We start from the raw sequence: 60,948 nt of genomic DNA, 5'->3' as shown, positions 1-60,948 counted from the left end.
CGCTGCTTGCGCTGTGGGGGGCCTGGTCTCAGGGCTTTGGCCCCGGAGCCCCCCGTCTCTGTGTTGGCAGGTTTGTGAGTTAACCGGTACCCGTGGGTCCCCCCACCGGCCGCTGCGCTGAGGCGCCGGGGAGAACGCACAGAGCCGCCCCCGGCTCCGGGGGCCCCGCTGCGGCCGGCCGTTACCGGGGGCAGGGCGGGGGCAGAGGGTCTGTGGCGTCGGGGCCGCGGCAGCGCCGGGGGCGGGCGGGGTTCCCGGCACGGCCGCCGCCGCTGCCGGGAAAGGAGACGCCTCCGCGGGCTCCCGCGGCCGCTGAGTGGTTGGAGGGCGGCGGGGCGGAGCGCGGGGGCGGCGGCTGGCCCGGCCCGGGCGGCTCCGTCTGCAAACGGCGCCGAAGCGGGCGGGCGAGCGGGTTGTTCCGGGCCAGCCGCCGCCGCGCCGTGCCGGCCTCCGCGCGCCCCCGCCTCGCGCCATGGAGACCGAGCTGCCCCCCGCCGCCCAGGTGAGCGCGCGGGCGGCGGGCGGACGGGCGGGGACGCGCGGGCGGGGGCACCCCCCCGCCTCCCCCCGCAGGGCCCGGTGTGGGCGTCCGGGTGAGGGGCGGGGCGCGCGGTCACGAGGCCGGCGGAGCACGTGGCGCCGCCCCGCCCCTGCGAAGGCGCTGAGTCACGACGGGGGCGGGGCGGGGCCGCGGAGGTCCCCGCAGCTCCCCCCCCCCCCCCCCCCCCCCCCCCCCAAGTACCACTCCGCCGTTGGGGGGGGGGGCTGAGCCGGGCCGCGCCGGGCCTATTCCCGCCCGCGCCAGTCGCGGAAAGGTCGGTCAGGGCCTTGAGGAGCCGCCTCCGCGGCAGCTCCCGGGCGAGAGGGCCGGAGCCGGCCCCCGGGGAGGCGCCCGCCGCCGGTGGGCTCCCCGCGCCGCTGCCCGCGGCGTGCCCGCGCGCCTCCCGCTCCGCGCTCCGGGTGAGTTACCGCAGGGTCCCTTCCGTCGCGGTTGGCCCGGTCCCAGCAAGCGCCCGGCCGGAGCCGGGGCCGCCGGCTCCGTTGCACAATCACGCACTTCCCCGGGGCGCCTTTGGCTCTGGCTCGGCCTCCCGCACGCAGCCTGAGGGGCCCGAAGCGGAAGGGCCCGGGCCGCAGGTGAGGGGCTGGGGCCGGGGCGCTGCCCTCGCACCGCCGCCCGCCGGGAAGGCCTCAGGGGGAGGTCGGGGCGCTGCGCTGGGGCTTTGGCACGGGGGGAGCGAGTCGTGGTGGTCTCCTCTAAGGCAGCGCTCGGGGGTGTGCGGGCGCCGTTGTGTTTCGTGCTGTGAAACCTCTCCTCTGAAAGCCTGCGGGGTTCGGGGCTTTCGGGCTACAAACTGGTTGCACAGGGGTGGGGTGAGTAACTGAGAACATTATTAAACTCTGTTTTACGTTTTTGTCTTGGGCTTTTAAGTGGGCAGCGTACCCTTACCAACTATTTGGTTTAAATAACGCATACTCGAAACTTCATCTGTTTTAATTCTTTTAATACTACACAAATTTAAAACTCGAGAGTTTTGAGGTTCTCTCAGTGTATGTCAGTACAATATATTCCATGCAATAGAAGGGGTTTTTTTTAGCGCTGTCTGTCCCTCTGGGGTGTCCAAGTGGGTACTTCCTATGGGTAACATCTCTCTAGCAGCGCTGGGTGTACATTTTCCTGTTTGTTGAATGCTGTTGCTTTTCTGTCGTAGGCCACTCGTGGCTTTGCCTGGCCAATCTGTTTTTCTAGCTCCGGGTAGTGCGGCTGTGACCTCCACCTTGCCTCCTTGGTTTCTTGGAAAATACTGCAACAAAAATCAGGCCCTTGGCCTGTGCGACATAAACACCCTGGGAATTTCCTTTTGCCGATGGTATCCAGCTATGGCATTTTTGTTCTGCTTTCTGAGAGAATCGTGACAGACCGATTCCTGTGTACCTGCTTTGTACCTTCTTGCTCGCTCCACCATGACTCCCCTGCCACCAAACCTGGCTTTTGTTACTCATTTGCCTACTTTGTCAAACCCTTTCTATCAGGCCACCTGTTGCAGTTTTCCTATCTCAGCTCAGCAGCTGCTGGTTCCTTCTCTTGCACACCTCGCCTGAAAAGGCGCTGCGTTTTTTAGATAGCAAATGATTACCATCTTTGACATAGAGTTTTAAGCGTGTTTATTAAATGGAAAATTCAAACACCCTTTCCCGTAGAATGTTCACTCCAAAGGAGAGATGGGGAGCACAGTCTTCACTTAGCCCCTCTGATTTTGCAAGCCAGCAGCTGGGAAGGGTGTGCACTTGTGCAAATACAGCACAAGCTCATAGTGTTTTATGTGCCTGGTAGCAGTTGTCATAGCAGTAAAGGTGAGTGTCGAGGGCTGGGATTGATCTAGCTCCTTAACCGGAATGTCAGATCACCACTTTCTGCTACGTACTTTGTGGGAGTTAGCAGTGTGCCATTGCCTGCAGTGTTCTTGAAAAATATATTCCTTTTGTTGTAGCCCTCTGCCTGGAAATAGGATGCACCTCTGGGTGCAGACATGAAGTGGGATGTTGCATGTTACACGCTGACAACACAGACATCAAAAAGTCTAAGAAAAAAGGATGCAGTGAAACAAGCGTCAAGATGTTTCAAATCACACTTGTGAAAAGCGTGATATTCTAGTAGTAGCTGTTCTCCTCTTCAGTAAATTTGAAGTTATTGAAATGGTTGCGTGTAACCTTGTAAAACAGCTCAACAAGCTCAGCAGTTATTAAATTTTGATCCTCACAACAGGAAGAAAGCAAAAAGAATTCACTTCCAACACAAAGAATGGAGCTGTGGGTTGCACTTAGACTGAAGTAAGACCATCTGTAACAACTGGCAAAGCCAAGTAAGCAAATAATTGAGTGCCTGTGTATCTCTTAGGGTTTTTCTACCTGGGGAACTGCCCTGAAGAGTCTCCAGCTCAATTACTGTGATCTCTTCAGTCTAAAGGGCTTTAACGAGGAGTTACACGTGCCTTTTTTTTTTTATGACATGCTGCATTAAATTGTCAAGTGAATGGGTGTATTTTTTATTCCCTAATGGCCTATCATTTCCACATGAGGTAGATTCTGCAGGCAAACAAGTGCACTGCTCAGGCCTGGAAGCAAGTCTTTGGTTTTTGAGTTGGCTGGTTTTTTATTTTGTTTTGTTTCTTGATAATGAGGTTTAATAACCCTGATGAAGAGGAATATCTGATCAAGATATCTGTGGAAATACCTATCTATCTATGTAGGTAGATAAATTTCAATATAAGAAAACATCCACATTTCTGAATATAACGTTATCTACTAAAATTAGGGACAAGTTTGGAGGAAGTAGAGGAGAGAGTATCACAAGATCTATCTTAAGTAAAAATCTATTTTGACCCTCTCAGTTCTTCTGTGCTCACCTTGATATCAGGCTGCACTGATAGAGCTTGCTTTCCTTCAAAACTCACAAAAGAGTATCTTTAATTTAAGCTGGTGGTAGATGTAATGTAATGTAGTATGTTTGGCTGAAGTGAACGTAGGCTAGTAGGGGGTGACCCTGTCAATCCCTTCAGGAGAATGGCTAATTGGATGTTATTGTTATTGTAGAAAATACCCAGCATATGAATACTGTTCTATGGTTTGTCTATAAAGTGTGCTAAGAATTATATTGGAAGTTGATGGAAGTGCAAGAAGTTAATTGCCTCTGAAAATCCGACTTGAAGTTTGTGGTTAGGACTCAAAAGTTGGAGAAGAGTTTGGCTTTGGCTGTTTGTTGGGAAGTATTTGAAAGAGACTAAACTGGAACAAAAAAGAACATTCAGTGTAAGCTGAGGGCAGCTGGATGATCTTGTGTGCTTTAAAGAACTTGAGACATTTTTATAGCACTGTGTGGGTGGTTAGGACGGTTTGTGTGCACTTCCCACTAATGTTCATGGGCAAGGGTAAATTTTTGCGCTCTGTCCCTTTTTCTTTTTTTTTAATTGGAAAAATAGAGATGGTATAATACTTACCCTCAATAAGAATGCAGCAGGTTATGTATGATCCTGAAGGACAAGGATGTTGTTAAAAATGTGTCAGATTATTATATATAGTGTTGCACCTGAATACCCTTTTGGTTTCTTTTCCTCAAGTTCTATATCTTAAATTTGCAAAGCAGAAAAAAATATCTGTTTAAAAGGTATTGCTACTTTTGTGATCCTGACTGAAAATGAATGTAGCAATAGCATATTGAATATACTTATTTTGTTAAAAAAAAAACCCCTTGGATACCTTTGAGGGATATGCTAGGCTTTGTGAGATGGTGCTGAGGAACAGTAGAAGGAGCCAAGTGGAATATTTCTTCATTCACTTTCTTAGTAAAATCAATTCATACTATTTTTAAATGTAATTTGTCCAATATAGTAGTAAAATGTTTTTATGTTTTGTCCTTCAATAGAACGAACAAACCCCAAAACAGCAAAAGCTGTCAAGAGTCTGTCACTGAAAATTTTTTTGAATGCATTAGGCTTTTAAAGGAGAGTGAAAGAGTTAGTTGCTGGCCCAGAAAAGGGCAAGCTTGGGGGAGAAAGAGACAATATAGAAAGTTCAGATGATGGCAGCAAATGACACCAACTGTGCCCATGCCTGTAACACTGGATGTGTGCTTCATTGAAAAGAAGGAATTTGTTTAGGTTTTGTATCTGCAACACTGCTTCTTTCCTTTTTTTCCCCTTTGAAATTACAAAGATAAGCTTTAAAATGACTGAACCATTCACCAAAATTAGGCCAATTTGCAGAAGTGTGATGTATTTGCAGTGATTGTGTTGGCTGAGGCTAGCGCAGTACAAGTCCAGGCAGTAACCTGTCATCATGAATTAAATATTAATCCCCTGCTGCTGTGCTTGAACTGCAGCCAGCAAAAAGTCCTCCAAAGTCTCCAGGTTAATGACCTAGTTAAAGTTTGTTTTGGCCTCTATCTCATTCCAACCTGAAGTAACCTATTATTTTAATATAGCTCAGTCCTAGAGAACTTGAAAGGATTTGAAGTCTGTTCAATTTTCTAATATGGTGCATTATACCAGAGTTGGACTTTGTGACGCAGAATACAGCTTTAGGCAAAGGGAAAAGAATACAATACGTTGGCCAGATTAGTTCTTTTTTGGTAATAATCTAGTTTAACTGGTTTTGGAAACACTACTTTTGCTACCTATGCAAGTCCTTCTGCACAGACCAATGAAAAGTCAGGTTGGAGGAGTTGGAAGTAATGACTTTGAATTCGTGTTATCCAGAGATGACTGATAAACAGCAAACTGAAATCCTGCTCAGGATTGCTCAACAGTAATACTTCTGTGGCGTATTTGATCAAGGTAAACAATTAAGCCAGCCAGTAAGAAATGAAGGCAGCAATGCTATCTGTGGTGTATAAAACTGTGTTAAACCATGAAAGGCTTATCTGAAATAGATACTGGCAAATACATTTCAAGTAAAGATAGGCTTTGTGAACTTTTATCTTTCCTGCCCAGTAACTGCTTTCCATACAGGAAAAACAAAGCTAGTGACAGTCACATATTAATTGGCAATAGCGACGAGTTAATCGATTGTATAGTGCCTATGTTTTTCTAAAGTATAAGAACAGTATTACAACTCTGTGCAGCACAGTACTGAAGCAAGCACAGGGACAGCTCTGTCTCAGTATTTCTTTGTTTCAGTGATTTTTTTAGATAGATAGTTCTTAATTTTTCTTTGCCACCTTTTAAAATAAGGAAATTAAAAAAAATACATTCCCCAGCAGAGTATCTTATTTTACCATTAGTTTAGTTTTACCTTGACATGCATAGCTCAACAGTGTCTGTTTCAAATAGAAGCAAAGACTCTCAGAACCATACATTTAAATATTAATTTGGCACCATACATTTAGATTAGATATTAATTTAGATAACCAAGCAGTCTGTAATAACATTAAGTAAAGATAAAAATGTTTAATTGTTTGACTGCTTTGGAGAAGAGGATTTGTTGTCGTCTTACGATTTCTGTCTTTAGCCGTCTTGAATTCTTGGTAAAACATTTGTTCAGTTTAACTGACACATTGATTTTTCTAATATTACGTGTTGATACATGGGATTTGTGTTTGGCTCTTAATTTGTACTTTAATACTCACTTTAAAAGAATTACTTTAAGTGTTTTGATGTGTTGATCATGGAGATGATAGGAAGCCAATAAGAGTGTTAATAACTCAGTTAAGTCAGCATTGTTTTACCAGCAGAGTATTACTGCTGCTCAGTGGTATGTTACTAGTCCTTAGCACGAGTATTAACTGGCAAAACTGTAGCAGAATGGGTATAGCTTAGAAATAATACTGATGTGGGTGCAATTTATGTGCTACAGATCTGGTTAAAGTTTTTCTTTATGTCAGTTCAGGTTTCTGATTTTGGCCTGATTAGCAGCAGTTTTTATACTGGGAAGAAGGAATATAAAACTGATTATTTTTACCAAAGTTGTTTTGAAGGTGCTGTAAATGGCTATTGATGTTTCCTATCTTTACAGTCAAGCTAAAGCTTTTCAAGAAGTATGTCTGTGTTGCTGATGCTGTTGTGGTACTGCGGGAGTTGAGACCACCCAACCTTGTACTTGTCTTGCAGGGTCTTAAGATTTCCAGTCCAACTTCTGCAATATCATTAGTAGCAGTGCAATTAAAAAAGAGAAATGAAAAGAAAGTTCCTTTAAATTTGATGTTGCAGCAACAAGTTATGTAAGACCAGTGTGAAACCATCTCTTTCAAACCTTTTAAGGAAGTGTCTTCCGTATGACTACGAAACATAAAGGATTTTTCCTCCCTGCCCCCCCCCTGCCTTGCAGTTTCAAAGTTTTACTGCTATTTGCTGTATTAGTTTTACGTGCTGTCTCTTGTAAGTATGAAAAACCCCACTCCTGGAGACTGTTTGCAAAACAAAGTTTGCATGCTTGAGAAATAGACTCAGAAGGAGCCTGGAAGATAGCTTGCCTTTAAGAAGAGGTTTGTTTTATGATTAAGGGTGTGCCTATTTGCTATGCTTGAAATTAACACCCACTAAGTCTTGAAGTAGTGACTCTTTTACAGCTGAGTTATGTGAAAAGGTGCTGTGACTTTGATTTGCTTCCTGCTCCAATCATCACCAATGTCTAGCCAAAAGAGCTGTGATACAAAGATCCTGGGGGGTTTTGCTTACTTGAACCCTTGTGGTAAAATTAGTACCTGCTTACTTATTGCTGTAATTAGAGTGGAGCAATTCCTGTGCTGCTTGGGCTTTTGGAAGATCCTCATTCAGAATTCCCCGGCATCACGCGGTCAGTGCAGATCTGCTGCTCCGAGTGCTGCCTGCTCCCATGTAAGATGGCCACTTCTGTCTGCTCCGCAGCTGGCATTTGTGGTTTGTGCTGCCTGGGAGCTCAGTTGTTTCTTCTTTCTGTCTTCTGTTTGCTTGAGTTATGTGCTGTTGGGTAAGAAGGCTGAATTTTGGCCTAAAACAGGGTATTTCCAGTTAGATTGCTTGCAGTTATGTGACCAGATGACATGTTCAGCAATCAGCTGAGTAATAAAATGGTGGGCAAAAGAGGGTAGCAGGGGTGGGTGGGCGGGCAGGCACCTCTGAAGGCTGATGCAGTTCAGCTCGGGTGGGTAACAGTTTTTCAGAAGCTTCGTGGCTGGAAGGAGAACATGGAGACTGTAGTGGTAAGAGGTCATCGGAGGCGTGTCAATGGGAGTATTCCACCCCAGCTTGTTAGACTAACACTTGTCTCCACCAGTACTGCAGAACTGGTGACTGATACTTGTGCACTGGTGCAGAGAATACAGTCATTAAGGGTCCTTGAAACAAGTGTACTGTAGACCCTGGTGCAATCTTCTGTGAATTATTTGACATGAGATGCAGAGACATATTTTCTGTTTTATAACATTGAATTATATTTAGATATTATATATACTTTTTTTTTCTACTGTAGATGGGTCTTGAGCAGATCTGTGTCAGCTAAGGAATTTCTGGAAGATTGTCCTGCTGATACTTGTGAAATAAATCAAACCAACCTGAGGAAACTTTTGAAACAAGTATGATTTAGGATACCTAAGGATGAAAATGGAAGTACTTCAGTAACAGAAAATGGTACTATTAGAATAGCATAATATGATAAAACAGAACTTATATTTGCAACTAAGTTATAACTTCTGACAGCTGTTCTTCTAAATTATTTAAGTTGAATTCTTTGGCATTGGAAATACACATGATATTTAGATTCCTCGTAGCTGTGTATGCCATAACAGAGAGAATTACAGCACAGTGACTTCTGATACTGTGCTTTCTAATTTGATTTTAGTATTTGAACTAGAATATTATCAGGTCAATTTCTTAACTAGTATAAATTGTTGTGACTCAGTGGCATGTTGTAGTTCCATGGAATGTTTTCCAGCTTGATTTGTGATCCTCTATCATCTGCCACTACAGGCATCTAGTCTGCACCTACCACTACCGGGAGGGAATCCTTGCTTAGCTGATAACCAGTATGAACATCTTAGGCATCTCTCATCTCTTCAAGTTTTGTTGTGCTGATAAAATGAAGAATGGAAGGCACTTAAATACTGAAACTGCTAATGGAGTGCTTTAAATTATTCTGAAAAAACTCTGTAACTAAGGTCAGAGCCATAGAATTATTTCAAATTCAAAATGAAGCTTGGGGTGAGAGTTTTTGATAAATTGTGTGTATATGTGGCAGAAATGATTAACAAGTTTTTATAAAATGCAAGTAGTAATGATAGAATGAACAATTCATAGCTGACTCTGTGAGTAGTGGCTTACCCTAGCAAGATCTCTCTCCATCATTGTCTGAATTAACTGTCTTACAGAGAAATTTTAGAATCTTTCAATTTTTACTGATAACTTGCTATATTCTTATTTTTTTCCCAAGTATTTACTGAGGCATAAGGAAGCAAAGTGTTTTGGTCAAAGGCAGAGAACTGTTCAAGATCCAGACCTGATGTTTTCCTTGCGTTTTGTATATTCTAATTTTACAAGTGTTCATCTTTTTGCTCAACAAATTGATTCTAATTGCATCTGGAAAGCAATCAAATGTTCTGTAGATGTTTTTCTACTAGAAAAATCAGCTGTAAATGCTAATTTTAGAAACAGCCTGCTAAATATAGTGTACTGTATACTTGCAAACTGGATAGCCTCCTCCCTCCAGTATTTAGTGTTTGTTAACCATATTAACATGCCTGGAGTATGTTTGCTGCTTATGGATAGAAGAGGTATATTGACATGTTTATTACTTGTGGCAAAAAGTCTTGTTTTGGCCATCGTAGTGCTGGTAAAGTGTGTGAGGGGACACATCAGGGATTGGCCTCTACCTTGATTTTTTTACATATATCTGCCCATTTAATCAGAAGGCTGAAAGAGGTATCCCTGTGATAGTCAGCTGTACAGGCTGTGAGCCTCCTGTGTATTCCAAGGGGACAGATGTGGAAGGCCCAGGGAACGCCATGGGCGGGAGAGGCTCGATTTGGATGGAGGGACACAATTACTGGTGGTTGAGTTTTCAGAGTTTTGTTGTTCTTTTGAGGATATTGAGAATTACGGCTTTTATATAATTTGGTAAGAGGTATAAAACCATTTACCTACACTGGTTCATGCCTTGGAAGATGAATTGGCTCCTTTTGCTTTCAGAATTTATAAACTGGGTACTAAGCAGGACTTTAAAAAGTGAGGGCTGGATTGCACCGCACAGAAACAAAGCTTTAGTTTTGTACACAGTGTTGTTCAGTTCCTCAGTGGGTTTGCCTTTTTTAAGCAAATGCTGTCACTGCGTACAAAAATTTTAAATTGTCCTGTGGATGCCTGACATGTTGGCCCTTCTTGAGCTTTCTGGTTTAGTTGTTTAACTTTGTGGGACCTTCAAGTGGAAGAGCTTGCAGAAAGCTTTCTGGGGATTGACAGCTTTTGGAGGACTGCTTTTTGCTGAGAAATATGTGAATTACAAATGCTTAAGAAAAATGAGTAAAATCTATCCTTACCTCATTCTATGGAAAAGCAGCTCTCATCATGTATCTTGGTGTGGCTGGAGGAAGGGGAAAAGCTATACAAACTCCTTTCATGCAGATTAAATAACAATTTCTATGATGTCGTGTAAGTCAGAGGAGAGCATTTTTGGTCATCAGTGCACAGCTGAATGGTATTGTTATTTAGTGAAGCTTTGCTGCAGTATGTCACTAAGGAAGGCTGTGCACAATGTCAAATAAACCATTTCACCATGAATTACTTGTTTGGAAAGATAGTGTCACCACAGCAAAAGTTTGTCATGCTGGACCTCCCTTCCTCCAATCTGTTATGATTCTGTAGTGTCCAGTGGTGAGCAGTTGAATAGCAATGTATTTTTGGCCATTTTTCTGTTTGTTGTTTTTTTTTTTTTTGTCTTGTCGACACCAAATAACCTTTCCAAGTATGTTTGAAGCTCAACATTAAAAAAAAAAAAAAATTCAGCTGTGCTTATTTGTTCAAAACCGTGCATGGGCGCTAAATTCCCAGCATCATCTGTATAAATTATGTAAGTGAAAAGTGCACATTAATTGCGAGACTGATCCACAGAGGCACTTAACACCTGTGCCCCGCAGACTGCAGTGGGAGGTGGGCACCTGCGTACTCTGCCAGATGTGGACTGACGTATACAGAACACGTCACGGCTGACCACCTCTGGAGCAAGCTGTATTCCCTGCCATGTAACCACATGCTTAAGCTTTTAGTCTTAAGATCGTACTTCCAGGCTGACGAGGTGTTTGTGTGGTGAGTTCTCCGAGTTTGAAAGCATCCTTACTCAGTCAGCTCAGCTTGGAAGCGTGGAAGAATTTCCTTGCTGCAGCCTTATGAAGTAGACGCCTGTGTTAGTGAAGGAGGGCTGACGGTTGTGTGCTGGCGGCACAGTTAGTGAGCTGCATTGCTTTTTAACCCACGCAGATATTCCTGTCGCTTGCAATTGTGGATTGGCCCGTGAACAACAACAACAAATTAAGTTGCTTGCAAGATCAGTGAAGTGAACCTTGGTGAGACATTCTGCTTGTAATACTAGAGCATGCTGTTTCCATATCCGGGCTGTCATGCAGCTGTAATGACCCATCCAGTGCCTGTCCTCATAACTTTCCCAGCCATCAGCAAAATGACAGCTAAAAATGGAGACTTTACAGCAAGATCCCAGTGCAGTGAAAATGTGTGCTACAAGAAAGATTCTAAATAATTCCAGGGAATATTTTGACTTGCAAACAAATGCACTGTTTTCATGTTTGGTTTGAAACGTGCTTTTCCAAAAAGTGTGTAGTCCTGATGAAATCACAATAGTGACTAATAAGTTACAACCCAGGGTTTTGTTAGGTTCTGTTCTCTGTTTCTGTGTTCATCTTTTCTTGCTTCCCAGTTTGTTTCGTTGGACATAAGAGCGTGCTATAATTTGGCTGGATCGTGTTTCCCAGATGACTGAGCCATTATTATAAACAAATCCTCTTGTAGATAAGCTAATGAGTAGCCTGTGGCAGTGTCCACGCACAGTACATGCCTGGCTGGGTGCAGCAGGGTAGGTTGAAGATAATGATTTAACAGGTAATTGTTTTCCAAGTACTGTAGGTTCAATATACAAAATGAATTGGGACGCAAAGGCTTTTGTATATGTATGGTTAAAAGATCAGCAGTTTTTTTGGATACTGTATATTTCTTGTATTATTTGTTTACATGTAGGGTAAGGATTTTTTTGTTGTATAAATGACAAAATTCAATAAATGCCAGGTTTATTTACGCTGCACTTTTGACTTGGGAGGAAGAAAATCCAGATGCAAATGAAGCCATGAAGATCAGCTGTTCCTGAAATGAAGTAGACTTCTGCCTGAGATGGCTGCTGTTTGAATACCTTTCAAAATGCAGTTACATGGTGCAGTTGGTGGTGATTAGACAACAGCTAGAAAGTCAGCCACAACAGAGTCACTCGGTTTACTTGCTAGGGCGACACAGCAGAGTTTTGTTGATGTATCAAGCATGTGAAAACAGACAGACTAAGCTACTCTTTTGTAAAACAATCCCGTATTTTTGCCAGCCTCCCGGTTTCGTTATGCAACTTGTGTAACAGATTGTAACTTGAATACATATTAACTTCATGTGCTTATTGACATAATCATTTGGTAATGCTGCTGATGCAAGATAGGGTAAAGTAGTAGCAAGTAGCTCTGTTAAGCTGAAAGAGGGATTCACTAGAAGGGACCACAACACTTTTATATCAGCCAAATATACTGTGGAAAAAGTGAAATTTAGATTAACACAGTATCACTGAGACCTAAAAGGAAAAAATGGAACGTGTCTAATTGAAACAGCAAAGCTCTGAAAATACGTAAGATTCATGGCTTTAGATACTGATGTTCCAGAAAGCACTATGGGTTGTCAAGAGGTTTAGGACTAAGTTTGAAGAAGCTGGATGACACCCATGACCATTTTTGGCTTTTCCTTAGCAGCTAGGGTAGCACTTGTAAATATGGGTATAGTTAAATTTACTCAAGAAAAGTTCATCATCAGCAGCTCACAATATTAGACCTTACTCTGTCTTTTCCTCTAGGCTAAGGCAGAAATAGGGGAATTTGGAGCAGATACAATACATGACAGATTTGGCCGTGAATACTAGAGAATAACTTTTGAAGAATCGGATATTGTACAAAGAAAATAAGTACCAATGTGAGATTTGAGACTTTGCTTTCTGTAAGCCATGCAAATGAGATGGGTTTTGGCTTTTTTCTGTGACTTTTTTTTTTTTAAGATGTTGAGGCACAGTCAGTCTTGAGACCATTCAGCCCTTGGAAACTGCATACTCTATATTAATAAACTCTATTATTTTAAAGCTGCCTTCTAAAATACATATTGATTAAACAATTTAGAAAAAGACAGCTAATTCTGGAGTGTCTGAGATACTGCACCAAAGAATCTTCTGCAATAAGATCTGCAATACTGAGCAAGAATCACCTCATCTGTTGTACCAGAAATATACCTTGTACATACTTGTACCTCAAGGCAGACAGAACATGGTGGAAAAAGGATAGATGAATGTATGTCTGACTCCAGAGACTAATGAGCCAGAGAGGGGAATGTAGCTCCTGCTGCCATGCCCCAGGCTGGAAGGGAGTGCTTTGAAGCCCTCGCACGCGTTCAGTATTTTGAGGACTGTCATGGAGGTGGGGATTGATTTTGTAGAAGAAAAACTATTGTCAAAGCGAAGCAGTAAAATGCTCTTTATGTCCCTCCTTTTCCTTCTCTTTGCTGTCTTTCTGATGAGGGTGGTTTTGTTTACCTGCTGTGGTCTTGCTCTCCTGTTGGCGCTAGGATTTTGCAGCTTTTGGAGATGGAATGAAGTTGGTACATTAATGACCACAAACAGCCTACAAGGACTATTCGTTATTGCGGTTACATTCTTGCTCATTTTACATTCTTCAGGCTTAAAGCAACTTAACTGTTCACTAGTGGAGAATATACGAGGAATATGTTTTCCCTGGCAGTGTGGAAAGCTTGCTTGCCATAGGGCGTATCATATGGGAAAACCATCATGTTGGGAGCTGTATAGGTCTTATGTTCGTAGCCTTTGTTGATACCATTCCTAGAAGATGATGTTTCAGGTGAAATACGTAAATCATCCACCTCAGAGGAGTTATTTCTGGAGTGAGGGTCAGGCTAAACACTTCTAGCTAGTGAAATATTAAGACTGCTTCTGTTCCTGGCCTGGCAAAGCATTCTAGAAGTTTCTTTCTTCAGTAAGAAAATGAAATTGGTCCACAAACACATTTCAGGGACTGAGATTATCTCTTGTTTCTGTTGGGGCAGAAGAATGTCCCAAGACACGTGGTCAGCATTTTTCAGCAGTGGAAATTCTCTTAGAACATTTAAAGCTATGGCTTTCCAACCCTTTTAGAGTCCTTTTTCAGGTAAGTTAGCCTGCCGGGGCTTAGAAAGAGTTTGCTGACCAAGATATCAGGCATCCAAAAACTCTTTAGGGCCAGGAAGAGCAAACGGGAATCAGGAAGCAGAAGCAGGCTGGTTTAGTGTCAAGACATACTGGTTTAGTGGCAGTCCAGTCACACAGTAGTAAGTGGCACAGGTATGAAAGACAGAAAAAAAGACATCCCATCACACCCACCCAAGCGGCCCGTTTCCTCCTAGGTTGCCTGGACGGTCTTGGTGAAGAGTGTGGGACAGCAGGCAGCTCCGCAGGGCAGTCAGGGATTTGACCTAGTGTATTCACATATCATAGGTAACTCTCACGTGGCTTTGTCTGACATCTGTCTGTTCTGTCACATATCCAAATCCTAAATGCAGTCATCTAAAGTTGCTACTGTGCCCCTCTGCCCTCCAGCATAAATAGCTTCTGTCATTCCCTTTTCCCCATTCTTCTCGTAAGGGCCACTGCTCTTTCAAATTTTTCATGTCCTCACTGTCCCTTCCACATTCTTGAGTTAACTTTTGCTCTGTGATTTCCATTTGTAAGGGACTGAAAATTCTGGGTCGGCTTTCAAAACTCAATTATTTTTAAAAAGTTATGGTGTTGGGCTAACTTTATCTGCTTTTTGTACTTTCTCTAAAGAACGAGCCTTATGTGTCCAGGATTTTTTTTTCTGTAATTATGAGATGTAATTAAATAAGTAATTTATCCTGAAAAATATTTAGAAAACAAACCACTAGTTTTATACATCATTCTTAAAACCCACTTGAGCAAAACCAGTTCCTCCTGAGGATAATGTGGGGAAGACATTAATCTGTAGCTTCCACAGCCCATGTGTTTCTGAAGTGGTAAGATGCTTCCAGGTCCTGCTCTTGCACTTGTTTTATGACTTGATCCCCACACTTTCGTTCTTGCCTTGGAATATCTCAGGACCTTGATCCTCACTTCACCCACACTTTTTGAATAAAGCAAAAATGTAAGGTGCTTTTAGTTCATTCCTTTCACTTTCTGGAAAGCAAATAGGAATTGCGGGGTGCTTTGCCATCTCTCTTCTGTGAGTAAGCTAAAGGAATGTTTCCCTGCTTCCTGCGGGGTCCCAGTGGGAGCTCCCTCCTGGGTGCCATAGCCATTGATTCTGTTGCTCTTTTGCTTAGTTGGACTGGCATGTGAAATCTCTCTTCTTGGAGTTAGGTACTAATGCATCATGAGAAAGAAAAACAAATCCTTGTCTGGTGAGAGCTTCTGCTAGTGTTATCCCAATTTGTGCTGCAAAAGGCATGACTTTCAGAAGCAAATGTGCAAACCCCACAATGTGCTCCGTATTAAGGGGATAGCTAATAACAGGTTGAAAGCGCTGTCCAAGATAGCAGATTGTTTCTCTGTTGACACTTGGGCTGCTGGATGTTTCCGCTTCACGAGTGCTACCTCTAAATGGCTTATATTCCAAACAACAACAGGCAGATAAACCAAACAAGAGTGAAACAGAATATCAACATTTGGTTTAAAGCACAAAAGTCAGTCGATGAAAATAACATGAAAACAGGGTCTCTTGCCTTTGTTTACCCTACTGCAAATATGTTTGCTTAGGAGCAATAAGAGTTAATTGTCAAACTTTACAATGTAGTCAGAGATTTTCTCATAAAATGTATAACAGACTCTGCCCAGATGGCAAATGCTGATATGTAAATCTAAAACATGAAAATTTCCATTGGGGGCCAGATGGTGGCTTAATGTGAATTGTTTAACATTTATGTTTATCTTATTAAAAGTGCCTTTGTATGTCCAAACTAAGCTATCGATGTGGTTGGAAGAGCACATCACTAAAAGAACAACAACAAAAAAATCAAACCATGAGTACAAGGCACCTCCTGCTTACATGGATCATGGGAAAGCAAAGTATGTTCTTCTCTGAGAGGAGTTCGTTCTCTGTCTACAAAATTGTGAAGAAATAAAATCGAATCACTGCTTGGGAAAACTATTAAAAACACACTACTTTCCCAGAAGTTAGAAATGTTGGACAATGGTAATAAACGCGTGAAATACCGTAACGTATTTGCCCTCGGAACAGGCGTTGGTGTTCAGTGGGAGAGCGCTGAGCCCTCGGGGAGGGGGAAGCATGGCGGCCGCAGCCCCCCTGTGCCGGGTCCCCCTCCTGGGGCCCAGGCCTGGCTCTGCCGCACGCCGTGGGGCTCTGCCCAACCCACCGCTTCCTCTGATGTAACGCGGGAGGTTGCACAACGGAGGAAAGAACAACTGGGCGCTCGTGGACTCTGTCACATGAGGGACCGCTGGCGCCTTTACAGTAAATACCTCTGGTGTTAAGGGAAGTGGTTAGCGTGGCTCTGAAGGGCAGCGATGAGCCCAGGGTCGGTGGAGCTTGCACAGGGCTCTTGGTGCACGTGCTCCAGTTTGGATGCGAATCGGTGCTCACTTGTCCCTCCAAAGGAATCTTTCTGAGATGAGCACGTCGTGTTGAGGCATCTAAAAATCGGAGTGTAGCTGTTGCGCAGGCAAGAAGTAAAATACATTTTAATAGCTTTAATAGTTAAACACTGCAGGCTTCAAATACACAGTTATTCTTTTGATGCTTTTATAGTGGATGGGGAAAAAATGCTTCAGTGATTAAACCTAAAATACAGTGCCTGCCTGTGTCTGTGGATACCTCTGTGCATGTGTGTGGTAGTGTTCAACAAGGCGGAGAAATAATTTAAAGAGGGAGGCCGTGGGGAGGCTGAAGGAGCAGAATGGCCAAATATTTGCTTTAGACTGCCATTTGGTTGGGGTTTTTTTTAGTTCTTTGCCGTCACCCTGTGCTGGGGGGGTTGTGATTCGTTCCTTAGTGACTCACTGGTCAGTGTTGACGCCATTAACTTTGACCTGAGGCTTTGGACTAACGCCCGGAATTTTTTTTTTTCCTTAAGAAGGGCAATATTACTGAAAGCGTTGGCTGAAATTATAGATAAGTGTTAAATGGCAGGTTAATATTTAAATCAGTGTGCTGTTTAATGATATTTCATGTTAGCCTATTGAACAGAAGAACACTTCCTGCATGCAGAAGAACAAATTGAAAATAGGAGGGGTCTTTTCCAATTATATGGTGTTAATTAAAAATACCTCACCCTCTTAGCTTTAAGTGCCACAAGCACAACTAAATAAAATAAAAAAAGGTGCTCCCAACGAGCATGTCTCTCCAGGGTAGAGCACAACACCGCTGAGCAAAGCTCAGCCCTTTGCCAGAGGTAAGATACTGGGCTAAATATGTTCCCTTGAAAAATGGTGACAGGAGTGGATCAATGCTGTCATATGTTTCAAACAACAGCCAAAGATCCTGAAAATCCTGAAAACCGTGCAAGCACATTCATTCAAAAACTGCTGCCGCTTGCTGAACTGATTGCCGCACCACAGAGTGGCGGTGGTGTACAGCCACAGCCCTGTTTGGCCAGCTGCTGTCTCTGGAGGTTTCTCATCCCACAAACGAGCCAGCACCCACAGCTACTGATTTTGATAACTAATAATGCCAGGAGTATGACTGGCAGCTTTGATAGCTGTGCCTTGGGTTTTTGCACCAAGGCTACGTGGTGGTTCTTCCTAAGGAAAACATGTGATGCCTTCTGTACCTGTTTTTTTGATCACTTTTGTTTTTCTTGATTTAAACTGAAACCGAGCACCAGTTCTGCTATTTTTGTGCTGTAGGCTGTTGCAACTCGGGAGGGAAAACAGCTCTGTTAATTCACAGCCTAATGTATTATACACACACACACAAAAAAAAATCTTTTGAGTCACATTTTTAATGGTGCCTTCTAAATGAATAATTCAGAAGTGAGCCCTAAAATCCAGATCCTGCAGTGTTATCCAGAACATATTGCAAATGCTTGGAGACTAGGAGACAGTTTCGAATCTGCTGCAGGAGGAGACAGTGAGCAGCTGGTAAACTACTGGCCCTTAATGAAGCTATACCATATTGCAATATCTCCAATTACTGCAGAACTTAATTAGTTTGTTTTACCCTGCCAATCTGGAGGCACCAAACATTGTCTTGGGCAGCCACTGTAATTATTTCAGCTTCTTCATTGCTGGCTGTTAAAGCTGAGTTTGGTCTCTCCCAGCAAGGTATATTAAATATGTCTTAGATTTGGGAATGCCTGCATTGTGTCAGACACAGATATTTTATGTAACTGACCAATTTTAAAGTTATTTTTTTAGTAACTGGTAGAAGTAGTTCATGCCATCTACAAAAGTGAGTGCTAATGATATAGAATTTTTAACAAAGAAGTGAGAATACTGAATTGGTTTCTTCCCATGTGGATTTACCCTAAGGCTTTTTGCCATAACTGTTGTACAGAAGTGATCGTTTTGAGTGGCAGCAGGACTTGGCATGCAGGTTACTTTGCTTTTCTATTTGAAAATAGTATTTAGCGATACAGGAGTATTTTAATTTGATATGGTGGTGAAATAAAAGTATCTTGGGTGTAGAACTGCTAACTGAATCAGTGAAGTTCTGTTTAAATGCAAGGTAGTGTTTGGTGTATTATTTGTAGTGTGGTAGCCTGATGAGAATTCCCAACACCAAAGATTATTTTTGTGTGCCGCTGCAAAAGGGTAGTTTAAAGAATAATGAAATATGCCATAAAATCAAAACTCCCAGGCACCAGCTAGAAATTGTTGGCGTTTACCCATCTGACAAATGTGGCTACCAAGTATTAAAATTCTGTATCAGCTAACGTCCAGATTGATGATTTTTTTGGGTGTTATGTTTTCTTCACAGAAGAAAATAGTCCAAACTTCAGACCTTAAAAATATTGAATATTTAAACAGCAAAAACTCCGAACAACCCACCAACTCCCTTCCCCCCAAAAAAACCCTTATGCAATAAATGAAGATAAATTGTAGTCAAATCAAGTAATACTAACTGGGTGGTTTTCCCTAAATAGCAGAGTTTAATTTGTCTTCTGAAACACTATAGGTGCAAGGGGTAGCTGATTTCCAAGAAATTTAGGTCATTGTTAGTTTTCTGATAATGATTGACTCTGTGATGAGCCAGAGGCCAACTGATTGACAATATTTGACACCTGTTGACCCCTAGTTTACACTCAGCTGCTCCAAACCGACCGCACTTAGAGCATCAACTTTGACTTGAAGTTGATGAGATTACAATTTTTTTAGTAATATCTGTAATAATGGTGTTTAGTGCTATAGTGATGTTATATTGCTTGGTGACTTTGAAACCAGGTTATCCTCTGACTCTGAAGCCCTGTTCTGCTGATCTTGAAGATTAATACTTAATACCAGGATGGAACATAAATATTTTAAAATACGTTTTGCAGTGTGGCTATTATAGTTACTTCAGACAGCCTCCATCATGTTTTCAGTCAGCTTTTACAGTTTTTTAAGATCATACTGAAAAATACTTATGTGGGCAAACTTTTCAATTTCTGTTTTTTTCTCCTAAAAATGACTTTCTTAATGTGACATCATTCATTCTATAGCTTCATGTTTTCTATGACTAACTTAGGAAAGAATAATGTGTTTATCCTCTGGCAAGTTTGTGTATTGCCTTACCAACTGTAATAAATTGCTTAGTTTTTATGAGCCTGTGTGCGGGCCACAGCAACCAAACAATCAGTTCACACACTTTAGAAAGGTCGTATAGAGCGATATTTTAGATAATTTTGTAGGATTAAGAGAATAAGCCTCAGTTAGATGAGTCTGCCTGTTTGATACAGAATTTAAAAGATTTGCTGTTGTGCTAAACCAGTTTTGCTGGGGAGGAGGCTTGCTTTAAAAAAGCGTTTCTGTTACAGGACATGAACTTGATTGACATCCTTTGGAGGCAAGATATAGACCTTGGGGCAAGGCGTGAAGTTTTTGATTTGAGTCAACGGCAGAAGGAGTATGAACTCGAGAAACAGAAGAAACTTGAAAGGGAAAGACAAGAGCAGCTCCAAAAAGAGCAGGAGAAAGCCTTGCTGGCTCAGCTGGAGTTAGACGAAGAGACAGGTGAATTTGTTCCCGTTCAGTCAGCTCAGCGCATTCACTCAGAAAATTCTGAGCCACCCATCGGTTTTTCACAGGTAAACTCTTAACGTGTTTGTGAGTGCGTTTAACCCTTTTTCCATTCATAGGAAGACATAACGTTAGTGGTTACCTAAAATGAATTTGCATTTGTTGCTGTAATGGAAGATTCTTCAGTTATTCAAAGATGCAGTAACATTTTTTCATAACTTTCCTGTTTAGACCACACAGACTTCAAAACCAGAAGCAGAGGCCTTGTCCTTTGATGACTGCATGCAGCTCTTGGCAGAAGCATTCCCATTTATAGACGACAATGAGGTAAAAATGCTCAGCGCAGCGGTTTCACGGGTGATCTTCTAAGGGATCAGTCTCGTGTCTTCTCTTAATAAGATTTGTCTTCACCAAGATACTAGTTTGTGATACGCTTTGAGTTTTGTCCCCAAGCCGGTCCAACTGGAGTAAGGCAGTGTAGCCGGCTTAAAGTAGGGCCGCGTCCGGAGGGAGTGGAGGGTGCTCTTGTGTTCCTGCTGCTTACTGAATCCTGCAGGCAGGGTTCGGTTCCTACCGCCAGCTGATGGCAGTCGTGCCGGGTCCTGCAAATAACGGCAGTGGACTTCGTCCCTTGGCTGCAGCGAGCTTAGTGCAGATCTGGAGTTCGTGCACTTGAGACGCCTTGTTTCCCTGTGCTGACCCGGCCTGTTTGATGTGTAAAGACAGGCCCTTCACCAGTCAGTTTCTAGCTTTTGTTTCTTATTTCTTTCCTTAATACCAAAACCCTTTTCATGGGAATATTTTTATATTATCCTGTTATTTACAAAAAATGTGTTTGTTAAGAAATACCTGTCTGTTCTGCAGAAATGGTAGAACACCAAAACCCAGAGTTTTGCTTTGGAAAATTCAAAGTTGTTTTTTGGAGTGGGTTTTTTTAATGGAGTGGAGGGGTGGGGGTGGGGGGGGTGTTGTTTTTGCTTTGTTTGTTTTTTTAAAATTTTTATTTTTTTAACACTCCAGGCTTCTTCAGCTGCATTTCAGTCACTGGTTCCTGCTCAGATCGATAGCAACCCAGTCTTCATTTCCTCTGATCAAACTCAGCCACTTGAATCACCTGTTCTAGTTCCACTTACTGATGCAGAGAATATGCAGAACATAGAGCAAGTTTGGGAAGAATTATTGTCCCTTCCAGAGTTACAGGTAAAGGTTTAGTATGATAAGCACCTGAAAAAAATAGCATGATATTGTGGAAGAGTATGGCATTTTGTAGAATGCAGTAGAAGAGCTTCGTAACAGATTGTGATTATGTCTATCATGTTGGATTCTATAACTCAATATGAGCTTTTAATTTTTTTAAAATAATATCTCGAAAAATATGTAGGAGGAAGGAAATTAGTTGTTTATCAGAAGACCTTAATAAGACACAGTCTGTCTTTCCAATCGAACTTCCTTGTGTTTAGCAAATCATTGTTTGCCTCTGTATGCACTGTGTTGCAGCGTGATTGTGGTTGAAATGGCAGCTACTTAAAAATGGGCACTTCTGAATTATGGATCTACAACAGGAATTGTTTCCACAAGCATGACTGTAAATGGGGTTTTTTGCTGTGTCGAAGTAGATTGTGTAAATCATTTATGGTTACTTTTGCATTCAGCTTTTATCTAAGGAAAAGGTTTTGTAAAGATGGTAATAGAACATATATTTAGATACAAAGAAGAGTCAGGTATAGTCACATAGCTGTTGTTTATGTATGTTCAGTAAGAAGTAATTGTGTAACGTAATTGAACCGAATATTTCAAAGGAACAAAAAATCACTTTGCTATAGTACTAAATTGGGCATTACAGAGGACATCTAGGGTTTTTTTCTTCTCCCATCCTTATGTTTCTATTTATATTGTCCTTAGATTTAACTACAAAACTGAGTAAATTTATTGCTTCAGCATGATGCTGCTCTGCTTTATGCTGTTAACATAAGAAATGAATGCTCAGTGGAATGCCTGTAAATCCAAATCATATTTTAAAAAAAAAGTGTTTGCAGGAACTGCATTTTTCCTACCACTCTACTTTCCCTTCTTCTTTTTATATTTTTCAAAATTTTCCGAGTTTCCTAATCTTTACTGTTGTGGGAGGCTTAAAAGCCCCACTTAAGTAACAAGGGCAACTGGCTGTGAAGAGGCAGCAGTGATGCTGAGAATAGATGAGGAAATGAAACAAAATTATCCTGGCAATAGTTCTGGATAGTGAGTGAGTAATCTTCTGAAACCAGTGAGATAATTAAACTGAGGGCATCACCTTTTACAAATTACATTTGAGGAAAAGGAAAAAAAAGATATGTCTCATTCAAAACCTTAGCTTAAGCCTCGAATGATCTCTGGTTAAATAATCAGTGTGTGGTCCCTTCTTAGAGAAATGGAATCGTTTTGGTAATTGCCTAACTCTTTGGGGACAGCAGGCACACTTATTTCGCTTCAGTTAAGAAGCTGCCACCCCGTTGGAAAGAACATTGGTCTTGCAGCCAATGAAAGCCCGTCAACTTAATAGTCGTCGGCGCTCACACTGATGTTAGCCGGCTTAACTAAAAGTACGTGGGGTGAGTGAATGTTTGCAGGGCTTCATGTTAGCGTGCTCTTTACTTCACTGAGAGTTCCATTTCTCTGCACTGAACAGCTGCTTCATTCACAGAATCACAGAATGTTATGGGTTGGAAGGGACCTCTGTGGGTCATCTAGTCCAACCCCCCTGCCGAAGCAGGGTCACCTACAGCAGGCTGCACAGGACCTTGTCCAGGCGGGTCTTGAATATCTCCAGAGAAGGAGACTCCACAACCTCCCTGGGCAGCCTGTTCCAGTGCTCTGTCACCCTCAGAGGGAAGAAGTTCTTCCTCATGTTCAGACGGAACTTCCTGTGGTTCAGTTTGTGCCCATTGCCCCTTGTCCTGTCACTGGGCACCACTCAAAAGAGCTTGGCCCCATCCTCCTGACACCCACCCTTGAGATATTTATAGGCATTTATAAGGTCCCCTCTCAGCCTTCTCTGCTTCAGGCTAAACAAGCCCAGCTCCCTCAGCGCTTCCTCATAGGAGAGATGCTCCAGTCCCCTCGTCATCTTCGTAGCCCTCCACTGGACTCTCACCAGTAGCTCCTCATCTTTCTTGAACTGGGGAGCCCAGAACTGGACAGAGTACTCCAGGTGGGGCCTCACTAGGGCAGAGGGGAAGGAGAACCTCCCTCGTCCTGCTGGCCACACTCTTCTTAGTGCACGCCAGGATTCCATTGGCCTTCTTGGCAACCAGGACACACTGCTGGCTCATGATCAGCTTGTTGCCCACCAGCACTCCCAGGTCCCTCTCCGCAGAGCTGGTCTCCAGCAGTTCAGTCCCTGGCCTGTACTGATGCATGGGGTTGTTCCTCCCCAGGTGCAGGACCCTGCACTTGCCCTTGTTGAACCTCATCAGGTTCCTCTCTGCCCAACTCTCCAGACTGTCCAGGTCACACTGAATGGCAGCACAGCCTGCTAGTGTATCCACCACTCCTCCCAGTTTGGTGTCATCAGCAAACTTGCTGAGGGCACACTCTAACTCTTCATCCAGGTCATTGATGAAGAAGACTGGGCCCAGTACTGACCCCTGGGGAACACCACTAGTTACCAGCCTCCAACTAGACTCAGCACCGCTGACGACAACCCTCTGAGCTCTGCCATTCAGCCAGTTCTCAATCTACCTCACTGACCACTCATCCAGCCCACACTTCCTGAGCTTCCTTAGGAGGATGTTATGGGAGACTGTGTCGAAAGCCTTGCTGAAGTCGAGGTAGACAACATCCATGGCTCTCCCCTCATCTACCCAGCCAGTCCTGCCCTCGTAGAAAGCTATCAGATTGGTCAGGCATGATTTCCTCTTGGTGAATCCATGCTGACTACTCCTGATAACCTTCTTTTCCTCCACTTGCTTGATGATGACCTCTAGAATGAGCTGCTCCATCATCTTTCCCGGGATGGAGGTGAGGCTGACCGGCCTGTAGTTCCCTGAGTCCTCCTTCTTGCCCTTTTTGAAGATTGGAGTGACACTGGCTTTTCTCCAGTCCTCAGGCACCTCTCCTGTCCTCCAGGACCTTTCGAAGATGATGGAGAGTGGCTCAGCAATGACATCTGCCAGCTCCCTCAGCACTCGTGGGTGCATTCCTTCGGGGCCCATGGATTTGTGGGCATCCAGATTGCTTAAGCGATGCCTCACGCAGTCCTCCTCGACCAAAGGAAGGTCATCCTCTCTGTAGGCTTCCTCTCTTAGCTCAGTAAATCCTGAAAGAACCTTGTTTTTTTGAGGAAAATAAATCTATTGCACAACATGAAATTGAGTGCTAGAAATAATTGTGTGCTGGTAGTGTTCACTGAGTCTCATTCAGGGATTTTACATTTGCTGTACTAGTGCCATGTGCTGTGGTGCTTGTGAGCAGCTCAGACCGGGCAGCTCCAGGATCCCCACTAGCAAGTTAGCGGAGCAGGAGGGCTCCATGCAGCTTCCAGGTAGCGTCAGAGTGCGTTGGACTGGGTGCTTCAGCACCTTGCTACGAGTTCGAGAGGCTCTGCTGTCTTTAAATAGCTTTGTCCAGAACAAGTTGCTTCGTACTCTGCTTAGGTATCCAGTCTCCTCCCTTGATTGCCTCTCCGTAGTAGAAGTGTTGTAGTCAGCTGGGTTACAGCAGTGTTGTAATACCCATTTTATGTGCATGTTGAATGCTAAAATATTTAATGTTTGTGGGTTATGGAAAAAGGGTTTATCATCAGTTGGTGATGTGTTGCTCATCTTCTCTCTCTCACGTTTCCCGTGTAGTGTCTTAACATCGAAAATGATAACCTGGCTGAGGTAAGCACAATCACAAGCCCTGAAACCAAGCCAACGGAGATGCACAACAGCTATAGTTACTACAGCTCATTACCCATCATGAGAAAAGATGGTAACTGCGGTCCAGATTTCCTGGATAGTATCGAGGGCCCCTTTTCCAGCATTTTGCCACCAGAAGACACCAGCCAGCTGAGTGTGAACTCTTTAAATGACATGTCCCCTGCAAACTCCGATTTCTGTGAGGATTTCTACACCGCCTTTATTGATACGAAGGTGAACAGTGGCACAGCAACGACAAACACTATCAGTCAATCACTTGCGGAAATTCTGAGTGAACCTATTGATCTTTCCGATTTCTCCCTGTGTAAAGCTTTCAACGGCAACCACTCAGGAACCGTACCAGAATGTAGCGATTCTGACTCTGGTATTTCACTGAATGCAAGTTCTAGCATCGCGTCGCCTCAGCACTCTGTGGAATCGTCTGCCTGTGGGGATAAGACTTTTGGCTGCAGCGATTCCGAGATGGAAGACACAGATAGCGCTCCTGGAAGCGTGCCGCAGAGCAACGCGAGCGCGTACTCGTTGCAGTTCCAGGATCCGGTGCTGCCTGCCGTGGGGCCGAGCACTCAAACACCTGCTTTGCAGTGTACAGACACACCAAAGAAAGAACCCCCCGTGGGCCCGGGCCACCCCAAAGCTCCGTTCACAAAAGATAAACCTTCAGGCCGCCTTGAAGCTCATCTCACGAGAGATGAGCAGAGAGCAAAAGCTCTGCAGATCCCTTTCCCTGTCGAAAAAATCATCAATCTCCCAGTTGATGACTTCAACGAAATGATGTCAAAGGAGCAGTTCAGTGAAGCCCAGCTTGCGCTTATTCGAGACATACGCAGGAGAGGCAAGAACAAGGTGGCTGCTCAAAACTGCCGTAAAAGAAAACTGGAAAATATAGTGGAACTGGAGCAAGACTTGAGTCACCTAAAAGACGAGAAAGAGAAATTGCTTAAGGAAAAAGGAGAGCATGACAAAAGCCTTCGTCAAATGAAGAAGCAGCTAACCACCTTATACCTTGAGGTCTTCAGCATGCTACGCGATGAAGACGGAAAGTCTTACTCCCCCAGTGAGTATTCACTGCAGCAAACGAGAGACGGCAACGTCTTCCTTGTTCCTAAAGGCAGGAGGTCAGAGACTAAACTTTGAAGGGCAGCACAGCTGGCTGCTCCGCTCCGAGTTACTATTTTTGTATCGCTACCCTGATAGTTTTTACTGTGAGGTGGAATGCAGAATTAGGTAATATTTTTCAAGTAATTCTATGCAATGATGATTTTAAAGTTAATGATCTTAGTTTATGGAAGATGCAAGTTTAAAACTGATCGTGTATGCAGACGGATGTATGCAAAACTAATCTCACTTTTGTAACAGACATTTCCTTCTTATATAGCACCACTTTGACTAGTTTCCATATACGTGTAAATATTTAAAGATACCATATTTATATACTGTTTCTATCTCTTGTTATATTCATAGATTTATTTGAGATATATATATAAATGATTTTAGCCTTCCAAAAATAATTTCTTGCAAGATGAATAGTATGGCTTCTGATAATTTTTTATAAAGATGCAAGTGTTTGTTTTCCATTTTTCTTACACATTTATACTTGCTTTATATTTAATATATGATTTTAATTTAGTATAAAAGTTGATACTTAGGGTTTGATTTCGATTTATCAGTTCATTAAACTCTGTTTAACTCTACTTCATACGCATTTGTTTCCCTAAAGAAGGGAACTCCTCACTAGTTTTCCAAGGCGAAGTTTTCATGTAACCAATACGCTTAATAACCCGCCATGCGTCACCCAGCAGCGCCAGCACCACGAACGTGCCGTGCAGCGTGACGGTAACGGCCGTTGGGAGGACTGTGTAACCGAACGTCGTTCAGTTTCAAGTCTGTGCAGAGTTTACATAACTTTTGTTTTGCTCTTTGAACACTGCTTCAATTCCTGATGTGATCTTTCCTCCAAAGGCATTTAAAAATCTGTTAATGAAGACACTGTCAGCATTATGCATTTTTCCAACTAAAAATTCTGTACGCTTTTGAGTCATTGTTCCAGAAACCCACTGTGTGTCTCTGACTGCAATCAGCGAGCGCCGATCGTCACTGCGGTTGCTTTGGAGCTTGCAGAAACCAACGGCACTGTCTGGAACCTGTGCTCAATTCACTGCAAAGCGTTGTGGTGTTTAAATTATGATTTGTAAGAGAATAAAAGTTGGGCAAATAAATATCATTGTTTTGCTTGCTTTTCAGGTGCACTCTGTACTTGATCGTTGTGGATTTTTTGAGTATAGAAAATGCATAATTTGCAGTTACACGTGTTGATCTGATCGTTAAAAACCGTATCATCTTCCTTCGTCTTCCCAGTGAAATTTCTAAAAGGCATGTATAATCTGAAATGCTTTTTCTGCCACTGGTGCTCTACATCATTTTAGGAATATTTTGTCTATTACAATATTATGCATAAATTATTTAGTATAATAAATACCAAGTTGTTTTGCAAGATCTTATTGTACATTTTTTTTAAAAGACGGAACTGGAGCTACTGAAAAAAAGGGTAGAGTGGGACCCTCAAAGATTGTTGAATGTTGTAGGGAAAAGGAACTAAAGGGGGAGGTCAGATTAGGAACCCAGCCTTCCATTAGCTCATTATGCACAAAGTTAGAGTAATGCTAAATAAAATTACACAGTTGCTGGTGAATTCAGTCTTGAGATTTTTATTTCCCAAACTGTTTAACCACAGTGGAGTTGCAATATCCAGCAGAAAGCATCTCAACTCCTGGCCAGACCATGAAAGCCAAAAGAACAATTTTAGATATAATAATCGTATCACGATCCCAATTGCATACTGTACCACTTTTTATGGACCTTCTGAGTGTCCTCAGAAAAAAACAAGGCGCAAAGAGGAAGGCTGGGCAACTGACAGAGAAAGCTGTAGTTCTGATGAGCGTTACTCTGTCACAGGATGCAATGGAAGTTCTCCTGTTGTCGACCTTTGCTGCTTCCATGCAGCTTGCTGGTGACTCCAAGCCCCTCCAGTAGCTGTAACTAGTTCCTAGCCTACGACTACGCAGGTACCAGTTTGGTTCTTCCCTGCACACAGACTTCCAGGGGCTGTTCCATTGTCCACTTGGTCACAGCAGTATCAGTGCAACTCATCAATCAATCACCTTTCGTTTTTATTATCCCAAATAACTTTTTTATTTCCAATCTTTGTCACATCGCCTTTCATCTTCATGTTACCTCATTCACTGACCCTGAGCAGCAGCAGCCTCTCTGGTACCCGGTGCACATGGGCACTTGCTCTCCCTGGCACTCCACAGGCAGCACAACCGCAGCTACCCCGAGGGGCAGGGGCAGGGCAGCAGAGCAGGGAGGCCTGGCAGCTTTGCTCCAGGGCAGCGTCGTGCCAGCAGCCACGACCCCATTGACCGCATCCTCTTTACAAGGCAGGGGTAACAGCTGAGCACCAGCAGCAAGTCTGGGGTACCTGAGCCTGGGACTATCAGATGGTCCAGCCCTGCCCACCTCAAGAGAAAAGTTAAGAGCTTCACACAGCTTCTCATACTGTGTCACTTGCTGCAGGCTTTCGGGTGAGGTCCTGCCCCACAGTGCCTGTGTCCGAGGCAGCAGATACAGCGCAGTCACAACGGACACTCGAGCCTCGGGTTTGCAGCATCCCTGGCGGTGCTCAGAGCCCTGCCCATTACACCTCTATTTTTGCAGAAGCCCTTGGGAAGTGTAAGCCCAGGCGACCCACTTGGCACTTTGAAGCTGCTTACCTTGTTTGTACCAGCCTTCTTCCTTGCTAACAGCACATCAGCCTGTCCGTCCTTGACACACCCCAAGCGTGAAAACACCCCTCGTTACAGAGCCAGCAGTCAGCACCAGCAGCTGAACACCTGGAGGCTGGACAGGATAGACGGAGCAGGGTCACTGGCTGCAGCCAGGGCAGCCAAGCACCTGCTGAACTAAACCCAAGATACTGCAGCAGTATTCTTCTTGCTGCTGCTGTTCAAATGCGCCTGTTGACCTCGCCACCAGCACTGCCTGGGAAGGAAAATGCTGTTAGCGCTCACGGGGAACATGGGACGCTGCTGCCATTTAAAGCGCAAGGGCCTAATTCAGATTTAAGCATGGCAGTTTCAGAGCACGGGCATTAAGGAGGAAGCACTCTAAGCTACGGCCCTGGACAAACTTTCAACGCTGACACCCAGGTAGGGCTGATGGCAAAGCACAGAAGACCTGAAGAGAAAGAGCTCCTGGATTCCCCCCGCCAGGCACTAGACTATCAAATGTATGACATGCAGAGAAAACCTTCTCTCTAGCTGCAATGCAAATACTTTAATACAAATCGGCTATAAAAGTGACCTCAGTAAACCCCGCCCTCAACTTTGATTTGTTCCTTACTTTAGCACTAATGGAAAAGCCAAAGGGCATCCTTGGAGCCTTTGCAGGGGCTGTTGCATTCATCCTACTGCGTGCCTAAAACCTAATACAGGGATACTTACTCCATTACCAGGACGAATGGAGCAACAAAACCCCTGCAGCTAGTGCAGCAGCCTGGTTTGAATTCCACCAGGCTGAAGGAACTCGGACCACAACAACTTGCGTTCAGTTCAAACCGGTATTTTTCCTGTCACGAACACAGTGAATGTTGTACTCGCAGCGCAATGCCAGACATCATCGAGGAAAAAAAAAAAAATACTCCACAGTGGATTATTTTGGTATACGTGAAAACATCAGGTTGCAAACTACGTCCTTCATTTTATTATCATTAGAGGTACAGAGCACCTTCCCAAACCTGAGAGGGACCTGTGACATGGCCAAGTCTAACGCATCGCCGTGCTGACCTGGCACTCTGACAAGTCTCCTCCTGCAGACCCTTTATTTCTTGATCAAAACATCCCGTTTTAAAACCGTTGAAAGAAAGCTGAGGAGCTGGGCTGAGCCACAGTTTTCCGACGTGCAGTGCCGAGCTGGAGAGATGATCCTGTAACTCAATGGGTTGCAGTAATTTAAGACCACTTTGTGTTCCTCACAGCACTAAAAAAAGGTGATGGCAACGCATTTCAGATTGTAAGTCATTTGACAATATACACTTTATTCTGATACAAAATGGAAATATTTTAACAAATTTCAATCCATTATGGACTATACTGAAATTTTCAAATTTCCATGCTATTTTTAAACTTGTTTAACCACAAGTTCTAAGCTCTCAGCACACTAGCACCATTGCTCTTGAAGTCTTTGCCAGTTATTAAAACACATTATTCTGTTTCCCATCTTGCGATATTATCTTCTACATGAAGGCCATTTTTCTTCTACGAAGATACTTGGGTTACTTTAGTTCAGGAAAAAGCTAATCTTAGACAGAGATGTCAACCTGTAGCACCCACAGCAGAAAAAGAATCATCCATCAGATATCTGAATTGTAGTGGCACTCAAGCTCTTTCACGCTCCACACAATTTCGATACAAACAACGTGTCAGAGACCACAGACCGGCAGGTAAGGGAAGATTCCACCGCCGCGCAGACAGTGTATGGAAACACGTTAATGTCTTAAACACAGGAACCAAGGACAGCAGGTCAGCACAGCACACCAGCAACGCTTGGAAGACCAGGAGCATTCCCCTTCCCGCCTTCAATATTTAAAGGATATCACCGTTAAGAGGCTGTGTTTCATTTCAGTGCTCCGTGACAACAAAACACCTCTCACATCTGCATCAACCTGGGCCCCTTTTGGGGAAATGCACTTTTTCTACCTGGAAGGACCATTTGCTTTTAGATTACCACACAGGTTTAGGTACCAAATAAACTTCTGCAGAACGGCAGCTTAAGGACCAATGCTTCGTTAACTTTGCATCTTTACAGCTCCAGCTCCATTTGCAGCGGCTGGGTTCAACAGCAGCCACTACAGAAAAACATGGCCACACACCAATATTCTTAACTCTTGGAAGTGCCCCTTGGACCAAGACACACGAGAGCGAGTAGTCCTTAAGGATGCCTTTATCTTTGACAGGGTTTATTTCTGAACAAATTGGGGTATGAATAATTGAAACTAAGCAAACTGGTCTGACAAGGGTGTTGTAAGTCCAAATGTGAAAATACTTCTAACAGTGGGTGTCTAGTTCTAGATGTGGTGTCAAGGGACCCCTCTGAAGCACCGAAGGAGCCTGCAGCGATGCAGAACCCTCTGGCGTTGGGGAAAGGCAGAGCTTCGCTCTGCAGCCAGGCCTAGGGACGGGATGAAAACTAGAAAGCTCTTTGGAAAGCTTACTTTTGTTAAAGCATTTTCAAGATTTTACTGTTAAAAAAAATTTTAAAAAATCGTAACATTCCCCCTCCCCCCAAGTGCCAAAGCGTTCGCACCCGACCGAGGCATCGCCAGACACCCGAATTCTCTTCCCGGCTGCCGAGGAGGGGCTGTCACCCCACTGTGGCAGCGCTACATCAGGGCTCAAACCTGGCTGACCAGCAACGGTTGTCAGTGGTTCTTAGAAGTATCTGCAGTCATTGTGAGATTTCCATTAAGTAGCTCCCGATTCTATGAAAATCTCAACATTAAAAGTTAACTTGGAAGTAATTTACAATGGTAATTATACATTATAACATCAAGGGTTCACTTCCTGGGTGTTTACAGACAGCAAGCAGCAAGTTTAAATACCTGAATCAGCCTGTGAACATGCCCAAGCCCCAGGCTGAACTGAAACGCAGAGGTTCCACCTGACTATTTTCCAAGTAACTGAAGCATAACCAACGCTAACATAGAAACTGACTTCACAAAAATAATGTGGACTCAGAAATGTATTGGTAAGTTTTATCAGGCACTAGATTACTACATAAAAGCAGATAAAAGTATCGCAGACCTGTAACAATCGAAGATGCAGAAAGGGAAATACACGTTCCAAGAGTTAAGAACCAATGTGCGTCAAAGCAGGCTCCGCGGGAAGCTCTCTCACTGCCATTCACCCAATGATGCTGCTGTGCTTTCAGCCGGGCATCACCTCCCAGCTTTGGCCTCCACCAAAGCACCCCACCTGAAAACGCCGAAAATCCCACAGGGAGCTCTTGGATTGGCGCCCACAAATACAAACCCACCTGGTGAGCCAAGGCCGATTTCTGAGGAGGGCCAGTGCTGCTCTAAGCAAAGCAGGGCGCCTCTGCAGAATTACTGCAGCACGCCACACGCTGCCGAGAGCCACGGTGAACCGCGTCAGCGCCCTCGCCCTTCTGGTGAGGCTTCTGTCCAGGCGCCCCTTTCCGTTACAAGGCAACGACCGACTTCCCCGCAGCCCCCCGCCCCCCCAAGCACGTATTCCCACACATTGATCATTTCCGTCTCGTCCACCTCAGACGCGCAGCCAGTTTGTACCTGCCAGGAACGGAAGATTCTTGAACAGCAACTATGCCAGCAAGGAACCCTCACCGAGACCGGGGAACGCTGGATAGCGCGTGCTAGAATACTTACTCCTTCGCACCTAAGGCTTTCCTTGACACTAAAAGGCTGCCCAAGGAAAGCCTAGAAGGAAATCAGGGTTAAATAAGCGCCGTACTATACACTACAAGTCTTACCCAGTCAGAAACCTTCAATGGCAGAGGATGTGCAAGACATTCCCCATTTTGTCAAGCAGCAGCTTCTCATTCAACCTGAAAATCAAAGAAATTACTCTTACCTTGTTTAAAAACCTCCCGCTACTCTTTATAATTCATAAAAAATTTTAAAGGCAAACCTTACCTATGCTCATTGCCCTTCCTTTCAGGTCTAAACGCTAGACCTATTGATTTTGAGTCAACTCAAGTAGCTATCACTCAAGGAGGTTCCAAAAGGTGAAGAACTCTTGCTAGACTTTCTTCGATATTTCAGCTGTGATAAGCAGATTAACTAGCCTCTGGGAAGCTGCTGACTATCAGCACAGTATCTTATGCCTTCACTTTTCTGGAAGTTGAAGCTGTTGCTCCTGCTGCCTCGTCATTCTGCAATTATGCTGACTTCTCCACACTCAATAGGCTGCTGAAGTCCTGTCTTACGAGTCTCCTTAGCAAAGTATGGGTCAGAGAAGTACGTCCTAGGTTCTGCAACGCTGTCCTCTCGGCTTACGCTTTTCCACATCACAAACAGCAGCTACACTACCCCACCCACCTACACAGCGGTCACTTACATCCATCTCTTAAAAGGGTGCATACAGATCTTGTTCATACAGTTTATTACGACACTATTTTTCAAAGTTAACATGGTTGTCACAATACAGCTACAAGAGGCCCTGTTAAAAAGAACACTGTCAATACATTCTATAATTTAGGAACACCAGATCAGTGGTCAGAAGGGACATCAACCCCAGCCCTCCGGTTGTCCCTGCAATCAGGTGCAGGCCCCACATACAAGTCTACACATCTTCTAGGCGTGGTAACGTACAAAGCAAGTCGGTAGCTGGGCAGCTCACTCCCTAGTGAGGTGCATCTCAGTTTTCAACGTTTTCAAACTCCAAATGGGTTGTTTAAAAAATGCCTTTATTGAAATACAGCCTCCCTCCCACCCCAAGCCCAAATTAAAATGTACAACAACAGAAGCGTTCACTAAATCACCAATTCTTGCTTTAACTTTAGAGATATTTTAAAACTCCACAGAAAAAAACAAGCAGACTTTGAAATCCAGTTTGGAGGCTACCATCTTGACACCGGCTCCTTGTTTTAGCGTACTGCAGTCTACATACACTCCAATAACAGTGTTTAAATAACATTGTTTAATTTTTTTTTGTTTTTCAAACAACACACTCATTTTTCTACTACTTCTTAAAATCGTAATTCATTATTAATATGACTGATTATGCCTTGAGCCATTTCACACATCTTTGCAGATTCATTCCTACACTGGAATCGCATTTACCTTATACTGCACATTGACCCAGCAGTGAAACAGGTGTGAGTAATTCCAATACCACATTGTCAAGTGTCTGAGTATTTCTTCTATTGACTGGGTCCCTACTCTTCTGAGTCTGAATTGACAGAAAGCACTGTCCTGGCAATGGTCAAGAGGGTTCATGTGAGCTGAGCAAAGGACAGGCTGTAGCGCCTTAATTTGGAGGTCAGAAGCGAGAGTGAAGTACAATTTCCAGCCACATGTGCTGATAAGATTTGCTACTCCAGTGCATCAAATCAAGTTGTAACACGCTACCACTCTGCCTGTGAAGACTCAAGACTGTACCATTCTACATTGTGGGAAGTGTTTCTAGGCGGTAAACCACAGCTAGATCGTGTTTTGTTTCACCTTCCAGCTCTTAGCTGAGCGTACGCATTCGCAAGGGCACAAGCTCGAGAACTAGACTACTTGGAGCCCGTCGTGAACGGGCCTTTGGAACGCATTACCTGGGACTGTCAGTGATTACACCTGCGCTACCCTTGGCTCCCAGTCAGAAGATTCTCTGTGTCCAGAAAATGGCCTAGGGTGCATGCAAGAAAGTATATAGCCATTAAGTTATTGAGGAACATTACCTACTACTCTCACTATGACGCCTCGTTTAATTGAAACAGCGCAGTCTGGTGTGAGGGAGAGGGAGACGGGGACACAGGAAAGGGATGAAAATTCCAAGCCACCCTCCCCAACGTAGAGTTTTATTGAAACAGAATCATTGTATATCCCAAGGAAACAGGCACTTGATTCCCCCCACCTTAACTTCTCGGGAATTACAATAAATATAAAGGTAAAAAGCAAGTTTCTTTTTCTCTTCACCCAGGACTTAAACAACTGCAGTTATCCCTTACACATCTCAAATGAGACGGGAGACAGCTTTAATGTGTCTGAAGTTGGTCTTGTTAAAATATTTATCATGCCTTATTTTCTTGAAGCGCTAGTGCTAATACAGAACTACAAATTAAAAAAATATGCACAAACCAAAAAGTAATTTGAAATTTTCATTAAGGTAAAGCTTAGTTCTATAATTCACAAACACTAATTTGAGTAACTCAATCCTAGTTATACATCTAAACAAACTGTAACGCAACATACAGATGTTTTCCCTCTGTATGCCTATGTAACTCATGTCAATGACAGTTACATATATACACTGAGACTAGACCCCTTAAGACTGCAAATCAATAGGTGTTTCTATTGTTAACTTTAAATTAATACAAAATAGTAATTGAGAAATGCATTAATCCTCTCAACTAACTAACAAGGAAACACCCTAAACTACATTTTATTTCTGTTATAGAGTTCTCTGTACTAAATGTGGAAAAACTGAACTACACAAATATTGAAAAGTTAAAAATTCCTTAATTTGTTTATTCCTGGTACCACTACCACAATTTACAGGGCAATATACCTGATGTAATGGGAAAATAAAAAGAAAAAAGAAAGACAAAGCTACAACAGATAAAGACCTCAGGAATGTACATCTAATCGACACTACATTGCATTAATCAATAGCTGCACTTTTTGCAAACTGTGGCTATGACAGTCCTGAACAAGAAGGGTTTCCTGTTTAAGCTGCAGTAACTTTTCTGACTATGGATCATCGTTCCTTCTGTGGCAGATTTTACAGTTCCTCTAATGCATTTGGGACGACTGTCTCAAAGTAACCTGCAGCTTTCCTGACAACTCCTCGCTCTCTCTCCTGCTAAGAACTGTAGCCTGTTGAATACAGGATAAGAAAATTATTACTCTCAGTGAACAGTTGTACATCATTAATCATCATTATAAATATGCATGACACCTACCCTTTTTTCTGGTAGTATTTTAGAATCTTCTACCACCATAGCCCCCACTTCCACTTCCAGATCCATAACCACCTACAAAAAACCAGGGTGTATATTGAAATACAAGAATAACAAGAAATTTTAACCCAAAAAAGTATTTTCTGTGCAAAATCGTATTTACCACCGTAGGGACTGCCTGAACTTCTGCCACCAAAGCTGCCACCACCCTTCATGGGACCATAGTTAGACTGCTGCTGTCCACTGTAATTGCCAAAATCATTGTAGTTTCCACTTCCACCATAATTACCTGGAAAAAATACAGATCAATAAAGCCACTTTTGTTCGACACTTAGGACGTGAAGCTTGCCAAATTATGACATCCAATGTAAATGTACATTGTAATAATTTAAAACAATTTACCATAGAATTGCAAGCATTTTGCATGCTACCTCTACTCACAATGCACAAATGATAGAAGACCCGTAGCATTCTGAAGATTAGAAACTGGTATGTCATTGAAGATTAAAAACATCACATGACATTAGGAAATTTATATAGGTTAGACAATTTCAAGTTAACACAATAGGCCAGATTTAAGGCCTCCAAATTCACAAAAGCATGCATTTCACCGTCGTTCTTCCACTGCCCAATGCTTTGCATGTATGACAATAATGTAAACTACAATTTATTTGCTCCAAAAAGTGACAGAACTGCAACAGGCATGCTGCATGTACACATCAGACAGTATAAAAAAGTATGCAGCAGATTTTGCAGCTAAACTCCCCAAACCTGGGGCAAACAATTAAAAAATTTACATAAATTTATAGTCCTCACAAAGGAGGACATGATCTGCATGATGTGAACTGGTATCTGACAGCAACAGCACACTTCAAATGGTCAAAAGCTTCAAAATTCTCCTACTCTTCCTCCACACGCAGATTTACACCTGCTGCTTTCTGAAAAAATTTCCAGGCAAAACAACGTTGTATAGTAGATCAAAGCTGATCCAGATGGAAAAGAACCTTCATTGTGTAACGCAGCATTCCACATTAAGACCTAACTGTACAACTCATTTTATGCGCTATCATACTTCAGGTATTGTATAACTCAGACCTGCCTAAAAAAAGGGGATGTCTAATTAAAGCTGGCATCTTACCACCACCGAAATTTCCTCCTTCATTGTAGCCGTCATATCCTCCTCCTCCACCTCCATATCCACCACCTGGGTTTCCATATCCTGGTCCTCCACCACCACCATAACCTCCTCTGCTGCCATAGCCAGGACCACCTCCATAGTTGCCACCTTCAAATAGAAGAGTTAAACTAAACACACCAAAGCTAAATATTGGTAAGAAAACATCCCTTTAACAAAAAAAAATAACCAAAACAACAAAAGCACAAAATAAAAGTGTCCCAGAATGTTTTCCCTGTATGATAATCATTGCAGTTGCATAATTTATCTGAACTACTAAATCCAAACAAAAAAAAACCCTTTAGTTTATGCATACCCTCGAAGCATGATACTTACAAGTTCATTCTGGTTCACAGCAAACACATAGGCATGCTGCTACCACCACCACACATTGCATGTGGTAACTGCCTCTTTACACAAATGGCTTTGTCACTACTGTGTATCACCCTCTTTGCTCCTCTAAACAGAAATGATTCAGTAGGCAAAGCCCTCAAAAGAATTCTGGTGTACAGTTTTTATCTAGACATACATCTTGATTTACCTGTGTGTCACAGATACTGGACATTCTATTTTTCTAATCATGTAAAGCATATCTGAAAGACTTGGTATTCCAGATGCTAATCTGGTCTCTGACATTTTGAGAGAGTAGTTCCAAACTGGGAAATAGTTCCAAAAGAACTCAGTATTGCTACATATATCTGCTTAGAGAATCGGGACATCTACTTCCCTCATTCCCCCTTGCAAAATCCTACTGCCACAGCCATTCAGTAATTTCCACAGTTCTCTTCAGATGCACTTTAGATACTCATCCAAACTTCATCACAAAAAAGATACTATTGAGCCATGAAAAGTCTTACAGTGATTGAAAAGATTTCTGGTATGTTAGTTGGTCATTGCTTTATTCAGTTTTAGTCATCTCAACTGACACCAGAACCTTCATTTAGTTCTCAATAATCATAAACAGCTGCTGCATGATCTCATGACGTAAGGTTATTTAAAGGGTAAACATAGAGAAGTATTTTTTTCCCCACCCATCATTTTGTGGGGAACACAAAAAACTTTTAACTCTTCACAGTTCTACGTTGTAGAAAACATCATCATCAAAGTAGACTTAGTTTCCAAGGTGAAGGCAAGACTTACAGCTGGTTATAACGTTGGGAAAAAAAAAACCAAACCAGTGAACAATACACTTACCATCACCAAATCCATTGTATCCGTCACCACCCCCAAAGCTTCCTCTGCTCCCACCACCGCCACCACCACCCCCATAGCCTCCTGGAACACAAAACAGATGAGAATGTTTTTCTGAACACACGTGTTAAGTGTTCAAGCCAACTGACAGAGGAAATAGAAAAACAGAAATCACACTCTGTATGAACATTCCAGTCATTTACCTCTTCCACCGAAGTTTCCTCCTCGGCCAAAGTTCCCTCCACCACCTCCAAAGTTTCCACGACCCATGAAGTTGCCTGAGCCACCCCCACGACCTAGAAAATATTTCACTTCAATTACATTAATTGAAAACTAGTTACATAAAGTAACCATGCACAACTCCAAACTCACCTCTCTGCGAGCTAGCAGTCTGCATCTCTTGTTTTGAAAGCGCTTTTTTCACTTCACAGTTATGTCCATTTATAGTATGGTATTTCTGAACTAGAGAAAATTGTGAAATAGGAAAGAGTTAGAATATCAAATCACCGAAAGCAATCTGCTGTAAAACTCTCATACAAGGCTACTGTAAGGCATGACCACACTTTTGAAAGGAACATTAAATCTACCCCATTTCCTACAAAAGACGAGCAGCTGATTATGCCAACATCTTACATTCCACACACTGCTGTTCTGAAATCTCATGTTACACTTTCATCCCGTAAGTTGAAGTTTCTCACTGAGTTACATACCAACAATTTTATCAACTGTGTCATGATCATCAAAAGTTACAAAAGCGAAGCCTCTTTTCTTTCCGCTTTGCCTGTCTTCCATGACTTCTATGGTTTCAATCTTGCCATATTTTTCAAAGTATTCCCTTAAATTATATTCTTCTGTATCTTCTTTAATTCCACCAACAAATATTTTCTTTACTGTGAGATGTGCCCCAGGCTTTACAGAATCCTACAACACCAAAAATCAGATTCAGTGTTTAAAATTATTAAGTAAAGATTAGGAAATAAGGTTAACTGAAACATCAACTTACCTCCCTTGAAACTGCTCTCTTTGGTTCAACCACACGTCCATCAACCTTATGCGGTCGAGCACTCATGGCAGCATCCACCTCCTCCACACAAGAGTAAGTCACAAAGCCGAAGCCTCTGGAACGCTTTGTTTGCGGATCTCTCATCACCTGCAAAAACACAGGGGGTACTCTGCACTTCTGTACTAGATTAAGTATACCTGTGTCATTCCAAAAGCACAAACTGATATTTGACACTTTACCACACAGTCCGTGAGTGTGCCCCATTTTTCAAAGTGCTCTCTCAAGCTATCATCTGTTGTTTCAAAGCTCAGACCACCAATGAACAGCTTTCTCAACTGCTCTGGCTCCTTTGGCTCATGGCCCTACAAAATCAAAAATAAAAAAATGTATTTTGAATACAAACCACAGATTTTAAGTTTCACAAATTACTAAAATTATCTGTGCACATTGTAACTACAAATAGGTGGAGTACATTTACATAAATACACTGACTTCTAATGGGTTTAGACAGCAGCATAGTAAACACTTAATGAGGTGTGATTTTAATTAAAACACTAACTAACTAACAACTTAAGAGTGCTCAAATGCACACAACAGTAAAGAAATTTCAATATACTAAATAATTTGGTTGCTCTCCACCCCCCGGAAGTGCATTGATTTCATGCCTATCTTCTGTTCGAGTTGCATATTGCTCTGTAGGGATTAACAATGAAGCATTGCCAGATAAAGGGAAGTTCTAACGCTTTATGAAGCATAATGATGAGGAACTATAGAAAATTTAACAACACAGTGTACAAGAAAAAAAGGTTTTTTGTCCAAATTGAGTGTCTAGTCTTTTGGGATATCTGTTTTGAAAGGTTATTTTTATGCATGTTGAAGAAATTTATTAATTCTTAATTCCTTAAAATTGTAAATTTTATACTCCGTTAGTTTTGTAAGTTGATTGCACGCAAGCAAGAAATTAGAAGTACATACGTGGTTTTCAGTGTTATGGGGAATATCTCTTATATGTGAATCAACATGGATTTATGTTTGACAGATAAAAAAATGTCTTGAATATGACTAACCAATGACCAGCAGTGGGTACAACTACTAGAATAAGACTGGTACCTTAACAAGCATCATGAAACAAACAAGTTTAACTGAAGCTCTCGACAGTATCACCTATGTATGACCAGCCACATTTTAGAGTGTGCCAACTGTCAGAGCCCAGTTTTCTATACCACGATTAAAGTGGCCTTACAAGTGCATTAGTGTTTCTGCTCTCTTTCAGTATTGCATCGGGTTTTTTCAGTTAGGCAAGGATTATCCCTGTACATTTGACAGAAATTTACGAAAAATTATTTTACAACTGTCTCCCATCCCCAAGACAGAGAAGTCTTACAAAAAGCAACGAGATTAAAATCTTATTTAGCAAATTGATACTTTTGTGCACATTAAACATTCCACAACAAGGTGCTAGCCAGCTATGCTGCTGGCTTGCTATGCTGCATATGACTGCAGCACGAATGCATAATAGGCTTCACTGTTTCTGCTGCAGTGGGTTAACCTAGACTAGATGCAGCATTAGCCTGAGAGCTGAACAGCATAAAACCAGCCACAGACTTCTACATGTAGATGTCTTTCTTCAGACCTGAAGGTAAAGTGTTTTAATCTCTACCACAGTTTAAATAAAGGGGGTGGTGGTGCTAGGGTTGGTCAGAAAAGTGTACCTCCCTTTCAGTGCAACGCAACCCACCCTAAAGAGCAATGAATGTTGTGAAGCAATACATGGCAAAAGTGAATTTTGCATTATATACTGCTTTAGGAAATCATTGGTTTATAATGTTCAGGTTCAACTACAGGAAAAAATGCCTAAGACTATGAAAAGCTGGCAGGGAAGTAGATCCTTGCTTTTACACCTGCTAAACATAGCAAGAGCCCCAGCATTCTTGGTAACAACTTTCTATTTAAGGCCCTAACTTTGTTACTACAGGAACATTATATAAACGATTAACAGTCAATAATCCTATGACTACAAAGTAACATTTCTTTTCTTCCAAGTGGTCTGGACTACAGAAGTATAATTTTAAAAACCTCCCTTCTAACTATATGTAAACTTCAAATCTTGCAGGTAACACACCTACTGCATATAGAAACTGCTTTAGGTTAAGTGAAATATTGTTTACTGTTGCAATTGCATTTCTTTTTTAAATATCTACTGACACTACTTAATTTTTAGCTGGTTTATGTTAAAGCTGGGAACATTCTGTGTTTCAAACCCTCCCGCGCATATTAAAGGAAATCTATTATGTGAAACTGTAGAGTTTAGACTTCTCAAAAACTAAGCGCCTATATCAGAAAAAAATGAATACACGTTTTGCAGTTCTCTCACACACCTCAAGGCTACAAGGTTTTCAGTTAGCAACTCAGACTGCTTTTATCTTACAAGGATGACCACAGAGCTCTTCAGGTCACTCCTGAAAGGAAAAGTGAAGTCCTTTCCTGCTTATTTTTACTATGTGCACATGAACTGCTGTTCTCATATGGGAGGAAAAACACCTGCTGCTTCAGCTTCTCTCTTCTATCACAGAGAAATTATCCTCGGGATGTGAATATGTTATAGGAACTCTCCACAGAACTAAAAGGCAACATTTTCTTATGGAATTAAGGGCTTTTTTTCAGGCATTTTGTTCTCCGTGGGGATAAGCATCTCTAGAGTTTTCATAGTGCTGTTCTCTATCACACAAGCTGTTGTTTCCAGTCCTTCTGCTGCAAGTTAGTTATAACAGACAGCAGCCTCTCCTGGACAGCAAACTTTGCACTCCCTTCCTCCCTAGTTTAACTACCACACTGCTTCAACGAGATGAGCAGGCTCCCTCCCACTCAGCTGATACTGTGGGTCAGCACGCCATTTTGCAGCGCTCTTTTGGCCCGGGGGAGGGGGAGGAACAGTGGGTAAGAACGCGCAGCCTGCCTGCAGCCAGCAAGCTGGCAAGAAGCTTCCTTTCTCCCCCGAAGCAGTCTAAGGGACTTCCCGAACACATTAATAGGCTCTGAGGAGGCGAGGAACTTTCTTTCCAGCCTTGCCTGGTGCCTTACTCCCTCAAGCCAAAGCCCTGCGCGGCACCGACCGCCTCCATTTTGTGAGCGACCTCGTCTCCTCCACCCTCAATATGGAGCCGGAGGGGCGGGGCCAGGGGAACGCGCGCGAAGCAGCCGCCGCCACGTCCCCGCGCCGCAGTGGCGCCAGGCGCGCCCCGCCCGAGCCGGCAGCGCTACGGGGGGCCCGGGGGGGGGAGGGCAAGGCAGGGGGAGGCCGGCGCCGCGCGGCAGCGCCCGGCTCCCTCCGCTCGCCCTTCCTCGCCACCGAAACCGAGCTGCTGGTCCCCAGGTGCTACCTAAAACCCCGAGCACTCAGCGCAGTCTAACTGCGCCGCTCTCCTCAGAGAGGAAGAAAAAAAAAATGGCAACTGGCACGCCCCGGGATTGCTGTGAAAATCCTCATCTTTGCAGAAATTACAAGGCCTTCTGACAGCGCCGCTGTGAACTCGCGCCGCCTCCATTCGGGGCTTGCTACCAACCTCCCGTGCACACGGCAGGGGTGCCGAACGGTCAGCCCCCCGGAGGTGCGGCGTTTCCCTCAGGGCGCCGCCCCTGCGAGCACCAGCGAGCCTGCACAAAATGGCTGGCACCGCACCTACGCTGCGCTGCGGCTCAACCCGTCAGCTCCGGCCCCCGGCAGGCCAGGCCCAGGCTGCCTGCTGAAACGGGAAAGCTTACGGGAGGCGACGCGGGCCTCACCAACTTCCTCTGTGAAACATTTTCTCTAGAAACTTATTAGCATTTAAGCACATCCCAGGGCAAGCTACTTTTGTAAACTGCAAGGGCTTATTTTGTAGGCATCTGAGCGGCCTGAGTTACATTCTATCCAAAGTCCAAGAGCAGTGAGACAGTTGCAACATTCCTCCCAGAAGGACTTTACACACCAGACTTCAATACAAAATAACCATACGCTACCAGACACATGCAACTCGGACAAGGTTTGTTCTTAACGCAAGTGTACAGGCCCTCCCACATTGCGGTAGTGTATCATTCCAGAAAAAAGTTGGTTTGAACTAGCTAAAATATTAAGGCACCCTGCAGAAGTAATGTTAGAAAGCAAACAGATCAAAATAAACAATCAGAAAATGTCTCAGTTATAAGCTACACAAGCATATTTAATACCCTCTTTGCTGATCTTTAAATTGAGTGTATTTTCTGAAGGGTATCAACACTTGTTCCCCCCTCCCACTTCCACACCCTGCCCCAAAGTAACTAGCTCCCATCCTCCCAGAACAGCCCCAACATCTTCTCTATACTACGCACCTTATTCAGTCTACGGTATTTCTGCTAGAAGCAAAAGAAAACAGTTATTTTTACTTAGTACAGCCTCGCTTTCATTTGCAGTGACTATTAGCCAACCATTTTTATTAAAAAAAAAAAAAAAGAAAAAAAAAGAAAAAAAGAAAAAAAGAAAAAAAAGAACCTGTCTTCATTCCCACTAAAAACAGGATTTTGAAGATAGGAAGGAATCAAGTTCCTGCTGATACTGTCAGGATGCATGAATTTCTTAAAAAAATAAGTACACCTTATCACAATCACAAACATACATTTAATTAGTATTGTTATAACAGAAAACTAGAAAAGCAAGATTTCCCCACTATGCTTAACACCCCACCCCTTAAAATTGTTAAGTAATATACTGCAATTTACAGTTACTCCGCTAATATGGGGATGAAGAAGGTAGGAAAAAAAGCTATGAATTAATACATCAGATAGAAATGGTTAAGGTTTTTTTTTTAATCTTTCCCCCTTAAAGCTACTTTAATAAAAAAAAGCAATCATCTCACCTGTGAGGATCGTCTTCCTTTCCTCTTGTAGTCTTCCACCTCTCTCTCTTCCTTAAGAGCAGCCATTTTGGAAGGGTACTCTAACTCAGCCTTTCTTTTAGATCTAGGAAACCTAGAAAACAGGTTGGATCAGTCAGTACTTACCCCAACTCCTGTGAAGCAGGGCCTTCTCTGGCTGCAACGCACGGGTGTGAGGAAACAGGAGAGGAGTGAAAGCAGAAAAAAAAAAAATGTTATTTAAAAGGGTAAAAATCCTCAGCCTATTTTGCTCACATTTAAGAAGAGCTGCAGAAGGAACATCTGCTATGCTAATAAATGTATTTTTACAACTTTTGGAATAACTAGGTACAACCTAAAGCTAAAATCCATAGAAAACAACCTACTATGCTGATTGTCTTACATAAATATCATGAAGACCAGTGGTACAGGGCAAGCAAATTCCACCTTTGATACCCAAACCCAAATTCTACTTATCTAGATTTTAAAGCAAAAAACATTTAACAATTCCAATAAGCAGTATTTGCAAAATACCTTGTGTGTAACCTATTGTAATCAGTGATCCAGCAGCCTACAAAACTGGAACACTAGAGGATGTGTTAAATGTTTTCTGTATTGACAAATATTTTCCATTAACAACAGTGCAAGAATCCTTCACTGATTCTATTCTTGCAACATCAGAAATTTTAACACTTGATCCTCAGCAATCTGTAGCACTAGCCATCTGCATTACTTTTGCTTCCAAGTGATGTATTTGATTACTACCCTACGTACATGCCCAACTTTTCAAAATAAACTTTAAATTTATGTACACATCATTACAAAAATCAAGTACTTCACAATGTAAGCTCCATGAATTTATCTAAGCATTCAAACAAAAAAAATCACGTTTCCTTTAGCCTTTAATAATCTCAGAACTTGAAATTCATCACTGTTTTGGATGTTTCTTTAAACTTTTTTACAGTAGCCAAAATAGAATACTGTCAACTAAATAACATGTTGCTGTAAAACTGTGTTTGTGTTGCATTAGAACCATCAATATTTACCAGATCAGGTGTATTTTTGTGGGTTGTTTGTTTGAGTTTTGAGTTTCTTTTCAAAGTTTTATTCCTGCAAATACTGCACAGGGAAAGGCAGGCAGGTCTCCAGTAATGATCAATACGTACTGTTATTCAGAGTGGAAATTATTATTTAATATAATTCCATGTTAAAATCCAGCTTCACTTCAAATTAAACTCAACTGCGAAATCACAAGTACCATGATTTAATGCATTAACAATTTTGAAGGTTTTATTAGGTTTCATTAAAGTGTTTGTATTATCTTCAGTTCCTTTCTACACAGCTAAATCTGCTCCTGAAATCCTTTACATCAAACATCACTTTGACTTAGGGGGTATTAGGATACTAATTGTTTCAACTGAGCTGTTCAATTTCTTAAGTACCTTAAGAGAAGGTATGAAACAGAACATTAACAACTCAAGAACTTTTAAAAAAGTAGCTGTATGGCAAATTAAAACTTTGTGAATTGTTACAGAGGAAAGGGATAGGCCTATCTAAATAGTTTCTTGAAGTAAAGTATGCAATCCTTCTCTGATTTTGTCACATGTTGCTTTGTCCAGTGAGGCTCCGTACTGGCCAACATAAAGCTCTCCGCCACAATCTCTGCCACAATGGCCTCTGAAGGCCATGACAGCCAAAAGAGAATTGACTCCTTGCTAATGCACCATTAGCTGTTCAGCCCTATTCCTACTTTGCCCCATAGAAAGTTGTTAAAAAAACTGTCAAAAATAGCTTTTTAAAATGTACTTAACATCAGCATGATACTCTATTCAACTCTAGAACCTTTTTATCTGCAGTTAAACTGGCACTGAAACAGTTGCATACCACAACTTAACTACAGAGCTGAAAGTAGTCTCAGAACAAATCCCTTTATCACAATGAGAAAAAAGTCACCAAGAGATGCCTTGTTACTCAAAGGAACTTCTAACGCTACTGCATCTCTTCCATAAACAAGAAGCAAGATAGTGGAGCCAGAACAGACATTCCCCAGATGGAAGTTTACCTGTCCATTCAGAGAATAGTACAGAGATGTATTGGTCTTTTTTGTAAATAGCTAAAGTTGGACCTAATGTGCATACAGTATATCATGACAAACCTATGAGTTAAAGCAGCAAACCAACAGATTTTCAGCTCTAACTGTGTTGGCAGTTTATTCGCAATGCCAGTAGGAACGTCTGCTGGGAAAAAAATAAGATATTAGCTTAGTAACTTATGTGATGGGTTTCCAAGTTTTACTGAAGCATGCTCAAATGCTTTGAGCTCATCACCCCCCCATTCTCCAAACTATCCAACAACCCTGAAGCAGCTAAAACAATTGATTACATGGAAAAGAGTTATTTTCAGCTATTTTGCTAAGGGATCCAGTTTCTTCTCTGCTTGTAATGTAGGAACGAAACTTACGCGACCTGCTGATTTCTCCGTTCTCAGCTCTCTAAGGTTTCAGCTTACAATGAAGGGGGTCAAGATTTAAACACCCTCCCCCCCAAACCACTATCACCCCAGGACCACTTTTGCTCACCATACTTTACTTGAAATACTCGAGCTAAAAACCTTATGTTTTGAGGAGAGGGAAAAGAAAGGCAAGTCGGGATATCTCTACACTATTTCCCTCCGGGCAGGGCACGGATGACTGCCCCGGTGTGCGTCTGATCTCGACTTTGTTCAAGCTGAGGAAAAACTGAACCAAGGTTTGCGCAGGACTGCTTCCTCGCGCTGCCCACCGGGCTCGTGGCAGGACGCCACCGACCGCCGCGGCTCTCGTGCGTGCGTGGCTGGGGGAGTAAGGAACGGGAAACGGGAAACTACGCGAGAGAGAGCTTTGCTCTCTGCCTCCCCCACCTCCCCGGGCGCCAAACGCCGGCTACACGCGCCACCCCCTCGCGAAGGGGCTGAGGGATATCAGGGAGGTGCCGCAACGCGCACCGGCATTCCCAGCGAGAAGGCGGCTACCGCGCCAAGCGACCCTGGCGCTTCAGAAGCCCACGAACACGCGCGGGGAGAGCGCGCCGCCGGATCACCGCTCCGGGCAGCTCGCGCGGGGCGGCCGCGCGGCGAGGGCAGAACAATGACGAGCGCGTGCGCGGGACGCGCTTCTCCCCACTCTCGCCCGGACGCGCGCCCGAGCGTCTCGGCGTCCCAGCCGAGGAGGGCTCTGCCACCGCAGCTCTGTCCCCGGCCGGCGGCCAGGCCGCCCCCGCCCAGAGCGCAGCGAAATGGCGGCCGCAGCCTCTGTGCCCGAGGGGCCGCACGGGGCGGAAGCGCAGCCTCTCCCGCACCCTCCCTCTTCCTGCCAGCGGCCGCCATTGCGGGCTAACGCGCCATGTCGCAGGGAAAAACGGGTCTGGAGCGCGGCAGGAACGCTACCGGGAGGCGGCGGCGGGACCCGCGAGGGGCAGCACTCGGTGCCCGGGGCAGCACTCCATGCCCCCGCCGCGCCCGCGGGCCCCGGCGGAGTGAAAGCAGCCCTGCCGCCGCTGGGCCGCGAGGGGGGGGGAAGGGAGGCCGCTTCGCTTCACCTCCCCTACCGCCTGCGCTTCGGCTCAGCCCAGCGAGCCCCGCTCCCTCCGCGCGGCGGGCAGTTACCTCCATTTTGTGACCAGCCTCGCCTCCTTCGGTACCAATATGGAGCCGAGAGGAAGAGGTGGAGGAGGGGTCACGTGGCGGGAAGGCGGGTTCCAGCCACCGCGCCACAGGCTGCGCTGGGGGGAGGGGAGGGCTGGCTACAGCACGCGCGCGCGCGGCGGCCGTTACCGCTTTCTTCTCAGGGCCCGCCGCCCCTCCCCCCACCCACCCGGCCGCGCAGCGCCGCGCGCCCCGGGCCGCCCTCGGAGGAGCGGCCCCTTCCCCGCCGCGCGCGTGGGAGCAGGAAGGGGGCGGGGGGGGGAGGTTGGGGGCAGGGCAGGGCAGGAGGGGTGAGAGAAGAGGAGGCATAACCGTGCCAGCGCTCCGCCGCGCGCCTTCCCGCCCTCGTCGGTCCCGCGCCGCCAGCCGGCCCCGCGCACTCACCGCCGCCCGCTGTGGGGGTGGCGGCGCCGGCGCGCAGCCGTCACTGGTGCGCGCGGGCGGGCACCGCCCCTCCCGCCCCACGTAAGGCCGCCCGCCGCCTCCCCCCCGCCCGCCGGCCCCCGCCCCGCGTCCCCGCCGCCGTGCGGAAGGGGAGCGGTGGGGACGCCGGCCGTGAGGGAGGCTGTTCATCGGGCGGGTGGAAGGAGCTTGTAGGAAGGGAAAGGAGGGAACGTGGTGTTTGCAGGGGACGTCTGCAGGAGCATCAGGGTGTGCCCGAGGCGCTCGGGACCTTCTGACAGAAGTTACTTGTCTCCACGTATTGTTTTTATCCTGAGGACGCTGCAAAGAGGCAACGGAAAGATTAGCTGCGGAAGCTGTTTAGCACTCGCCCTTTGAGAGTAGGTTAGTGTATTTCTGGATTAATACCAAAACACATCCAAGCAGTACGTTTTACAAACTTCTCCAGGGCTTCTTAGGCAGAGGCCTTGCCTATGTCTTCTCGTGGTGTTTGTCACCAGAAACTAGCATAGAGAGTTTGAAAGAAACGGTCTTCTGCAAGAATTTGGTATAGAGTAAAACACAGTTCAGCACATACATAACAAGTTTTTACTTACCTGGAAAACGACAGCAGGAAAAATAGCGTTACAAAAACCTACCCTTAAAGTTTCCTCAGCCTTAGTTATCCCTGTCCTCTCACAGCATCAGCAGCTATTTCAGTATGATGACCTAACCTAGGTTGGCATTCACCCCCTTTAAAAATATGTTTACGCTATATAAAGATGTAAACCAGCTGATGTGGTTTTACTGAAAGGTTTGTAGGTGGGTACCCCCCATATGGAATGCTTGACTGAGAGGGTTGTGAAGCACTGGAAGTTCAGTATTAGCTGCTCATTTCATTTCTTTATGTCTTTACCCAGCAGTTCCTTAAAGAAAAAAATGGAAAATAGAATTTTGGGGTTTCAGATTAGCATCTTTCATTAATGCAAAAGTGTCAAAACCTGTTTGATTTCTCTAACTAAAGATAATTTTCTTAATAAGTTGAGAAATTCCCAGTAGGTTTAGAAATGTTCTTACTACTGTTGTGTACAGAAGTTGAAAGAAGTTTTTAGGTTATTCCTATATTTTGATCTCAGTGAGAACGTAGGTGACTTCCTAGAAAGTAAAACTCACTGGAAATCTCGTCAGCCTCCAGATATCCTTTGCATTGAGGCCAAACCCAACAATTTGTCATCTTCTTTTTTCCAACCAAGTAAACCACAAAGTTTACCTTCTTATTTTAAATAAAATTCTTCATATATGTGTCAATTTTATATTGCTTGTTCTCTTGCCCCTGTTACCAACAGGGTTGGAATACTGTGAGACAGGCAACAGTAATGGCTGAATGTGTCTCTTAGTTTCAAAGGTTCTTGTAGTTTATACAGGAGCTGCAGCACCAACTTTTTTAGAATACCGTGCCTTTATTAGTTTGATTTTCATTCATTTCACTGTTAAGTGTCACTCATGGAGGCTGATTGTCTTGCGGTCTCATTTAGTTGCACAGCCATAGGCAGATCACGTTTGGATTCTGTAGTTTCAGTTCATGTTCATCCTCCCCTATGTAATCAATCGTACACAATGTAATAGTTTTATAATAATTGTGCTTACTCCACTGACATAAAAGACAAGCCAGTAAATGAGGGAGATGCACATTTTGCAAAGATTCACAGTTGCTGATGAAAATTATCCACAAGTTTGAGGTCTTAGGTGAAAAATTATAATTTTGATTTCAGGCAAACAATTTTCTACTAGTGAAGTGTTTTCAGGCTGGTCGTTACCTAGTAGAATATTGCTTCCCATTTGGAATCACCCATTTTCTTAAGAGAAAATATAGCATTTAATACACCTGTATGTGTTCTGGCTGATGTAGTTTCATAGTCAGATGTAGTTTCGTATTATGTAGCAGATGTAGTATTGGTGATCTATGCAGATGGTTAACATACTTTTATTTTTTTCCTAGCAGTGCTTGCAAACATGTACTCTCCTCTTTGTAAACAGTAATTTGTACCTGGTTCAAAAAAACAGTGGGAAAGGCTTTTAACTTTTATATATTTCTGTGGCTGAAATGTGAGTTTCTCTTCATTGTCCTTTTTTGTTCAGGGTTTGTTGGAGGTTTTTATTGCTTGATTCTGACATGGTATTTGTTTGTGAAGTGAACCTTTGGGTATGTAAATATTGTTGGTGAAATTGTCCAAAGTTTTTTTTTTTTAGTGTTACACAGAGATTAGGATGCGAAGATGAAATTGATCTTGAATTTTAGTCTCCAGAATAGTAGTGTTAATGGAGCCAATTCACTGAACCAAATATATTTTTCCATAAGCCTCTTAGATTGCAGAAACAAATGGACTCATTGTTAATTAAATGTTACTATTGTGATGATAGTTTTGCACATCTAGTTGTTTGAATATATTTAAGTTTCATACTTTAGAAAGGAAACAAACTACGATTTTGCTAAGAAGGCCTGAGTGCTGTATAGTAAAACGTTCATGTGAGCTTCAGGATGAAAGATTGTTTAACATTCAGTGCTTTTTTCTGCATTGTAGAAGTATGTTGTATTTACATGTGGGCAGGTGTTACTGCAGACACTTGGCTATTGTGCAAGCAACTGCAGCTTCTGCCATCTTCATTTAGAAACAATTGTTTTCATCTCTGAATTTGATTTAAATTGCTAAGCTTTTCTGAACAAAGGATAATGTATTAGTGTAAAGTCTGGTAATGTTTTGGCAATTCTTGTGCTTGTACGCAGTACAGAGGGCATGAAAACCTTTAACTTCATTGATTAAAAAATACATAGAACCAGTAACCTGATTCCAGATACCAGAATTAGTAGTATGATCATGCTACAGTAGTTGCTTTATTTCAGAAACTGTTACTAATATTCTTTTTATATATACATGTACATACATACATACATTTGTATATACACATACTCTCCAGAAACAACAAATCTAAAGACCTTTTCCACTTCCGATCGTGCCAATTCAGGTGTCTTGTGCCCCAGAACTCTGGCAGTCGCTGGAGGACTTAGTTGCAGTGGTTTGAGATGGTATTTCCCCTTTCTGTCTGCTTTTTTCTCCTGGAAGGCACTGAATGCATATAGATACATCAGGTCCTTAAATTTACAGTCTCCTATATTAACTTTAATAATTGATAAAAGTACATTTGAAGTAATATGTCAGTCTATGAGGTAGTTTGAAGCAAACCCACACATACTTGTCCACCAGCATAGTACAGGTTTCGTAATCGCCAGCCAATATTAGGGGAAATAACTCCAAACTCTTACAACTATGTCTGTTAGACTCCATCTGTCAGAGACCTTAGATCATTGTATGTATAATTTTGTATGACTTGTATTCCTCAAGAGCTACATCTCAGAGATGTGATACAGGAAATACGAGAGATCAAACAATTAACAACTAGCTCAACTACAAATACTTTTAAACTGCTTTCCCTTTGTATATTTTGGTTTCATTTGGGGACACAGGATTAATTCTTTCTATAAATTGTATCTCTATATAACATGTTTATTCTTTAGAATATTTTATATTTGTACCAGACACGTAACATGGAAAATAATCCTGCATTTTGGATTGCTATAAAAATGAGTAGTTTCCTAAACATTTGTTTTTCCCATTTCTTCTGCTCTTCTTTGGATACTAATTAAATCTGAACATATTAGACTCTATTTTATTCCATCACCTGCTCTCTCTCTGTTTTGTCTGAATTTTCTTTTTACAATCTTATTTGTTTGACCCCTTCTGACAAAAATTAAAGGAAGAAGTGTGCATTGGAAATGATATTAGGACTAACCAAACAATAAAACCTCTAGCAGTGAAGGAAAGATAGCTTGCTGAGATGCCATTGTAACATAGCTGGCTCTGTAACTTTGTGCACATGAATTTCACATTTATTGTCTAGATCTTAGGGTAGGGGGAATTTCTGTTACTAGCAAAATTATGTGCTAGGCAAAGTTTAAGGGTGTCGTGTCAAAGTGTCAACAATCATATTTAAGGACCTTACCTGAGGTATTGTTATGCCTAACCTATGCTGCTTGATTTACACAACTTTCTAGGTTAAATTTGGGGCTTTCTTAAAAGCAACATACTTTGTTTATTCTGGATTTTTCTTGTTAGCAAACATAGATTTTCTTTCAATGTAGATCACATAGAAATGAGTATATGCATTGCTAGGGGAAGAAAGAATGTGATAGCCACTTACAGCTAAAAACTCCAGGTGAAATTGAATTTAATAAGTTGTGTTTGAGATGCCAGTGCATGAGGAGTCAGCGGTGCTAAAATTTGTGTAATAAAATCATCACAACTGGGAAAAAGGTAAGAAATATAAGATTACTGGAATAATTTTTAATTTGGATTCATGTTGTCTACACAGGAAGAAAAAAACCCTTGAAATGTAGAAGAAAGGAAAAATGGAGGACGTAGCAGGTAATATCTGCTATTCTTGAAATCAAAATTATAAAAAGTAGTATATGATTATACTTGATCTTACTGTTCATTCTTTGTTACTAAGATTCAGAAAAAGCTACTTAGCAGCAGTTGTACAGCTAGCTAAATATACAAGTATTATTTGGTATATTTTATTAAGGGAAGGAACTGCAGGTGGATTTCCTGCTTGCCTATGTATCTGTGCAAGAGGGTAGGGCAGGGGAAATAAATCTTGTTCTTTCCTTGACTGCAATGCAGATCTGGCTCTGGGAGGGGTTTTCATATCCGCACAGCTCAAACACATGGTCAGTGTTCAGCCAATAGTTAGCCTTACATCTGGCACTGGATTTGTGTGGCTCAAAATGCCTTTCCTGACTGCTAAATATGAAAACCTCTCACTTTTTTTCCTACACTGAATTTGCACACATTCTTCAGACTGTGATTTATATCAAACATAATTTTACCTGTTTGTCTGGTATACACTGTAGCTACCCTAACAACTGCTTTGCCAACGACTGTCACAGATGGATTTTTTTCAAAACATAGCTATGTGGATGATTCCTTTCCTGTGCGTACTCTCCCACCTATACTTAACCTGCTAGGATCATGCTTTTTGATAGCATGTTATGTTTTAATATGTTTGTAAATTGTACTCCACTTTTAAGTATTATACCCCCCTGGCAAGTCAGATATTTCAAAATATGTTGAATTGATTTTTTACATAATTATTTTCTGGTCTGTTGCTGCTGAGAAACATTTACTCATTTTATAACATGTATTTGAGATTTTCAAGTTACTGTGATGCAAGGACATAGGTGCAGTTCTTTAGATAAAGTGTGAAACGTATGTGAACAAGGTTGTCTTTCAAAAGCTGCCAAAATAAATTTAAATTCCAGAAGGTAATACCACATGTGGTAATGTTTGCATTTGGAACATTAAGGCATATCTGTTTCTAAAAAATCATAACATCTTCATAATGAATTCCATACAAGTTTTCTTTTTTCTTTCCTAACATAGAAATTTTGTATTTAGTTAGAAATAGATACTGATAAATAGAAAATACTATTCCCTAAAGTACAAATGTTTGTAATTTAAACCAATATAATAAGCATTATAATAGTTTCTGCTAAGTATCTTACAATTCTTTCTTGTTGCATTTAAAATATTTGTACTGACCAATAGCAGGAGTTGAGTGGAGAGCCTGGGTGACTAGAATAAAACTCTAGAGAATGTCAGGAACCAATCTACTCATTGTGGCTGATTAAATCACTTAATTAAGAGAAATATATTGAAAATGTTGGGAGAATACAGCCAAAGGTGAGGAAACTGTAGCTGGTAGTTAGTAATTTGTGTATCTAGAGACCTCAAGTGTATGAACTAATGTATTCCATGGAAAATTGTGTTAGGAGTTTAAAAAAATGCCCTGTAATACTAGAATATTTGCCACAGAAATGGCTGCACTTGCTTGTTTACCAAATATTGTAGGTCATGTGTAATAAACACAGTTGGAAAATGCTGAGTAGTGGAAATATTTATGGCAATATATAACCTGATGACATTTCTGCCTTCAGGACACACATGGTTTGAATTCATTGGCCATATAATTAATCATTTTCTATGTGCTAATAAGAGGATGGTAATATAAGCAGATAGATTATGTGAAAGAAATCTAACATAAGGTCAACTATCTAATTCATAAAAATGTCTTAATGTTTAAGGCTGTAATTTTCAAGCAAGTTACGCTGTGTAAATGGCAACAATTCAGAAGTAAAATGTTGCTATTTTGCTTTCGGAAAAATGACAATTATTTTTTTAGAGTTTCCCCTGAAACCTATCACTCTTGGTGAAATGTAATATAACAACTAGTACCTTTTTAATGTTTGTACCATAACAGTGTTGTAGTTCTGTCATCTGCGTTTAACATGTAGTTCATAAATCTACATTATCCAGATGTCAGAGGACTTGTTTTCAGTATCTTGTACCAGATATAGTTAAAATGTAGTTGTATTTTGTGGTGTTTAAGGGATTGCCTAACAATGTCCCCAGTGTGTACATAAGAATTCTGGATAAAGGGTTTAGAGTTATGAAATCAGATTCTTGTCCGATGGACATTCCTTATACTTTATGTTGGCTGAGGACGAGGCCTACAGTCTAAGCAGGCCTTAGTAATTTTCAAATATTGTCCATTTTCATATTCTTTCTGTGTGCTATTCCAGAGACTTGTCACTCAAAACATGCAGTTAAAGCACGTTTTGATGAAGCTTCACTTCAGTGGGGCCAACTCGAAGAAGTCTCACCTGGGACTCTGTGACTTTGGAGTTTCTTTTGAAGCTTAGTCAACTAAGGCGGTGGTAGCATTTTTAATACTAGCTGTAGTTGTACCACAGAATTCCTGATGATAGAAATAGTTTCTTATATTTTTGTGTCTATCAGTTTTACAATATTTTATTTAAAAATCAAGAAGGTGCTTGTAACATGTAATTATAGAAAACACACAGTGGGCTATTTCTGTAATTTGAAGTTGCCATTTTGTCTAAGCAAGAATTAGCTGCTTTTTGTGTCCTCATATGGACATGTGCTAGCCCTTCAGTACACCTGTTGCTTTTATTCTCTCCATCTTGTGAAGTTAGCTATGAGATTAACTGAATTAGTTATTTTTTCTTCTGTTCCGTAATTCTGTGCCCAAACAAAGCCTCTGTCTTGCCTATTTTTTTAGCTTAACACTCTCCCAAGAGTTTCAGAAAGCAGACTGATGCAATTATATAGCACATCCCAGTGGAAAACTAGGACTACTATGTCAGGCCTGGAGCAGCAAGGCAATATTCCAAGCTGACGGCTAGAAACCACAAATCTTGACCATTATTGCAAAACTTGTGATAGGAACACAGAGAAGAGGAGTATTAGCTAGTCATGGACTATTAAATTATACATGACTGCAGCACTGCTGAAACATCAGCCACCAGCCTAAAGCTCTTCCTTTTTCTGTTTTCTTCACTTCAATGACAAGAGGCAGATTTTCCCATGTTGACCTTTGGATTAAATCTGTCCGTATTTATTTTAAAATCTGCTTATAGTCCGTCTTTTGAATCCACGACTTTTTTTTGTGAAATCCTTGTCTGAGAGCCCATTTACACTAAAACACAAGCATACATGTTTCCAAGTGGTTTGCATGCATTTTGGTCTTAGGCTGCTGAAGGAATTGGCAAGTATGTAAGCTGAAAAATGCCTGTACATGTTTCACCCCTTTATTAGGGTTTTACTTTAGTGGTATTCCAGTAAGAATAGAACATAAATTTTCATCCGTTCTAGCATGACTTCTGTCTGTCTGCAGTAGCAAGCTTCTTTACTCTAACGAAAGCTAATTACTGGACCAATACTGTTGCTGAATTGCTCCTCTCTGAAGGGTAATGAGGAGAAGGGAATATTTTGGTATTAAATACATTTTCTTTTGGAATGTGCATGTTGATATTACATGCTGCTAGATATTACCTTAGCTTGATAACTGTCCCACAAACCTTCAATGCCTTATGGCAGAGGCCATGTTCCTTTGTTGTCTGCCTTACATAAAGGATATTAGTATGCCAGAACCAACATTATTTACCCCTGTATGAATACCACCAGTGCAGTAAGTCTCCTCAGACCTTGCCGAAACTGTCTCAGGTCTTCCCGCGACTCTCCTGGACACTGCTGCTCTTCCTAGAGCTCTGTGAGTGTTCTTGCTTCCACTGAGGACTGTATAGGAAATTTACTACGAAACACTGTAGGACTGCCACTTGTTACTTCTAAATTACAATTTAGTCTTGTAAGGTCACAGTCTAGGTAGGGTAATTTGAGAAGAGGACTAGACCAGAGTTGTGTCTTTGCTATGACAATCAGCTGTGCTTTAACCATTCTGGGAGGAACTGGCTTATAAATACATGTAGAATTATGAGTATTATCAAAAATTCAGATAATATGGAGTTGCTCATTGTTACTTCTCGGGGGGGGGAAAAAAATCTGTGTGTTTCTAATGAAATCTGGCAAAATGCTGCTTTCATAATGCTGCATTTGAATACTTTTTATTACTGGCAGATTGGTTATGACTTCAGCTATGGTAGCTGAGGATGTTTTCCTGTATCCCATGATTTAACATGTTGGATTGTGAATTGAAGCAGCTGAAGTGTAGGCCCACATTCCGCTCTCCTTACTATTTTCTGAAGATGGTAACTTCCGGCCAGGGAGGCACCAGACAACAGGCAGTGTGCAAATGACTTAAATCTCTGCAGCTGTTGGCTCATTTCTATTCTGGTGCCACATGTTGTTATCAGTAATTTGTGACATTCATCAAAAGTGGAAAGTGTGTATGTTTTTCCTTTTTTTGTAATGGGTATGCTACCATTGTCGTCAAGTTGACTGTTAAAACACTAATGAAGTTTGTTTTATTACTTTGGCAATACTGCCCTAGCAATTACTGCTCAACAGACAGACTTAGTTCAGGAAAAAAACCTCAAGGTGAGGCACAGTAAGGGATAAAATGTCATTAGCTCCTAGCTAATCAGAAAGAATACTTTAATGGTTTTGGTTTGTGTTGTTTTGTTTTAATTTTCTGTTGTTCGTAAAAATTATATATAGCAGAGGAAAATGATACAAGAAAGAAGGGGCTTGATGAACTTAACGGGGGGAGGTTAAGGAAACAAATAAGCACCTTTGTTTTCTTTCCATATAAATGCTTGGTGAATTTCAGACTCTGGTCTTTTCTGTGATTGTATTTACAGCTAAGGTAATTGGTACTAATTCAGCTGGAATTAGTATCAAATTAGAGCACACGACAACAGAATAAACACTTGAGTCCATGCAGAGTTTGCTCAAACTATTTATGTAATAGGCTAAAAGATTTCCTCCAAAGCTTACATCCATTATACTAGTGATATGTCCTAGCTCACAAAATTCAGATTCCAAGCTGTATTTTTCTGCAGTCCGGAGGTGTTTTGTTTCCAGGTTTGCTTTCTGATCTTTCAACAGACCTTGTCTTTTACTTTGTTTTCACTCATGAGTGAACTGCAGCTTTGGTCTTTTTGTAGCATCTCTTTATTTTCAATTTTTGATTGTATATTCCATTTTTATTACTATCATCTGTTTTTAAAAATGTCAGCATTTTTAAGTTAATAATAATTTTATTTTTGTGGTTATAATTTGTATTTTTCTTCAGTCTCCACTTTTTATTTTAAAAAAGGTTGGCTGATATGGCACAAAGTAAATTTGATTAAATGTTAATAAATAATGATTATAATAAATACATTTTACTTGCAATGCCACATTAGTATTTTGCTCTGAGGTCTGAATCTGGGACTTTTATCACCGTACACAAGATTTCTAATCCTTGCACAGCATTCCACTGCAGTTGGTCCTTGGTAAAGAAGAAGTCATTCTTTACAAAACTGATTGGATGACCAAGATCCAGATTATTCCTGAATGGTGGATCTAAATTTTTCAGTTTCATAATAGTGATGATACTGATTTGAGATATCAGTTCAAAGTAAATATCAGCAAAGTAAATATTTTGAACCGTAAATTCAGTCCTATTTGTTGAAATAATCTATTAATTCAAGATATGAACAAAAATTAAAGTTTACCTTGTGTGTTTCTTTTGATATTACATTCCTATGTCCATGTAACGTTTCTCTTCCTTTTAACAGTGTCCAAGTGGACTGTCAAACTTAAATGCTAGTTGTAAGATTACAATTTGTCTTTTACTAATAAAGGTGGTGGTTTATGTGTGGTATAATATTTGAAACCATGTCCTCATACAAAGATTAACTAAATAAATAGATTAAGCAGTGTCCCATTTAAAATCTTGTATGTTATGAGCGAACACCACAAGTAAGGTAGATTTATGCTATACTACACCTTTATTTCTTTGGGAAGAATCAGGATTGGCGATATCAAACCTGAATCTCTTTTGCAAAAGAAGACATTAAATAGTTTTTGAAGTCACTACAATAGTATTATCTGAAAGAATATTGGTTTCTTGAGTATGAACTCTTTTGGCATGTAGTACTAAGGCTCTCATCCAAACAACTTTGGGGTTGGTTAGATATGAAGTAGTAATATAGGTCTCTTAATTGACTTAATATATACTAGCATTGAAGAAAGGGTTGCAAAATTCCTAAAAAAAAACCTGAAAAAAATGAACCTGTCTTGAAAGTATTAATTTAAAAGCAATACATTTGTCAAATAAACCTTAGATGGTGACATACACATTTGTTTTATTCCCAAAACAGCTTTGTATACAATTTAAAGCAGTGAAAATTAATGGTATTATGAAACCTGGTCTAGCTTTGTGAGTGAGTGACTTTTTTTTTTCTTTTCTTTTCCACCATTTCACATATAAATACTGAGAAGCTTGGCATAAAGAACGCAGCCTGGGGCATACCCCATAAAACTTACAATGCAATTAAATGAGCAATTTCTACTGGAAATAAAATGGGTATGTTGAGTAGAATATGAATTAAACCAAGCAAGAACAGAGTCAGACAACCTTTTGTAATACTCCAGGCTCTTCAAAAGAACCCCCAGGGTCAGCAGTACCAAATGCAGCTGACAGGTCAAGGCCAATCAGTAAAGAAAGATAACTGCAGTTTGCAATGAAAAGCAGGTCATTCCAAATTTTGATTAATGTAGTCTCAATGCCGTGGTGTCCACTGGAGTGGGTTAGCAAAATAAAGACAGATAGCAGTGGATTAACTATAACATTTCTTTATTATACTGCAGCCGTTACAAGCTTCTCTGCTGTATTCACTAAGACTAGGTTTTCTCCAATTTGTGATCCTTCGTCTCGCATTGCTGTCTGTCCTGAATTCTGTGGAATTGACTCGGTTACAAGGGGCTGCCCTGTTGACTATTTGCAGGACTACCAAAATGACCTCAAAATAACTTTGGAATAAGGCAAATCCACCACATTCTTAACATTATGATTAGTTGATGTTGGCAGCGTGTTTATCCTGTGGAGCATATATGGCAAGAAGGTGTCAGCTCCCATGGCTTTGTTAAAACACTAGGGGCAACTAATTTCTTGTTTATTGACAGTTTTGTTACAGAATCACAGAATCACAGAATCACAGAATCACAGAATAGTAGGGGTTGGAAGGGACCTCTGTGGGTCATCTAGTCCAACCCTCCTGCCGAAGCAGGGTCACCTACAGCAGGCTGCACAGGACCTTGTCCAGGCGGGTCTTGAATATCTCCAGAGAAGGAGACTCCACAACCTCCCTGGGCAGCCTATTCCAGTGCTCCGTCACCCTCAGAGGGAAGAAGTTCTTCCTCATGTTCAGACGGAACTTCCTGTGCTTCAGTTTGTGCCCATTGCCCCTTGTCCTGTCACTGGGCACCACTGAAAAGAGCTTGGCCCCATCCTCCTGACACCCACCCTTCAGATATTTGTAGGCATTTATAAGGTCGCCTCGCAGCCTTCTCTTCTTCAGGCTGAACAAGCCCAGCTCCCTCAACCTCTCCTCATAGGACAGATGCTCCAGTCCCCTCACCATCCTCGTAGCCCTCTGCTGGACTCTCTCCAGTAGCTCTTCATCTTTCTTGAACTGGGGAGCCCAGAACTGGACACAGTACTCCAGATGAGGCCTCACTAGGGCAGTGTAGAGGGGAAGGAGAACCTCCCTCGTCCTGCTGGCCACACTCTTCTTGATGCACCCCAGGATCCCATTGGCTTTCTTGGCAGCCAGGGCACACTGCTGGCTCATGGTTAACCTGTCGTCCACCAGGACGCCCAGGTCCCTCTCCGCAGAGCTGCTCTCCAGCAGGTCCACCCCAAGCCTGTACTGGTGCATGAGGTTGTTCCTCCCCAGGTGCAGGACACTGCATTTGCCTTTGTTGAACCTCATCAGGTTCCTCTCTGCCCAACTTTCCAGCCTATCCAGGTCACGCTGAATGGCAGCACAGCCTTCTGGTGTATCTACCACACCTCCCAGTTTGGTGTCATCAGCAAACTTGCTGAGGGTACATTCTAACTCTTCATCCAGGTCGTTGATGAAGAAAACACGAAACAAAGACTCAAAACCTTTGGCTACAGAGTGAACTTTGCAAGCATAACTTGCCAGCAGCAGGAATCGGAGAAGTCCGGATACAGTGAAGAAATGTTGACGTGTAAACCTTCCTCTTACAAAAGAACAAAAGTGATCCTAATCTGTGTTCCTTAGGTGACATTTTTTGAAGTAGAAGAGAAACAAGTATACTCTCTTAATTCTTCTTTTCTGTTCCAAGATAAAATTAGCAAAAAAGTGCTTATATACATACTGGCCAATATGGGATTGAAATAAGGCTTTACAAAACACAAAATATCTTTGTCAGTGAAGGATGAAATTCAGTAGCAAATATGAAGCTACTCCAAGAGATTTAAAACACCAAACGAATTTGATCTAGGTGGGTTCCTTTCATTACTTTCCAGTCTTTTGTTTTGTTTGTGTTTTTTTCTTTTGGAAGGTAAGAATTTGTGCTATACTGGTTTGAATAACCAGGTAACCGGAGACCTTCCATGCATAGTCTTCCAAATCAATGTGTTAGCTAGAACTAGTTGTGTCAATTTAGACAACAGCACTTGCATGACGTCAGTGATTATCCTGGAAGCACA

The 60,948-nt window shown here is 42.4% G+C and overlaps 2 protein-coding genes across 18 annotated transcripts; one reads left to right on the top strand and one right to left on the bottom strand.

Moving 5' to 3' along the window:
- The first annotated feature begins 391 nt into the window (after window positions 1-391).
- NFE2L2 (NFE2 like bZIP transcription factor 2) lies at window positions 392-27,341 on the top strand. Of its 6 annotated transcripts, none has more exons than XM_075429910.1 (5): window positions 392-502; window positions 19,746-20,015; window positions 20,179-20,274; window positions 20,968-21,147; window positions 24,774-27,341. In XM_075429910.1, the coding sequence occupies exons 1-5, from the start codon at window positions 473-475 to the stop codon at window positions 25,980-25,982; spliced, it is 1,785 nt and encodes a 594-aa protein (XP_075286025.1). In that variant the 5' UTR covers window positions 392-472; the 3' UTR covers window positions 25,983-27,341. The 6 variants fall into 6 exon arrangements, with proteins under 6 accessions (XP_075286025.1, XP_075286028.1, XP_075286029.1 ...); XM_075429913.1 differs by lacking the exon at window positions 392-502 and adding an exon at window positions 773-960; XM_075429914.1 differs by lacking the exon at window positions 392-502 and adding an exon at window positions 986-1,137.
- HNRNPA3 (heterogeneous nuclear ribonucleoprotein A3) lies at window positions 24,982-47,867 on the bottom strand. 12 transcript variants are annotated; one of them, XR_012764996.1, is made up of 14 exons: window positions 47,779-47,867; window positions 43,789-43,900; window positions 43,265-43,288; window positions 39,157-39,279; window positions 38,918-39,064; window positions 38,625-38,835; window positions 38,287-38,376; window positions 38,118-38,225; window positions 37,918-37,998; window positions 36,688-36,834; window positions 35,713-35,838; window positions 35,553-35,624; window positions 32,412-32,486; window positions 24,982-28,745 (listed from the first exon to the last, which is right to left on the bottom strand). XR_012764996.1 is itself a non-coding variant. In XM_075429919.1 (13 exons), exons 2-12 carry the CDS (start codon window positions 43,852-43,854, stop codon window positions 35,572-35,574), a joined length of 1,176 nt encoding a protein of 391 aa, XP_075286034.1. In that variant the 5' UTR covers window positions 43,855-43,900; window positions 47,779-47,867; the 3' UTR covers window positions 29,907-32,486; window positions 35,553-35,571. The 12 variants fall into 12 exon arrangements, 9 of the variants coding, with proteins under 9 accessions (XP_075286034.1, XP_075286035.1, XP_075286031.1 ...); XR_012764994.1 differs by lacking the exon at window positions 24,982-28,745 and adding an exon at window positions 29,907-31,876; XR_012764995.1 differs by lacking the exon at window positions 24,982-28,745 and adding an exon at window positions 29,907-30,222.
- Between the last annotated feature and the right edge of the window lie 13,081 nt (window positions 47,868-60,948).

The sequence above is a fragment of the Opisthocomus hoazin genome, chromosome 9 (genome assembly GCF_030867145.1).
Source record: "Opisthocomus hoazin isolate bOpiHoa1 chromosome 9, bOpiHoa1.hap1, whole genome shotgun sequence".
Classification (NCBI taxonomy): Eukaryota; Metazoa; Chordata; class Aves; order Opisthocomiformes; family Opisthocomidae; genus Opisthocomus; species Opisthocomus hoazin.
This window is presented reverse-complemented; position numbering and strand designations above follow the sequence as displayed.

Coding starts and splice junctions, on each gene's coding strand:
- NFE2L2 (XM_075429910.1), top strand. CDS start 473: ATGGAGACCGAGCTGCCCCCCGCCGCCCAG. Junction 20,016..20,178: donor CACCCATCGGTTTTTCACAG/GTAAACTCTTAA, acceptor TTTCCTGTTTAG/ACCACACAGACTTCAAAACC. Junction 20,275..20,967: donor CATTTATAGACGACAATGAG/GTAAAAATGCTC, acceptor TTAACACTCCAG/GCTTCTTCAGCTGCATTTCA.
- HNRNPA3 (XM_075429919.1), bottom strand. CDS start 43,854: ATGGCTGCTCTTAAGGAAGAGAGAGAGGTGGAAGACTACAAGAGGAAA. Junction 39,280..43,264: donor AATACCGTAGACTGAATAAG/GTGCGTAGTATA, acceptor TTGATTTTGTAG/GGCCATGAGCCAAAGGAGCC. Junction 35,839..36,687: donor AGGAGGAAATTTCGGTGGTG/GTAAGATGCCAG, acceptor TATTTTTTCCAG/GTAATTATGGTGGAAGTGGA.